This window comes from Cyanistes caeruleus, chromosome 2 (genome assembly GCF_971803275.1).
Source record: "Cyanistes caeruleus chromosome 2, bCyaCae1.hap1.1, whole genome shotgun sequence".
In the NCBI taxonomy this organism is placed as follows: domain Eukaryota; kingdom Metazoa; phylum Chordata; class Aves; order Passeriformes; family Paridae; genus Cyanistes; species Cyanistes caeruleus.
The window spans coordinates 12,349,651-12,421,739 of NC_141702.1; the positions used below are offsets into that span (position 1 = coordinate 12,349,651).

At 40.0% G+C, this 72,089-nt stretch overlaps 1 protein-coding gene and 1 long non-coding RNA gene across 5 annotated transcripts; one reads left to right on the forward strand and one right to left on the reverse strand.

Moving 5' to 3' along the window:
- Window positions 1-1,715: 1,715 nt before the first annotated feature.
- Window positions 1,716-5,307, forward strand: LOC147654611 (uncharacterized). The gene is made up of 2 exons (XR_015282734.1): window positions 1,716-2,059; window positions 2,426-5,307. It is a non-coding gene; the product is annotated as an uncharacterized LOC147654611 (long non-coding RNA).
- Window positions 5,308-54,925: 49,618 nt separating this feature from the next.
- Window positions 54,926-60,288, reverse strand: MYCN (MYCN proto-oncogene, bHLH transcription factor). Of its 4 annotated transcripts, none has more exons than XM_086875836.1 (3): window positions 59,904-60,288; window positions 57,552-58,357; window positions 54,926-56,435 (listed from the first exon to the last, which is right to left on the reverse strand). In XM_086875836.1, exons 2-3 carry the CDS (start codon window positions 58,249-58,251, stop codon window positions 55,837-55,839), a joined length of 1,299 nt encoding a protein of 432 aa, XP_086731962.1. In that variant the 5' UTR covers window positions 58,252-58,357; window positions 59,904-60,288; the 3' UTR covers window positions 54,926-55,836. The 4 variants fall into 4 exon arrangements, with proteins under 4 accessions (XP_086731962.1, XP_086731959.1, XP_086731960.1 ...); XM_086875833.1 differs by having other exon boundaries at window positions 54,926-56,438; window positions 59,904-60,285; XM_086875834.1 differs by lacking the exon at window positions 59,904-60,288 and adding an exon at window positions 59,249-59,894 and having other exon boundaries at window positions 54,926-56,438.
- Window positions 60,289-72,089: the final 11,801 nt, after the last annotated feature.

Here is a 72,089-nt window from a genome sequence, read left to right on the forward strand (position 1 = left end):
GACCTGAATTCCATTCCTTGTTTAAAAGTGTGTCTCAGTTCTCAAATGGTATTTCACAGAATTGCCATTTCCATAGTGTTTCCACATGCTGTTCTCCAAATAACACATTTGTCCGTAAAACAGGGTGAAAGAAAAGAATATGGAACTAAGTGTCACAATTGAAAATGTTTAGTCTAAGAATACGTATCCAAATACTGACAGCTTCACTTTTACTGGATTTAAATTACCCCACTGATATTTTCTTATATGTCAGCTTCTATCACTTACAGATCATGCTGTATTTTTAGTGCTTTGTGCTATGAGTTAGTTCTCTTTCTTCCATTGAGTTGTCAGTAGTTATAACATTGTAAATGTGAAATGCTGTACTAGAAAACAGGCCTTGGAGTGGTGACATACACTCAACTTCTCTGAATAAATTAAGCATGCATGCTTTCAGTAATAGATCCACCCATTAATCAGTGTGTTTAAAAAGATGTGACAATCACTGTATAGAACCGATAGTCCCACAATTTACCGGCGGATATTACTCATTGCTGAATACTTTCTCTGCACATTTCTCATCTTATTTTTCAGTTCCTGTATAGGAAATTAATCTTAAGAGGAAGAACAAGTGATCTTAAGGAACTTTATTTAGAAAAAGGTTCTTTCTGAGGTTTCTTCTGCAGCCAATTAAAATCCCAAGCAGAGGGAGCTGAAGGCATCATTCAAATACACATTTGATTAAGAAATATTAAACATGAAACATAGATTTGCAAACAAAGCCATGTATCCTTTAGTCATTCCCTTCCATTCTCTGGGCCTGAATCCATAAGGAAAAAATTAAAATGAATAGAGGGAATAAATGGGAGGACCACAAAGAGCTAGAGAAATTATGCTTTAGAAAAGATGCTGTCCGCCCCTGTTAAGGTTATCGACAACCCTGTATTGTGATCCTTCTGGCAGTGACCTAGTCTTTTCCTACTGGAAGTGACCTGATTTTCTTCTACTGGAATTCTGCAATGCATTTCTTAAGAAAAAAGTTACCCTGCCCGAGTTTTTTCCAGCCCTTGAATTGATCCACAATGGTTCTATGCAACTTCATGCAACAGGCCCAGGTATAACTTAGAGACAAACAGTAAAGTCACATTAAACCTTATAGCTAAAAGCATACTTGTTTTGACTCAGAATGAATGGCAGATTATTTCCAGCTGTAATTAAACCCATACTTTATGCCATTATGCAATCAATTATAACTAAGATTTAAACAAATTATATATCTCTGAACATATAACCACTCAGTTCTTTTAAAAAGAGTGATAAGTGGATGTTTTTGTAATTTGGGACAAAAACTTTCCAATCAATCTGTGATAACATGAAAGCATAAGAAAATCCTCTGTTGATCCTTCAGCCCTTTAGATTTTAACCTCTCTGTTGACTTGGCCTGTGCCAAAAATAGTGTTGCCAGGGGAATTAAGGGAAGATTGTCCTTCTGTATTTGGTACTGGTCAGGCTGCATTTTAAATCCTGTGTCCAGTTCTGGGCCCCTCACCTCAGGAAGGACATTGAGGTGCTGGAGAGTGTCCAGAGAAGGGCAGGGAGCTGGGGAAGGGGCTGGAGCACAAGTCTGATAAGGAGCAGCTGAGGGAGCTGAGGGTGTTTAGCCTGGAGAAAAAGAGGCTCAGGAGGGACCTTATCACAATTATTCTCTACAATTACCTAAAAGGAGAGTGTAGGCAGGTGGGGGTCAGTCCCTTCACCAGGCAACCAGCAACCAGACATGAAGAAATGGCCTCAAGCTGTACCAGGAAAGGTTCAGGCAGAACATCAGGAAGAATTTCTTCACTGAAAGAGTTGTCAAGCACTAGAACAGACTAAGCAGGGAAGTGGTGGAGTCACTGGAGGTGTCCAAAAAATGACTGGAAGTGGCACTTAGTGCTTTGGTTTAGTTGATGTGGTGGTATTCAGTCAAAGGTTGAACTTGATTGTCTTGGAAGTCTTTTCCAGCCTTAATGATTCTACAACTGAAGACCTCCATGACCTTCAAAGACCCAGAAAGCTCCTGTTTCCCAGTGAGTATAAGGTAAAAGTTCCAGAACTATTATTCTTTTTCTCATGTTTATCTTCATGCTGCCACTAAGTAAAATGAAAAGCTGACAAAAATTCAAGTACTACCAAGAAATAACACATATTTCTCTAGCTATTCTTCATGATAAAAATCATGTCACTACCACCAGAGTAAAACCAGTTTTAAATCAAATGAAGAGAAAGTAGGTACTCATGGTAAGGAGGTTCTGAAGTTCATTTCCTGATGAAATTTATGGTTAAGAGTACATATCTACCTTTCATACACTTGGAACACTCTTGAGAAGCTCCTGATCTCTTTACTTGCAACTAGTTATCACATTAAATATATGAAAAATATTTTTGTTCCTGCTACCGAGGACAGAATATCATCCCAAAAAATCACCACACCGTTCTTACACACCTGGATAACAGCAGCACAACAACAGCAGCATGAAGCTATCTACAAGTTCCAGATCACCTGAACTTCTTTGATGCTCTCTGCTCTGTCCCACAAGCTGTCACAGACTCCTTAGACCCTTCATCTATTTATTCCACCAAATAAATCTCAAGGTATTGCTTCTTATTGAGAGCATTGAGCTCACACCAGCTTAATTTTTGTACAAAGGCTCTGGTCTACATGTTTTATTAGGAAATATAATATGGTATATGAAATTTGTTTTGGTATTCACAAAGTTTTGTGGGAAGTAATTTTTGATGCTATTCTATTTGGGTTTTGCAGTAATAGACCTTGGCCTGAGAGGCAATTATGTTCAGTTATACCTAAGAGGACTGATGGGAAATAAGTCACAAATTTTGTTCCTTTTTGTGTGTTGCTATGGTTTGAATGTCCATTCAATGAACTATGAACGTTCTTGTATTTGAAAATATATTACTAATTAGATAGAAAATACATGGAAATCTGTCTTTCTACAAACATTTTTAAAACACATTCATACAGAGGATTTGAACAGTTTTAAATGTCACAATTTTTCACAATCTTACTTTCAGGCAGGTGGTCAAAGAAATTTCATTGCATTTAACAAAGCAGGTTTTACACAAAACATGGTAAGAAGTTGCTTAGTGGGTATGCAGAGGCAAATTAAAAACAAAACAAAACCCAGAAAAACCATAAGGCCACAATAACTTTATAAACTTGCCATAATTATCTTAATAACTTTCTTCAGAAAAGGTGTAGTTCCATCTTTTGACTCATTCAACCTTGGAATGTCCTACCAAAAGAAATATATATAGAAAACAATTAACATTGAGCACAGTGGTACTTTCTGTATTTTATTGGGATACTTGTCTTTTGGTATTAATGAAGAAGTCCAAACTCATCTTTCTTTGCCCACTAATTAGCCACAATTTTAATTGGTAATGAGTAAAGCTAAAGTATCTGAAGAAAATATACAGATTTACACTGAGTTTTAAAATCTGAGCTTCTCTTGCTGCCTTGGGAATTTTGAAAAGAGTCTGAGTCTGAAGCTGCAGCTGAGAGGTGCTGCATTTATGTTTAGTATAACTGTTTCAACATTAGGATAAATGTGATATGTCTTGTGACTTAAGAGCTACTGTTGGAATATTTCTTTTATGGACAATGCAATCACAAAATATGTTCACATCACATTTGCAGGATGTTTCTTAAGATCAGTAATATGCTTTATTAGATCAGAAGATTTAGACTCAATACTCCTTGCAATCACAATAACGTTCATATATAAAGAATTAGAAAATAAAATGGCATTATTTAAAAAGCATAGCAAGTCATCAATTATTTCAGATTTAGGGAGCTGCTTATGGGCTTACTTGAGATGTAAGCAAATAAGTGCCAATTAATTAGAGTCTGTGACAGTGTTCAGTACCATCTCTTTGATCTTTCACTAGTAGCTGACAACAAAGCACATATACTCACAATGCTTTAGTTTCTGTGAAGTGATCAGCAAAACATGTTCAGCTCATTTAAATAACAGAAGCTGGTAAAATACAGCTATCTTTTATAGCATTAAGCAAAGATTTGAGTTCAGATGACAGCCTCTCGAATTTATAGAATACATAAATTGGAGCCATTTGCATCAGATGGGTAACTCGAGTTAAACTTAAAAATGGATAAAGCCACAAGCCAAAGGCTAAAATAGATTCCACAATAGCTCCCCTGATCAACCATTGGTACTCTGGCTATTTAAACACAGATATACCATTGCTCTGTGAACAGTGTCACACAAACATCTGGCTAGAAAGACTCACTGTGGATAATTCACTAACAGAAGATGCATTTGTTTCAACTATATAAAAATTCAGAGGAAGCATAGACCAACAAAAATAAGTCATGTATACAGGCCAGAATCTAGAATTCTGAACATGCAGCTATAACATCTTTTCTGAGCTGGAGTGTTAGGATTTTTTTCTCTGCATGTGCACGTACATTTTTAGGACTTATTACAAGGAATAGATATTTGTCTGTGAAAATGGGAGGTTTATAATATTATCAACACTATAGTCAGTGACATGCTTAGGTTAAAGCTTATAAATTTTAATACAACTTTAGAATGGCAAAATTTAAAAAAAACAACTTTACAACAGTGTCATATTTTAACCTACAAAGATAAAGGAATTTTTCTTGTCTAGTTTCTTCTTTATTGCTCCAAGTATTTTGGATTAGTAGGATTTTGTGGTTCTCTTCTAGAAGCCAAATTGTTGAGAGGAAGAAGAAATTTAACTATATTGCTATTCTAGTTCAGTGGAGTGCTTGGAGTTAAATCCTACCCCTAATTAACAACCCAAGTTGAAGCCATGCCAAGTACTCTGTGGAGTCAAGACTCAAAGAGAGCTGTGGACAGACACTGATTTTATCAGGTGCTGAGGACCAGATGCTGGGGGGGACCTCGGCAGCCCTGAGCTGCAGCAGCAGTGGTCTCTGCTTCTGCTGGTCCCCAGGCTATTTCCTGAGTTTGTGCCAGTGATGGTTCAGCTGACAGGACAGCAGAGCTTAGCAAGTCCCAGTGCTTGTGCCTGAGCACTGGCAGAGTTTCATCTGCTCATATAGACATCTGATGTGCATCTGTGGGCCCTACAAGAAAAGGAAATTAAACTGGCAGGTATTTTTTTGGCACCCAAAAGTTTAAAGAGTCTTAGACCTATAGAATGCCTAATTATTTCTGTGTCTGCTACTTCCAGGAAACAAGCATGTTCTCCAGAGTGAAAAATCTTCAAGAAGCTCTGAGATTTGGCTGTCTAGAGATACATAAAGATGCTTTGCTTTCTGTTTAATTGTATGTGTTGTCTTTATTTATTTCCATTTCTTTTTTCCATGATTCAGAGTGCCCCTCGAATGTCCCAGAGATAAGCACACTCCTCTCCTTAGGCAGTAACCTGTAATTTATGGGGCATGAGCTCTCTCCACAACCCCAGTTTTATTTGTGAACAGGCTGATATTCTGCATTAAAGCCATGATTGATCATATCATCCCTCACTCTGACTGTGAGAGTGCCAAGGACAGGAGACAGCTGCTCCTGGGGACACCAGCTCACCGTCCTCTGATGTAACATGAGAGATGGCACCATGAGCTCTGTGCTGTGCTCCTCTCAGTGGCCGTGCCCAGCCCTGAGCTCCAGCCCAAACTGTATGTGCACACATCACACAGTGTGGGCAGCACAAGCGCTGTGTCTGCCAGGACTGCTGGTCCTTGGATGGGTTCAGAAACAAGCGCTACATCTATGGAATCAGGGTTCTGAAACTCCCTCCACCTCCCTTCAGGAAATGTGTTCCCCCACATTCTTCCCCTTTGATTTCAACAGAGCTCAAGTTTTGTAAAGGGAGGGTTCATTTCAAGCAAAATATCCTTCCTGTGAACCCTCCAGTGGCCAGGGAAGTGGAGCCCAAAAGTCAAATTTTCCATGCAGAGTATGAGTGGCCATGTAATGTAAAATCAAAAGTTCATCTTGCTCAGCATCCCATTCCCATCAGTGGCCAACAGTGACACAGCAGAAAGACATAGTAGTGAAAAATATATGTAACTTCCTACAGCAAAAGCTTCTAACCATCAGTGGTTTAATGGTTCTTTGAGAGCCAACACCTCTGAAATGGTAAGGCTGCAGCTTGCAGAAGGTCACAAAATCATGTATTAGGCATAGGTAGAGCTCAGGGCATTATCACTTACATGCAGACAAAGGAGGGAAGGGCCAAACACAGCCCTTGGCTTCATTAAGCTTTTCTGGGCAAAATTACACATTTTAACATTTTTTCAAGAATTTCTTATTTTGGTCTAGCTTATCCCTGTTCCAAATTGATTTAGGTTGAAATATTATAAGCTTAGCCATAACAAAAGGAATTTAAATGGACTCTTCTCACATTGGATTACCCAAACTAGTTGCAAATTATAATTTAACTTAAACTGCTGTAGCATTTTAGATGTAGATGTGTAACTGAGAGAACATGGCCTGAGGCACATGTTAAAATATCCAGCTAATCGCAGTAGTAAGATGACTAGCCCAGCTCTGAACCACAACATGAATTAGTCTATCAGCTCTCATACTTAATCAAATCAAAACATCACACTATTTTTTTCAGCCACAGACTGTATCATACAGCCTCAAACCACCCACTAGCAATAGACCAAGGAAATAACAACCCTTCTTAGCTTGTTCTCAAAACACTGAGACCATCTGCTTGAAGAAATATGTGGAAGTTGAACACAAGCTACCAGTGCAGGCAAATTTTCCTTTTCCTTAAAATAATTGATTTATTAGAGAAAACAAGGGACACAGATTCTGTCAGAGGGAAGACTGGAGCATTTTGCAGCAGTCTTGTACCCCACTTCAGTCTTCCTGGCAAAAAGTCTTTTGTTTACTGTTAACACATGTAACAATTCACAGCAACACACCAACTTAGGTGGAGCTGCACAGGCTAATTCCCACTTCAGAGACCTGCCACATCAATTAAGGGATGGCTTATGCTTTCATTCTGAAACTTGAAATGCCATGCTGAAAAACTAAGCATTCTCATCATCACATTAACCTTCAATACAGCCTTTATGGACCTTTTGCTATGCCTTAAGGTCATTTACAGTAGTAATAATAAGAATGCTAGACACTCAGCCAAGCCAATGTGCAGCTAAAACTACATGCAGAATCCACTGCTCTGCACAGCCAAAAGCAACACAGCTTTCCCTGACTGGAAAAGGGCAAACTATTGAAAAGATTGGTTTGATACTCAGGAATCAATGTAAAATTGTACTACTGTGCTTCTAGTGAAGTAACTAAAAAAAAATTCTTTTAACTTTTCATTTATGATAAAATCATGCTCACTCTCTCTGCCAGTTGCCAAATTTAAGCATGTAGGTGTTAAGTGATTTAAATTTTGTTTTTAATCTCAAGGATTTTAGTTCAAAGCAAGTATTGCAAAATATGACTTTTAAAATTCATTTGAAGTTTAAAGACATTAATTTTCAATTATTTTATGCATATTTTTTGTTTTGTTTCTGCCAACACTGAAATGAGTATCTTGACAGGCAATAATTCCAAGATTTTAAGGAAATTGTGTTTTTAAGCACAAGAATTTGTAAGAAATTTAAGTTTAGAAGTTATGTTGACTCCATAAAGACATCACACGTTCAGTCTTTCATTCATATAAAATAAAAATAGTTCAAAAATTCCAGAGACTGAAAATTTATAACAAGCTTCTAGAGAAAGATCTGCTAAATGAAATTTGTTCCTAGAACTTTCAGTGTAAAATGTATCAAGCCTACTTGACAAAGTTGCAAATTTCATTTTTTCAGGTTTGTGAATACAAAACAATTTGGATAGATTTTTTAAAGTTGCTTTTTTTTCCCCCTGAGATATTCACAATTCTTCAAGTAAGATTAAATAAGATTGCCTTTTATACTTTGCCTATGGTTATATAGCATCACATAGTATTTGGATAGTTTTTATGCCTTTTATGACTATAGGTCACCTTTGAATTAAGAAAATATTTCTTAAGAAATAACTGACCCTGTAGAAAATAATTTGACCCTCATAAAACAAGCCTGTGCTGCAATAGAAACAAATGTAAACCCACTTGGTTCAAAACCAAGATACAAACTTATCTTTCCACTGAAAACTGGACACAAGCAAGGATCATCACCTTTTATCAGCTGGGAAATATGGGCACTTCTGCTGCACAAGGTGTGGGAATGAGTCTCTTATCTCTAGGCATCAAGATACATGTCCTGGGTACACCAGGACTAACAGCCAACAGAATAGGTGCAGCAGTCACCCAGCTAGAACTTCTGGAAACTTTGACAGAACTGGCAAGACAAACATTTCCTGTACAGAAAAAAGATAAAATTCTGATAAATTCACCCCAAATTCACCCAGTGAGGCCATGTATCTGAGCAGGGTTTAAAAAGACAGCTATTCCTCCATAACACACCTTCTGGCAGAGCTTGTCTCAGTGTTGCTGCCTCCATCTAGTCTCTTCCCAAAAACTCCAGTGAGAAAAATAAGACATATTGGAGTCTTGTGAATAGCTTGCTCAAGATTGTCCAAGATACTTTTTTAACATAGGGAGCACTGGAGTTGCCTTGCAAAAGGAATCCTTGTGGAAAATGTGGAAATAGGTGTATTTGACATTTGTTTTTGCATGCTGAGTTTCTTGAAATGCTGGGGGTCCAACAGCTGAGGCTGATGGTAAGCTAAGCAGCTGCAAACAGGTTTGTTGTACTCATGACAAATCAACAGCTTATCACATTAGCAGTTGTGAGTCATACTCTTATTGTTCCATTTGCATTTGCTGTTACTGGTACAGCATGGGCATTACTTTCATATCACATTAGTATATTAATACCTCACTGGTTGAATGTATTCACACTGATCCAGCTATCTGTGCTATATTGTACTGTGAGGCATCCCCTAGTACTTTAAATGATTCCACTCTGACCTAAAAAATACCTTTTTCACAAGGCAGAAAAGGAAAAAGGAAGAAAAAACACAGTACATAAAAGAATGATTAAGTGACCTAGAGCCCTTCCACCTGGAAAAAGAGAGAACTAAACAGGGAACATGATGGAGACCTGAAAGTCAACAGTAGATGCAGGTCAAAGTTTTTTTGTTTTGTTCCTTCCAAAATAAGGAGTCCCAACAACCAAAATTAAATACTTTGTAAAGTGTTTCATAAATAAGTTTTTATCTCCTTTGAATAGGGTGTAATGGATGTTAAATAAGTCACATCATATTTTAGAGTAAAATGGAATGGAAAAAAAAGCTTTCAGGGATGATCACCATGCACTCACACACACACACACACACACACACACACACACACTCTCAAAGACAAGCGTCACATTTTTGCCCTCAGAAGCTCCTGACTATCAAAGCAATGGAAGAAGTAAGACCATTCTGAGGAAATATTCTATGTGCTTATTCTGTATGTTAAATTTTTCCAGACCAACCATTTTTGGTCTCTGTAGAAGAAAAGAAGGCTTTAAGCTGATCTAGAATGACCAATGTTTGTGAAAGTGCACTGCAACAAGATATAACAGCTGTAAGTCCCAATATCTGGCCTCTTAAATATATTTTGTGTAATCTGACAAAATTTTCATTCACAATAGTGAAATAGTCAAAATAGTGTCTATTTTCATACTGAACTCTCTGGGAGTGAAATGGCTTGTTGCTATTTGTAAACCTGAAATTCAGTCACCATTATCCCAGTTGCAAATTTTGCAATAAAAATCTTTCTAGCTGCCTAACATATTGATGAACTATAGTCTCCAAAGCTCTCAGACACACTCAAGAGTTCAGAGTTTGGACAGAAAAACACAAATCTTACAAAACAGACATGCTGGGTTCTGTTTCATCCCATCCATTGTGCCTGACACCAAAATGGAAAAGCTATGAGTGCACTTAGTGATTTGGATCACCTGGAATTTCTGTGACAAAGGAAGTAGATGTCCTATATTCACTCCTGACAGTATTTACAAGATATGACTGGCAGAAGATGATTCATTTCAGCCAGTGAACCTGATTCTGCAAGAAATTTGCCATATCAGATGTTGAACATTGTGGTCCTGTTCAGGGCAAGTTCTGAAGGCTATGTATTAATTATTAGAGATATTCACACATAGACGTTGAAAGTGGCAACCTGAATGTAGAGAAGCACATGGTAAGCAGTCCTTAGTCAGTCCCTTTCACCACAAGGGTAATTACTTCTCCACCTCTTTGGCTACAAAAGCTCTTATGCAAGTCTTGATCTTTTTGTATGCTCTTAGTGTTCAGAAGATCCTAATCTCTTGCCTCCCAGCAGCTTCCTTGAATTATCTGTAATGAGTGAATCAGTTTTATATTTCTAAGTCAGGAAAGACAGCTCTTCCTCAAAGGTCATGGTTACCGTGACTGCTTCCATATCCTCTGGGTTATGACTAGATGAAGAATGTTTTATACCTTTTAGCTCTACCAAGCATCACTGCTATCAGACATTGCACTGACAGCAACCAGTAAGAAAAGGAGAGATATGCTAAAGACTTTGTAAAACTGCAGAATGACAGAGTTAAACATATCAGAAATAGAGAAACTGTGCAATATGTGACCATACAGCTCAAGGATTAGAACTGAAGTTTACTTCAGAGTACACACATAACACATGATACCTGCATCCTGTTCACAAACCCATCTGACTAAATATACTCAGTCATTGCAGCATATTGTAGGCCCTATAGAAATGGCCATTCTCACTTACCACAGTCAATAGACAGTGTTTTGCCTGAAAGCACCAAAGAAATAAGAAGTTATGATGCTAATTATGCCAAGGGATACTCAGCCATTAAACTATTTCTGTTAGGCCCAGCCTATACTATTCAGTGCAATTATGTAAAACAGTGAAATGGTAATTAGTGACAAAGCTTGGTACATGTGAACCTTACAATATGACTCACAAATCTGGAAATAAGATTTCATTAGTCTGTAATTGACCATTAAAGCATGAAATTTTTCTACACTTTCACCTTACTGAGATTACTCTTGCCATTTCACTAGCAAAAATCAGTTCCTGAAGCTATGACACTTTAACACTGTGTCAGAAAAACTGCAACCAGACCAAGGTTAAGGTTAAAATGCTATATAGTGGTATCAGATGCCTCCATTTCAAAATATGTTTCTTATGAAGTTGTATGGAATCACTGTGGATGAGGATGTTTACTTCAAACAAAAAGTAAAGCCAGCAAGCAATTGAAAACCAAACAGCTTGAGAAAAGAAACAGATGAGTGAAAGGGAGGGAGGGAGGGAGGGAGGGAGGGAGGGAGGGAGGGAGGGAGGGAGGGAGGGAGGGAGGGAGGGAGGGAGGAGGAAGGAAGGAAGGAAGGAAGGAAGGAAGGAAGGAAGGAAGGAAGGAAGGAAGGAAGGAAGGAAGGAAGGAAGGAAGGAAGGAAGGAAGGAAGGAAGGAAGGAAGGAAGGAAGGAAGGAAGGAAGGAAGGAAGGAAGGAAGGAAGGAAGGAAGGAAGGAAGGAAGGAAGGAAGGAAGGAAGGAAGGAAGGAAGGAAGGAAGGAAGGAAGGAAGGAAGGAAGGAAGGAAGGAAGGAAGGAAGGAAGGAGTTTTGTTTCACACATGTATAGATGGGGAAAAAAATTGAAATACCTGAACTGCTTTAATACAAGGATTTAGTAGCATATATATGTTATAGCCATAAAAAAAAAATAATTTGACAAATATTTATAGAAGTTTTGGTCATAACCACATGCCTACCTGTCTGTCTGTATGCATTTATTTGGGGAAGCAAGTAGTTGATACCAGAATAGTTTAGAGCAGTTTTCTTTACAGCAATCTTAGTCTGACAGTTAAGCTGGATTTTTTGACACATCTTCACACTGAGTAATGCCTTGTTCTCTAAATCATAGTAGAATCAATGATTTGTATTGCTTATGTTCTTGCTTAAAGTGGTATTTTTATTGAAAGACAAAAATTTATTAAAGAAATGACAACTGACTTGAATGTACAGGGGACACAAAAGTATTACTAAGAATCAAGAGAGATTTATTAGGAAAAGTTGCCATAAATATTTTTATAGTTAATATAGGTTTTTTCCCACTGTGATTAATTTGGTTTTCAGAATAGACAAGACAATCTTTCAGTGATGCTCTTTCAAAGAATAAATATACAAATCTATGCTTGCTGCAGGAGACAGAAGTGTACATATATGTAGAAATAAAAAAAAATAGAAGATGTTTTGTTGTGCTTTTGAAATAAAACTGTGCAATGCATAAGATGATTCATGAGTGCAATTGAAAGAAAAAAATGACAGCCAATGGGAGGAAGATTTTTAATGATACCTTATCTTAAAAATCTTCATTAATGCTCTGAAACAAAATGAAAACAGCATGTTGATAAACTCATGATTCATTCACATTAGGAGGTACATGTTAACACAGAGGCATGATGAACAAAACCTGCAGAGATTAAAAACACTAATAACTTTGATAAATTCATGTTATCACTTCTCAGGGAAAAGAATCAGAAATATAAAATATTTACTGGGAAGAGAATCTGGAAAATAATGCTGTCAACAAGCTAGTAAACAACAATTATATGGAAAATTTCATTACAAAAGTTGTGAATATGCTGCAGTTTGGCACAGTGTGCAGACATGTCTGATTACAGAACACAGCACTTCCATGTGGCTCCTGTCCAACCTTAGATATTGATCATTATTATACCCTCATCCCACATATCTAGTGAAAACCTGAGTTCTGTTGGGTGTTTCACCAACAAAAGGAAATTGGGGAGACTGAAGTGTCTCTTTAATGCAGTCCTGTTTCTCAGCACTGGTGTGGAGAACCCTCTTTCCTTGAGCAACAAGGAATCAAATTAACAAACCATTCACCAAACTTCAAAGACCATTTTGAGGCAGCACCTGTTTGAGGACTACTAAAATTTTCTGTAAGCCATTGAGTGTGCTCACCAGCTGTGCTTATGCTAGCTAATTCAGCCAGTCCAGGGGCAGATCTGCAGTGGTCCATATGACAGCCAAAATCATGGAATGGTTAAAGTTGGAAGGGACAACGGAAGGCCATCTAGCCCAGTCTCCCTGCTGAAGCAGAGTCCCCTGAGCACGTTCCTCGGGTTGTATTCAGTGTTTTTCGTCTCCAGGGAGGGAGATGACCACTCCTGTGGTCAGTCATCCTCACAGAAAAGAAGTTCATGCATCGTCTCTATAGTTCAGACTGTGGCAATGAAAAGCTGTCCCAGCCAACACCAAGGCTATTTCAGGAGTTAGCATGGCCCAAGAGAGAACTTTGATACAGTCAATATATTTCAGGCAGGTATGAGCGTTTAGCTGTGTGGGTAGGAACTGTGCCATGCCCAGATTAACCTCAGGACCAGTTCACGGACTTTTTATTATTTAGTATAAGCCTAGACATGTGCTCAAAGGTCCTCTGCTTCAGACATTCAGACATTCAGACAAATGCTGGCATTTCCTCCTGCTTCCTCCTGCTTCCTAAAAAATATTTTTTAGTTATACACTTTCTATCTCTGTCACTAACTACCTTGTCTTCCACTCAGCTCTGCCATGCAGGTTTTGCTGAGGACATAATAGCTATGCCAGATTTTTGTTATCAATCATCTATTTGCTTGTTCTTTCACAGCACTTAGACATTATACCCACACATTTCTAGGGTGCCTAGCCCTTTGACACAAATCCACCACTTTCAACAACACTGAAATTCCAAATAACCATCTCTCAAAATCTCTTTCAAACACAAAATTTAATTTCACATGTATACAGAAAATGTCTTTTAATCAGGTATCTCCAGACACCAAGTCAAACCAAATCCTGTCCTAAACTCCTTACATTATTTCAGTCAATGCCCCATTTTTTTCTAACTATTGGGAAGGGTGGGAGTGAGAGACTGCTTCCTACAAGTCCCTAGAGAGCTGCTCTTTTCTGCAGAATTCATGATATACGAGTCCAGGACATTTCCCTCTGCAATGTCTTGCAGAATCTCTTTGTCTGGGAAACTGTTAAACTTTAGAACCACGGTATATGGATTATCTTTTTGAATAAATTTCAGTATATTCATAATGCAGATCTTAAAAAGAGTTGGTGAGAGTCTGTTATTACAGAAGATACCTTTAAAATTTCTCAAGTTCTGAGCACTTATCTTGTGTAAGACAGTCCTAGCAACTAAACCTTTTGTTTTAAAATTTTCTAACATCAAATCACAAAGACATTTTCATTTTAGAGGAGACTGTGCCAATCTTCTCTAATACAATATGACTTTTTTCCAGTTTACATTGAAATAATCCAATGAATCATATTTTTCTGCTCTCTTTTAGCAGCATCACAGATGAGGGTGATGCAAGCTTATAGCTTTTCCCAAGTATAACTAATACTGAGCATACATCAGGATAGTACATTTTATACCCTTTCTAACTTACATTCTATGCCCATCCAAAGAAATGCACTCATTTTTCTTTGAGGCAATAAGTGGCTGTCAATGTCATGGGTACTCTTTCCAGAGGTGTATCTCCAAAATCCAATCAAAGTTTCCTACTATCCTGTCAGCCAGGGACTATGCTGGCCTTCCCAGTGTGGGCAAAACACTTTAAAACCTCACAAGCATTCACAAACTGTTTTGTGAATTATCAATGAGGACAACGCCCCATGGCAGGGAGGTTGTAACCAGATCATCTTTAAGGTCCCTTTCGGTGCAAACCATTTCATGAATCTATGATCTCACCTCCTCTCTATAAATTTCGTAGATGCATCCTTTTAAATTCAAATGGCACTTTAAATTCTCTCAATCATTGGTATATGAATTTATCATTGTGTTTGAAAATGTCTAACACTACTAAGATATCAATAACAAAAACAAAACACATTCACCTGGGGAAAGAAGTTCTGTTTATCCACAATTTTCCAGGTTTTATAGCAGATGTTGATCCTGTACTTGCATCTGTGAATTTACAATGGAAATGTATTAGTGAAATAAGCAAATAGTACAAAATGAGCTTTCAAATAAGAAGTTTTGGTCTGTTTCTGTAGCTAACAGTAGATGAATGTCATTGAGAAGATCTTAGAAATTAATGCCCATTGAGAAGATCTTAGAAATTAATATCAAGTTGACGCTTCCAAATGGAAGGAAAGGTCACAGTGAAATTACAATTTTAGTGAACAGCAACTATATTATTTTCTTACTGAAATGACTTAAATACTTGTTCTTCCATGTTCTCCGGCATTTCACGCATTATTCAGTTCTCCTGTACTTCAGGCTGTTATTCCTTGCTGAGGGTACTTAGCATACAAAGCAGAACATGTAGCAGTTTTATTTAAGCCCATCTGGTTTACTACTAGCAGACACAGCTAAGGGTTAAGACCTGAACTCATTATTATTAATTCAAGCTTCAAGGTAAACAGTTCTATAGGGCTATTGGCCAACAAATATTAAAAATTTAAGAATTGATCTCTTTTAAAAATGTATTTTGAACAGAACACTGAGCACCCTCAGGTCATAAATCCTCTGGTCCCCTCTATGTGATCTCCCAGCATAAATTAATAACTTCTCATAAAAGCACCTATGAATTAAAGAAATTTTTAGTATAAATCATAGGTTTATCTACCAGTTCTTGACATCTTAGTCACAGCAGCTATGTAGGTTATACTGACAGTTTTGGTAATATTTTCTGGGACTAATTAAAGCCATGAATTATTTAACTAGCATAAACAGGTCACATTAGCTTTTTCTTATTATTACAATTTGTATCTGTTATAAAACTTTCCCTTTCTAAAGTGTAAAAACTGAGCAAAGCCCTTTCCTGTGGAAGTTAGTGTATGTTAGTAAAACTTTTGATCACAAATCAGGAAACAAAGTACCATGCAAAACCCCAAAACAGATGGATAGCTCTTAATATCACTAATTTCTGAAGACTTCTGGAAAAAAAAAAAAAAAAAAAAAAAAAAAAAAAAAAAAAAAAAAGGCAAGCAAATCCTGAACACCTGCATTATAATTTGCAAAAGGTGGTTCATAATTTCAGGCTGTCCTTTCTCCAGTGGCATTAGTTATTATCTGGAAATATAGATTTAATTTTAAATTGAGCCAGCATTAATTTATGAATTTTTATGAGCTACCAATGAGCTTCAGAGGAATTATAATTTCTGCTCCTTTATGTCACTGGATTACTTTTTGAATAATGCACTTTAGGTATCTGGACAAGATGTCTCAGTTCCTCCTGCACATAAAATTTAGCAGTTGAATCTTCTTCTGGCCAAAATATGGATTTATTTTTTTTTAACATCATCCTGTCCTATTAAAACAAAAATAGGACTGGGACTAGAAGCATAAATCTGTCACTTTATTGGGATAAAATTACTTTTTCCTGGGCTCAATTTCTGAGCTAAAAGCCAAACATGTTTGACAAATGCACTGCTTAGTTCTTATAATGCCACATTTTAAAGGTATGTTTCCACAAAGGAAGAATTTTTCCAATAAGAAAACAGCTAGAAGAAGAAAAGGTGTTTGGCTTAAGGAGAGGACTTTCCATTAGCTTTCTGATGTCCTTTATCACTCTTTTCCTACTTTTAACATGCAAAAGGTACAAGCAACAAGTCCTTGTTCTCTTGTTTTAATCCACTACCACCAGAAAAGTCTGCTCTAAGCAATCACTCTTCTTCCAGTTAGACTGTGGGGGCTGCAAACAGAAGAGGGGAGAGGCCCATAGCTAACCAATTCTACCTCAAATTCTCCAGTTTCTGGAGGCTGCTGGGGATACTGTCTCAGGTCCATCTCATCCTTCTTCCCCCTGAAAACACTTCTTAAAAGGCAGAACTCCTATGAGAAAATGGGGCTGTAATTTCTGAAAGCACTGAAGGATTTGGTTCAGTTCTGCTCCCACAGAAATGAAAGCAAAAACCCTCATTGGCATCAAGGGGAAACAACAACCTCCCTGCAGGGGCTAACACACAGCAGGTTTGAAAAACCCAGCTCCCCACAAGTTATACACATTACTGTAAAATTAAGGATTTGAGGCAATTCGTTCAACACATTCATTCTCTTCCATTCACACATATGTCTTGCAAATGGCAATACAGTCACTTATGCTCGTAGCTAAAACAGTGCCTATTTTGTCAGCTCAGCAGCTGAAGAGTGGGGCAATAACAGGTAAGATCAAAGGGTTTAAATAGCCTTTGGGTCAGAATGACAAAATGCTTATAGCCTCAGATAGGATATAGTCATTAGGCTGGGGAAATGAACGATTTTGCTGAATGGGCACAATGGTAACTGATTTGGTGTGAAACAATGGGCCTTCACCTCAATGCAAGATCAGGAAGATTTGCTAGGTACACAGGAACAGTGCAGCTTCGTTTTGAAGTTAATATGGGATGAATAAAACAATGGGAGAAATGATCCAAGCAGGGCAACATTAGAGCAAGAACATTGATGGGGTCAGGGTAGTTTGACCTTTAGGGTTAACCAGATCAAAGGGTTTGCTGATTAGCGAAGTTGCTTTTTTTCTTTTTTTAATTACCGTAAAATTGGCATCTCCATGGTTATTCTTTTAGTTACCTTTGCAGGTAGACCTTGTCTATATGAAGCAGAAAAAATAATTCATGACAAGCTCTTTGTAATTTGAGAAGAGAAGGTACATTCAGTAACAGAAAATATTGTTTTCTTAAAGATGGTACAAATTCCTCTTATAACATAAATAGCTGATCAAGTGCCCACTGCAGTTAGTGGAAAAGCTGCTTAAAGGCTTCAGAGAATTTTGTCTCAGACTTAAAAAAAATTACATAGCTTATATCATCAATAAACTAGATTTCCTTTACTACGTTCACTCTGTATTTTGACTGTTTAAGAAAGTCAAGTCATTGTTTTGATTGCAAATATGGTGCTATAACAATGGGAATGAGAAGGACTAAGAAGGTGCATTTTTACAAATGAATGAAGTGTTCTTCTATATCAGTTGCTCATACTTCTGTGGTCCTTTTTTGCTTCCAAAGTATTAGAGGCAGGCCCACATTATGGTCTACTCCTCTTGTGAGGTAATGAGAAGGTAGATTTAAAACCTTCACTTTCTTGACTTAGGAACCTCAGTCTGTATTTAGGTAAGTGGATTTAAAAGTGTGGCAATAAACAACATGCCTCTGTCCACCAAAACCTTCCATGCCACTCTGTCTCTTCACAGCTGTTTTAATTGTATTACATGAAGGAATTGCCCCAATATAAATTTCAGTTCTCCTCACTCACAAAGCAAAGGACAATTAGTACAATGAAGGCATTTAAAATAATAAGAATAAATATTATATATTGAGATATATATATAAATAAATAATACTCAGTTACCTCTGAGTATTGCATTGCCTCCTTTGTTACTTGGAAGTTTTTTCAAACTTTTTCATAAAAAAGTTAAAACTGTTTCAAAATAGGACAACAGGCCAGGAAAAGAGGGAGCAGATTTAGATGTAAAAACCCAGATAGCACTTAGGAAAAGACTGGAAGTTCTGCAGTCTTTCCTCCACCACTTTCTTGTTTTTTTGGTAACTTGTTTTCCTGAAATCTCACATAATTTGTTAATATTTCTGTGAATGATATAGAACCTCATTCTCTTTACATGTCCAAATAACCCAGACTCCTTCAGAAAAACCTATCAGTTAAACATCTAGGTCCAAGGGATTTGGGATCCTTGTCTTTCTAATTAAAAATCAGCCTTTTGACATGGAAATATCAAAAATCTAAACAAATTTAACATGCTTTTATTGCCTGGTTGATAAATCCAGTTTTACATTTTTAAGACAGCTGAAAAGAACATCTGCCAACGTCAGACAAGAACTGTATCTTCATATTTCCCAGATGTTAATTCACACATTTTGTGCATAGTTTGTAGACAACTGCCTCTACACTCACCTATTGCATGAGAGAAAGGTGTTTTCCAAGTCCTATTGGTAACTTAAAAGTAGCAGAGCATACATTTTTCATAACAAAAAAGGGGCACGATTAATCAGAGAGTAATAATGCATTCAAATTATCCTTGCAACTGCGCTGTTAGAACCCCAAATACCAGTCTTCCCCCCAGAAGGGTTTTTTATTTTTATTTGGAGGCAGACTGGACACTTAGCTCAAAAGACTGATCCATTCTCCCAACTCATTGTTTCAGACCTACACATGCTCTCACACAAGTAGTGCCCAGTTTTTGGCCATGTCTGGGGTACTTTTTAAAGATTCCTTATTAGAAATAACTTCCAAATAAATACCTTTACAGTTGGAGGGGCCAACTTATTATAAGAATCTATTTAGAATTGGCATTTTTCAAGTATTTTCTCTTTGAGAGAATGGTTATGGATCAAAATGGAAGTCTGAAGGCAAGTTATGGAATAGAGAAAGGAAAATGTAATAAATCTGGACTCAGATATTAAATGCTTTTTAGATATGTCCTACAATTTGCTCAAGAAAATTATTTATCGGTAACACAGTTTCCTTAGATTGTAAGAAAAGTGAGAGAAATAGAGTTTTCTTCTGTCATTGATAAATATTCCTACTAGCTGCATTTTAAGAAACAGGCAGCTATACTTCAAATATCTATCCATGAATTCTAGAATATCTTGTGAACTCAACACAAGCCATCTCAAAGAAAATTTAGTTTTGCAATTGGTAGGATTTTAACAAATTCAGCATTAATAGATGACAACAAAACCTGCTCTGCACCAGGAAGTGTATATGCACACTAAGAATCAGTGTAGCCTTTCTGCATTAAACCAAATGAGAAAACAGGCATTTTCCCAAAGAAGATAGGAAGCACAGAACTGTATAGAAGTATCTCATAAATGAGAATGCATCTGTCCTGAAGTAAGAAAGTTATGTTATTTCAGCTTTAGAAGAAGAGAACTGAGCACAGTTCTCTTTCTAAATTCTAATTCTGTATCTGTCAGTGGCCACCTTACTGATTTGAGTGAGGTCAAGGTTTCACTTAAAGGCATTCAAGAGAAGCTTTAATTTAATTTCCTTTCAGTTTCAGTAATTTAATTCCTGAGCTCTAAGTCTCAAAGTTTAGCTAATGATTCGGGACTTTACCAATGGCATAAAACTTCTTGGAGAGCTGAATCTTAAAATTTTTATGGTTTTTAATTGCTTGCAATAAACTTTTCCTTTAAAATAATTTCCACATTAGCTCTCTGACACTTGCTAAAGTAATTGCAGGGGACCAAACCAACTCAGGTCTACCACTATGGGGGAGCAACCAGGAGGACATTCCTCCTGGACAACCATCCTAACCCCTGTCCTCTTGCTCAGAAGGACAGTGGTTAGGACATTCTTGGACATTCTATGATTGCTTTCAAAGATTCTGGAAAGCAACCTTTATGGAAAATATCTGGAACTCCCTCAAACTGGCATAATTTCAGACCTCATAGACCAAGAAGGCATTCAAAGCAAAACTCGGCTCCTGAAGGGATAATTTATATGGAAATTTTGCAGTGTTTGGTATTTAGGAATCTGGATTCTATCCATTGCTAACTTATTATTTTTTTCCTAATTTGCCCAGAAGGCTTATGAAATACATTATAAATCCTACATTTAAGAAAAGAGATACTATTGTGCTCCACCATAGTCATGCTTAAGTCACTCAAGTATATGACTCCCAAAAAGATCTCTGCTCTTGTACCCATCCTTGTTATAGCCAGGATTTATATAGTAGCCCTACACAAAAGGAAAAATATGTTCAAAGAAAAGATCATGTTAAATGTATATATAACTAAGGCTCCAGCTTGGCACCCACTGTGCTGGATCCGAAATCAGCTGCTAGAACATACCTGGTGAGCAGCTGCAGACTGCTGCCGAGCTATTGGAGACCTCCCACTTGGTTTCTCTCTGTCTGCTGGATCTACCTCTACACCCTACTTGTACATGCACTGTCATGAAAGGGGAATTCCTGTGCTGAGGGGAGAGGTGGAGGTTTGCTTTGGAAAAGGACAGTATGACTTGCTGTGCAGCCACAATGCCTTAAGAAAGCACAAGGGCACAAGTGCAGGTCAAAGGAAAATCCCTCACTTGGAGCAAATAATAAAATTAAAGTACTGGTGGGTTTAGTGCATGCAAATATTTGAGGTTTATTTTGCCTTTTAAGGCTGCAATTTTACATAAATAACAGATGATTTATTTATGTCAGAGGATGGACATGCTAACACAGTAAACGAGCATAGACTCTGAGATTCCTTGGCACGACCTACAAAATCTGAGATGAAGTGTTTGGGACAGAAACATCTCTCTCCCTGCAGTTCACGAATGATTACGGTTTCCACTGCTGCTAGCTTCTGCAAGCCTACAGGAAGCACTGCTGGTGGCAGAACCAGTTCTAAGGGCAGAACTGCAAATCTCAGGCTACTGAAGGCACAGCAGAGCCAATGAGCACCCCAAGCTCTCTGCGCTGCCCCGGAGAAGCTTCTGCAGAGCAAAGGCTGAAGGAAACACTCTGCAACCACAAGATGAGCACAAGGGGAGGCAGGGAAGAAGCACCACCCCTGCAATAATCAAAACTCTGGAAAAGCCTCTCCGCTGCTGCCCTTTTCATCGTGCCCCAGACCTCAGCCCCACATTCTGCAGGAGACAAACAGCCCTGAAAATCAGGCCCCTTTAAAGAGCTCATGCTAAGCAGTCAAAATCAATTAGCACTCTCAAAGTAGGATGAATGATAATGGATACAGAATTGCCTTGGTACTCAGGGGACTAGGATTCAATTCTTACCTCTCTTAGACTTCCTCTGTGACCTTGGGCAAGCCTATCTGTTGCTCTTTTCCTCTAAAGCATGTTTTTATATTTTTACCTCACAGAGGTTTTACAAGGTTTTTGAATCCATTGACTGCAAAGTACTTAAATTCTGTACCATGAATTTGTAGAGTTTTGAAAACGTAAGATTAGGTGATTTTTACTTCCAGACACACTGATCTAATTGCAGTATTTTTTGAAGTGACATTACTAGTTTCTGAAATTACCTATGTTAAAAAAAACAAGCATATGAAGAAATTCAGCATGTGCAATAATTTATGTGGTTTTTTTTCAAGAATCTCTAGTAAGGAACAAGAAGAAAAGTTAATAGTTTATTTTTTTTTCCACTGAGACGGGTAGACAGCACAGACAGCTAATACTCTTTCAGAATCAGGAACTGATTTACAGGTGTGATGAAATCATCAGGCTGCAAAAAGCAAGGAAGAAAATGATCCACACATCCCAGGGTAGTGAACTGTTGCAAAGGCAAAATTGATAATTAGTTTTACTTGAAAATCCATAAAAGATGAGCACCTTTGAAAATCACCTTCTATTCACATACAATGTCTGTAAAAGTACCTACTATGCTGGCAAATAAATATTAACACCTGCCATAAGTATTCTACACAAGGTAGCATTTTTCTGGATTTTGTGGTCAGTATGTCCTGGTTATTTTAGAGAAAGAAAAAAAAAAGTGTTCCATAAGTTTGTGACAAACTAATTCTTATAGCAACGATATTTTCAAATTTAAAATATCTAAATATATCAGAAGGCACCTCCATGTGTATGTATGCCCACATATGTACAGCTTCAGATTCACACATACACAAAGGAAATGCACTAAATTCAGGGTTTGTCTCTTCATGCTCTTAGTCGAAGGGAAATTTCTTGCTGCTTAACCTTTGGGTTTGTTTTATTCTAAGACAGTTACACTTTGCTTTATACTTTAAAAATTAGGGTGCTTTTTCTTCCCCCTATCCTTGTTTCATGCAGATGATGAACCCTTTGAAATGTGCTTGCTCTTGTTGCCCACTAGAAGGAGAGGGGTGAATGCCACATATCTAATTGTGTGTCTCCACAGAAACTTTCCTCTAATTCCTGGTTGCTAACCCACATTCTTTAAGTCCTCTGGCCTCTTTCCCAACACTCCTCCTCTGTCTCACAAAGAAAAGAATTTGCTTTTTTTCCCCCCATCCAAGGTCTTTTCTCATTTCAAAGCAAGCTACTTGAATGACTATTCAGTGTGTGCAGAATGAGGTCTCTCCACAACACTATGCTATAGTAAAAGCCGTGTGTGCTTATAAAGGCTGCTTGAAGGCAGCCCTACCCCACAGTGGCCCAGGCAGCATACACAGCACCCTGACCTAGCCATCTGTATGCAAATCTCCACAGACTAAGTAAACTTTCATAAAAATGTTCTGGCCCCTCTTTCTGTGTGTTTAGCAATTATTAGTGCACATTGGTCCTTTGTGTTATATTATTATGCTTTGTGTGCAGAGGAGACTCCCTGGCACCTGCGCTTGTAGGTGGCAGATGGCAGTTCTTGGCAGCAATACGGAAGTTTTCCTGAATGCAGCTAAGCCACAAACTGGCATCTTTTATTTCTTTATGCATGTACTGAGGAGAAAGGATTAGTGGTAGATTACCAGTAGTCTATCAAGGTATTTAACAAAAAAAAAAAAAAAAAACCACAAAAAAAACCAGAGCAGGGTTGGGGGGGAAATCTGGTCCATGTTTTCAAAAAGAAAAGGTGGGGGGGGGAAAGATGAGACTGTTCAGCAATATCTTACCTTAATATTACCAAAAAAAAACCAAACTATGTATTAATTCAGCCTCTTACACACAGGTTACAATTTTACCTTTCCCACATGGGTGATAAATAATGCCTTGCTGCTAAATTCCTGTTTCTGGAACACTTCTTATGTTTTGCTCCTGTGTATTTCTGTGGTGGTTTAACATGACTGCTATGTTATTGATAAAGCACGTGTGATTGTAAAGGATCACAAGGTGTCCAACAATCAGATAACACACAAAGAAATCAAAATGCAGCTGGTGCTGGGATGTGTAGAGCCACTAAATCAACCACTGCAGCTCTGGATGCCAAAAAGAAATGTTGGCTCATAACACCTATTTATCCTACTTAGGATATGGGGAGATGGAGGTAAGCTGTCAGGATCATCAAGTCCAGCTTCTAGCCCTGCACAGGACACCCCAAGAGTCATACCATGCATCTGAAGGCATTGTCCAAACAATACTTGAACTCTGTGACCACTTCCTTGGGGGCCTGTTCCAGTGTTTTCCTGAGATCCAACCTAAACTTCCCCTGATTCAGCTTCAGGCCATTTCCTTGAGCCTTGTCCCCGGTCACCACCGAGCAGAGATCAGTGTCTGCCTCTTCTGATCCCCATCACAAGGAAGCTGTAACTGCAGTGAGGTCTCTCAGTCTCCTCCAGCCTGAACAGACCAAGTGACCTCAGCCACTCCTCACACGGCATCTCCTCAAGGCCCTTCAGCATCCTCATGGCCTCCCTTGGACACTCTCTAACAGTTTAATGTCTTTTTTACATTGTGACACCCAAACTGCCCCAGCACTGGAGATGAGGCTGCCCCAGCTCAGAGCAGGGCAGGACAATCCCCTCCCTGGCCTGGCTGGTGATGCTGGGGCTGATGCCCCCAGGGCTGGGTTGATCCTCCTGGCTGCCAGGGCACTGCTGGCTCCTGTTCAACTTGCCATCAGCCCCAAGGACCCCCAGGTCCCTTTCTGAGGGGCTGCTCTCCAGCCTCTCATTCCCCAGTCTGTGCACACAGCCAGGGTTACACCTTCTACTTAAAGGCAGGAACAGTTTCTGCCTGAAATCAGATATTAAAAAAATCAAGAAATCAATGAAATGGATATAAAACTTCTAGATGCTAAAAGACGATATACGTTATTGAAGAGTATGAGCTAGGAATGGTGGGCCCAGTAAAACAGAGGGAGAATTATTCCTATGGAAAGAAATAGTTGAAGGACAAGGATCTGGGAAGTTGTTCTTGGTCACTTTCTAGCTCTGTCAGCTTCTGAGGTAGAAGGCCAGCTGTGATTTCTAAGAATGGGTGTTTCTATAACTTATATCATCTTTTTCAGTAACCACATTTCCAGGACTACAAACAGCATCTTAAAAGAGTCTTTTTCTGTGTGTTTCATTTTTATAGCATGTTTCTGTGGTTCATGATTTCTGCCTTTTAGACCATTTTCAATAAATGCTATCATTCTCTTAGACAACATCCAGTGCTAGGCTTCTCAGAAGATCACACAGAAGTATAATACTCAAGGGACAAATAGTCTGCTATGGATAGAGTTAGTTCTCACCCCATTAGGTAGGCAAAAGAGAGTGTTTGAACCACAGACCTCAGAGCACAGGGAAAATATTGTTTCACTCTAAGGTAAGCCAGGGAGGAGGTACCACAGCAGGGCAACCTTAGGTGGCCTTTTTAGAGAAAAGATATAGGAAAATATACGGAAAGGGAGCAATGCGCATAAAGCAAACAGGATGGGGAGAAAAAATAAGGGGCAGAGAAATTAAGAAGGAAAATAAAAATAAAACTATCAAAATATTAAGTGACAAAAATAGTAAAAACAATCAAAGAAAACAAATACACATTCAGAAAATCCCACACCACAAAAACCAAACCAACTAAAAAGAAAAAATCACCATATCCCAAGATGCATCAGAATATGCAGAGAAAGAAAAAGACTTGAAGGAAAACACAGGAAGAGTCAAACATAGTTCCACTCAAAAAAGAAAATAATAATGGCATTCTCCCCCAGAAAGAGTAAGAACAATTGATGGGATAGAGGTAGAGTCTGCCCTTGCAAAAGCCACTTGAGGCAGACACAGTAACTCTGAACTGGGCTGACCCTTGGAAAGGACAGGGAAGCCCAGTAGCTATGAGGATTAGCCATGATAGAGCACAGTCCTGGATGGTACACACAATGGCTGTGCAGATGCCTTCAAACCCCCACCTAAGAACACACTTAACCTTTTTCCATATGCATATTACTTGTGACTAATGTGGTTAATGTATGTTTCTTGTTACCTTTCTGAAGACAGAGGTAGTCTAGCAAATGCAGGGATGGAGCCACTCCAAAAGCACAGTACCCATCCTTCTGCTACATCCATACCTCCCCAAAGTACAGGTTAAACCTGCTAATTTGTCTTTCAAAATTTCTATCTGACTATGGAAGATGACATGGTCTTGAAAACACTAGGGCAATATTCCAGCTATGTTAATTATAGGAAAGGCTGAGAAGTGGGGAAAAAAAAAAAAAGTAGGTATTTTTCAATTACACTAAAAGAAGAGAGATACCAAGATTCAGCCTTCCTGCTACAGAGAGATATATTGTACAGAACTTGAAAAATTACTTTGATTTCCCATGTACAGGCAATAAAACATTTTCCAGAAGCTAAATTAAAGCATGTATTTTAAAATGCAATATTCATTTTAAGGACATGAAGTGCTAGTGTAAACCTATAAAAGGAAACTATCCATCCTGCCAAAAGAAAGTGCTGGCTTTACTGCACCTCAGTTCATCCTTAAAGACAGAGAATCCCCTCCAGGGCAGACAGGACAGTAACTGCTGACACTGACTTTCCTTAATTCACAGAATGACTTATAATTATTCTTTTGGAATAAAAGTTATTTTGGTTATATTTTAGAACTAGTAAATAGAAGATTAAGTAAGTATACCTACATGTAGATATATATACATATACATACAGGCACACATGGATGTTTATAAAAGACCTTCTGGTGTCACATTTAAAATAAATTTAGTTGAAGAACTTTAAAAATGACAGCCCTAGGGCACTAGCACAAATTGAGGAGCTTGTGACCCCTGCTAGACGGAGCTATTATGAATGTAACATACTCTAAAGCAGATGCCTGCACTCAGAAGTGCCTCAGGTGCATCGTTCTTCCTCAAACATACGGCAAAGACATTGAGCTTACACCATCTGAACTTTTTGAGTTTAGCGTTAATTCTTCCTCCCAATAACAGCTGCCTTATGCAGCTGTCAGAAATTACAGCAGGACTGAAAGGAAGAAGAGTTTTATTTCTGTTTCCATTTATTTTCTTTTCAGTGGTAAGAGGCTGAAGTGATTTTACAGAGCACAGAACTGTATTCACTAAGGACCACTGCTCACCATTGTTATCTGAGAGTGATTCTCTAGAAGTTCATAAAAAAGCAGACAGACATTCTCCTTTGGAAGGCTCAAAAGGCATCTGCTTCTCTCCAGTGGATAACAGAGCACCTCGGCACTTACTTGAGTTTACTAAGCATTTAAAATGTAAGTTCAAGTAAGGTGCAAACTCAAAGCAATCTCAAAGGCATTCAGTGAGTGCTAAAATGTCACATTGACTTCAAATTTTTGTTTATCCAACGATACAGAAACTGAAATCCTGCGAGTTCTCTTGGGAAACTGTTCAATATGTTGGTTGACATCACTTTGGTATCTTTCACAAGATGCCTCCAGTTCTGCTGCATGACTGCATTCTCCTTTTCTTTGACTAGCTGATGAACCCATGGGGTTTGTAACTTGTAATTACAGAAGGTGTCATTTTGCAAGGTACCAAAACTACATGGTACTCATTAAAATTACCATTTATAAGCGTACACAACGTTTGATGTCCCACACAGACCCATCCAAAGGTTCTTCTTTCTCCCTGCTCATCTCTCTCATCTGCTTTGTGTATTGGGTTGTAGAGGCACCTGAGCTAAACACTCTTGCCTGTACAAAGGCAAAGGCTGGAAGAGTCACCTGTGGAGACTTGTCAGCGTTGCAGTCTTGCCCCCTATACTGAAATGCATGAGGCCATACTGAAAAGCATATTCATTTCTCTTATTTAATCATTGAAAGTTGCTGGTATTAGAGAAATTAGTTTTTAAATGCTGGATTGAGGTTTAAATCAGTAAAAAAATAATTTTGTGTAAAATATACTGTTGGACCCAGATTATTAGATCACATTAAATAGACCATTACAAAGGAAAGTACCCTTTTTTTTGTTAATTGAACATATGAAAATTTATATAAACTGTCCTAAATAAACTCCTCGTCTTTTTGCCATGATTGTATTTTCACTGTTCCTGGGAAGGAAAAAAAAAAAGTTGTTATGGCCCCAGGAAAAATAAAAAAACTCAAAACCCTCAGTTGTGATTCTTGTAATAGTTATACTCTGAAATCAAGGAAATATTTTTTCAGACCATGCAAACTCAGATTACAGCATATGCTGATGCAGGAAATGACTGGGAACATCCCTACTGATAAGTTAAACCTTGGCAAGGCTCATTCCTTGGCCCAGAGGCCAATTGGTGTGGTCTGATCAGAATTATGCCATTAAACTTTTTTAATGTCCGGAACAAGATAGCCATATCCAAACTACATTTTGAGCGAGGTCCCTGGTCTGCTCAGACTCATGAACTTTGGAAATTGACTGTTGATTGGCCTTGATCAAAGCTGTGACAGGGAGTGTCTGTCAGAATAAATTACTTAGCTTCTCTAATGGCTCTGGCATCTGTAAATTCACTAGAATAGATATAACCAACAATAATGGAATGATTGATGTTTACATGCATTCATTTTGTTCTTTTTCATGATGTAAGGAAATCAAAGAACAATATTTTATGCATTAGAAATCAGTGGTAACCAGAAGAATCTGAATGCAACTATTTTAGCTAACTCAGTATAGCCATATCTATCTATCTATCTATCTATCTATCTATCTATCTATCTATCTACCTACCTACCTACCTACCTACCTACCTACCTATCTACAGGAGAAGCCATTTAATTTCAGACTTGGAAGACAATCTTAACCTACTAGAGACTGGAAAAAGACATAATACTGCAGCAGAGTGTCTTTAGAGCTCTATCTGATATTGGCCATTGTTAAATACAAGAACCTGGACTTGATGAACTTTATATTTTATTCCATGCAATCATAGTGGTGTTTAGAAAGTTTTCCCAGGTTCTAGGAAATGCACTTTTTCAGTCATCCAAGAATACAAACACAAACACTTAATGTGAGAATGTTCCTTTTTATGGTTTTGTTTTCATTTCAGTCCACCATCTCAGACACTCTTTGTAAGAAGCAAATGAAGTCTTGTCCCTTGGGTTTGACTGTGGAATTCTACTCCTAAATTATCTATAGTCTGTAAGAGTTCAAAACCTGATAATTAATGAAATTTTAGCTTACCCTGTGCCCTAACTCTGCAAGATGTGCATGTGTACAATGCTCTTCAAAAGAGTTAGCTTACTTCAGACTAGAAAATTACTTGAAGTGCTCCAGACAGGATGCCTAAGGTAACTCTTCTTTTAAATTAAGCAAGGTATCCTCGTGAATTAGGATAGTAGCAGCTTCACTCAAATACCACTGAAACCACTGGAATTTTTCCACTGACATTGTGAGGTGTGGTTCAGGCTCTATGTAATTCCATGCTGATATTGTCTGATAAGAAAACATGGCTGTGCATCAAAATTTTCCTACATTTTGAGAAAGGGATGGGAGTGGGATGAAGAACTTGAAGGGGAAAAAAAAAACAAAGGGAATACTTTCAGTAAGTAACCTATGAAACTGATCATCATAAGATGAAAGCCAGTATCTCACCAGAAGGCTGCAACACATCCAGATCTTGATTGAGTAATTTTTGATCCAAGTTATTAAGATCCTTCATTACTCCAAAGAAAAAGTCATGAAAGTCAGTATGGTCAAGTCTTGCTGAACTCAAGCAATTCAGAATGCACTCAGCACCTTGCAGAATTGAAGGAAAACACATTTTGAGGGAAAACATCATCTCACAAATATGCTTATAATATCACTTAAGGAGGAAAGAAGTTTTAATGTCATCAAGTCCAACCATTAATCTATCACTGCCAAGACCACCAATAAACCATGTCCACAAGTGCCGTATCTACACATCTCTTAAGCCCAGGGATGGTGACAACCACTTCTCTGGGCAGCCTCTCCCAGTGCAAAATTATTTCCATGAATAAATTTTTCATAATATCCAATCTAAATCTCCCCTGACATATGCTGAGACTATTTCTTCTTGTCCTATTACTTGCTACCTGGGAGAACAGCCTGAACCCCACCAGGCTACAGCCTCCTTTCAGGTGGTTGTAAAGAAAGATAAGGCCTCCCCTGAGCCTCCTCTTCTCCAGGCTGAAGATCCCCAGCTCCCTCAGCTGTTCCTCATCAGACTTGTGCTCTTCACCAGCTCCACTGCCCTTCTCTGGACACGCTCCAGACCTTCAGTGTCCTTCAGCTACTGAGGAGCTCAAAACTCAACCCAGGATTTCAGATGAAGTGTCATGACAGGCAAATACAGGGGAATAATCCCTTTACTAGGCCCACTGGCCAAAAAAAAGTTTATTATTTTCAGACATTCGTTTGAAATGGGAGGCATTGGTCTCATCTTACTGCAGCCACTAGAAGTTAGGCATTAATCAACTTGGAACTCCTTTCTGTCAAAGGAGAGATGGCATGCCTTGGTATGAGGTAAATTCCCATCGTGGGCTGCCAGGATACCCTAGAAGATTTTCTTGGAATACACATACAACAGAGGTTAATTGAGATATAGCAAAGTCTGGGAATATTGGTACTTTTCTGCATGTTACATAAATTACTGCCCACTTTACTATGCAGATATTTGTGCCAGCTTTACAGGGTTGATAGAACTTGTCCATTTACCATTCCACTTTAATTTGTGATTTTCACATGGGGCTTGACCCACTTTTATAAAAGCAATGACAGCTGAGTCAAGTATTGTGTCAAAACCAGAGCTAAAGAAAATTCAAAGAAATCCTGTCCTGACAATCCTTCTCTTCACCAGGGGAATTCTACAGAATAATAATAAAAAAATAATATATTTTTAAAAGGAGACCAACCACAACCAAAACCATCAAATTTCTGCAGAACTAGTGAAATTATAATGTTCCAGGACTGAACATCCAAAGATGAAAATTTTAGCAACTAAAAACAGTGAATGGAGAGGAAATTTCTGAGGAAAACAACACAAAAGAGAATGAAATGAGCAATGTAGTACATCTTTAGAGAAAAAAGCTGAATTATTTACCTTATCCCCTTTGCAGTGAACATGGACAAACCTTGTGCCTCAGTATGCTCTGAAATAGGTGTAGTGTACAACATTTACAAACTCACATTAAAGGCGAAACCATGTTCCTAACAAACTGAAAACCTGCAATACAAGTTAAAATGAAAATAACTTCCATTTTTACATTAATCATTATGATACATAATGCATCATGATACTGCATTATATGATAAACTTGAGACTTATAATATGTGACAGATTTTTAAATGTTGCTTGACATTCGTGGAATTAACTCTACTGGCCTTGCAATAGATTGAGGGCAACAGGAGGATGCAAAAGGCAGGGCTCATATTCATTGGAGGCTCGTGGCTTTTAAAGTGTTTTAAACAATCATGTTCTAAGGTTGATTTTGCAGGCTGTCTTAGTCACTATCTCCAGTCAAGGCTCTTGTGTAAATGGGGTTTGTTCTACCCCGACAGTGTGCCTATTGTAACTTGGGGCCACCTGTTAGTCAGCATGAAGTGTTGCCTAAAAAAATACACAATAAGCAGATTGTTTGTTACAGTTGTGCACAGACAACTGTATTAGTGTTCTTCTCACCATATGTCTATATAAACAGAGCTGCAGTGAGCTATTCACCAGCGACTCAAACACTGAAGAAGAAGCTTCTCTTAAAAGACCCAGGGCTTACAGGCATTGGCTCACCTGTTAGGCTTACAAGAGGGTTTCAAATGCTTGGCTTCAAGGGAGAATTAATCCTCCAAAAGTTTCTGTAGGAAGGTTTATTCTAAAAGCACAAAAAATGAAAGTCCCCACACAAACAAAAAAACATGCACCCCAAATCAAAATAATACTCCACATTTTATTACTGGTTTTAGTAGTGCAATGCAAAGGGAAAGGGAGAAAAATTGGATTCACAGAAGCAGTTTGGCTGTCTTCCAAATTAAAAATAATACTAGATCATGTTACAATAAATACTTTAATTGCTGTTGTTGCTCTTATCATGTACACCTTGATCCACGTGTCAAGACTAAATCTGAGGTCTCTCACAGGATGAATTTGTGAGCTCAGTCACATCCAGGGTTCTGGCAGTCTTGGGGAAGACTACCTTGGACAGATTTTTCTATTCCTTCCATCTTTTCACATGGAGAAGTTTTGAGGGAGGGCAGGAAATTAATATGTCTTTTTGTTTTGTGAAGAAAAAATGTTACAGTAAAATAAGCAGTAGACACTACTGATTGCCATGGTGTAAAAACAGGTGGGATAGGATAGGATAGGATAGGATAGGATAGGATAGAATAGAATAGAATAGAATAGAATAGAATAGAATAGAATAGAATAGAATAGAATAGAATAGAATAGAATAGAATAGAATAGAATAGAATAGAATAGAATAGAATAGAAATTACACAAGCCTTTTAACAAGGTCCATGCAAGGATACTTAATTTTATAAGCCCAGATCTCAGTAGTGGTTTTGCAATAAAAGGCACATGAAGGCCTAACAAGCTCTGTTCCACAACTGCCTGACAAGACTGGAGTATATTAATGTCTATATGCCCTGTTGCTCTGGTACCAGAGAAGATGCATGGAGCTAAAGCCTCTTTGGCTGCCATCCTGCTGCATCAGCTTGTCTCCCAGAGCTGCTGCAGGTGTGAGAGAAAAGCCCATTGCAGCTAAGTTCTTCTAGAGCAAGGACACAAAACAGAATGTGAAACAGGGGTCACATCTTGTCCTGGTCTGCTCCTGCAGCAACCTCACTCTGTTATTATGCTTTCCAAGGGTAAATTACTACATGAATATCCAGCATCTACAAAGAAGGAATTTTGGAGGGACTTGCAGCATTTTTCCCACACCACTAAAGCTGATACCCAACATGCAAAATACCTATCAGAGAGAAGAAAAAGAAAAAAGAAAAAAAAAACCAAAACAAAAAACAAAACCCCCCCAACCCCAAAAAACCCCAGGGATTTTAATTCTACAGTTTATTCTCTAGCATAGAATGAAAGAACTGCAGAAATTTATTCTCTAATGACTTTTGAAAAAGTTCACTTTATAGCTGAACTCCTTTAAGCAGCATAGATCAACTGTTCTAGCTCCAAATGCATATTGAAATTATTTAATGAGTTAATTGTTTACACTGATATTGTTAAAAAGTAGCTATGCAGGTCAGTCTAGGCTCCATTCAAAACAAAAACATTATGAACTGTTTTTTTGGGGGGTTTTTTTGTCTTGTTTGTTTGCTTGTTTTATTTTCAGAAAAGAGTGATTGCTCTAAGGAACAGCTTTAAAGAGAAGATTTTAAAAGGTTCTACGTCAAGGTTAGTTAACCCACATGTTTTCACAAATTACCATGAAAGCTTTTTCCCTGAGCTGGTTTCTTTCTATTAACATAAAGAATACAATGTATCCAGTTTCACAGATTATATTGGTCTCTGTTTGGAATAATATTTTATTTAATTTTTCTTTTAAAAATCATGCTATTTTTTTCTCAGCACCATTCTGCTTAACAATTCTAAGTTTCTTTTACTTCACTGTGGAAGCATTTTTATATCCAAATGCAAGTTAGTACCTGAAGCTATAGAAGTTTCCTTATTTACCAAGTTAAAGATCCAATTAGTTTATGGTTAAATCAGTCCAGTTTGGAAGCAGTTTTCCTAACTCCACATGTGGATGGGTGCTGAAATTCATTCAGAATGGTAACACCCTGACAGCCTTAGGTGAGATGTTACTGTGCATTCAACAGCCTTTATTGTGGGGGGCTCCAGCCCTAAGGATATAGCAGGATAATAATGGAGGAAGTCTGATTATATTTCATGAACAATTTTTCCTATCTTCTACCGTTAAGAGTAGCCATGAAGACACCATGGCACAATTTCCACTTTAGTACTAGCAGCCACAGAGAGTTGTTGCTCTAAGCTTTAACAGAGAATACTGTTTTTGAAATGCAGGTTCCTGGCTAGGAAAATGGCAAAAGCAGCGGAGTGAAAGCTGGTAACAGACTAGGGAAGGATTCTTGTTTTCTTTACTCTTCCAGGATCCACTCCAACCATGGCAACTGATGGCCACCAGGCAACTTGCATTTTGTATTCTTGTTAGTAATAGAGCCCATACTGCTCCTTTTCATTTTTTATCTAGAGTTATCTAAAATTAAAATCACCATGTCTACAAAAACATGCCCTATAATCCCACAATCTGCATCTTGTCTGCACAGCCCCCACAAGAAAGTCAAAAGTGCCGAGAAGTTTTATGAACACCTTCTTACAGATATCTAAAACACTGTGACCATGTTTGTACCAAACCACAGACAGTCCCAGAAACAGCAAGAAGTGGAGGCAGGATAAAGGGAAGTCGACCAGCCTGCCAGGAGCGTTAGCTGGATTGCTCCACAACTGAACTGAAGGAGTGTATGCAAACAAGCAATGCAGAGGGATGGCAAATTCGGCATCAAACCCCACTCCAGTATTGACACTTGCACAAAGTCACTCACACAGTTGTAGAACTCACAGGGAATCCAAATTTCCAGTGGAGAGACCAGTCCCAGCACAAAATCCTAAGCAGAACATGGGTGAAATGGAGTCTGTAGAGTATCCGACTTGTGAATGGAATGTTGTGTGTACATGTTCCTGTCAGAGCAGACAAAAGATAATCCCCTTCCCTCCCAAATGCAGTCTTGGGTTATATGAAATCTTTCATTTTGTTATCAAAATAGCTCTTAAACACTTGTGTTCACTTTATTTTCTTATTTTAAAAATCTAATCACATTTACCATAGAAAATTTGAAAATTAAAATTTGAGGCATTTATTAGTAATGATAAAATGAATGCTAGTTTTCTTAAATATTTTGGTCTAGATGAGAAGGAAATAATTAAGAAGAGGAAACAGAGTTTTCATATTTTAATCTAACGAGATTAATGTTTCTTCAAAACCCCATTTCTTGATGATTTTAAGAGGTGCTACATGCAGATTTCCTCTTTCATCACAAATCACTGCTAATACAATGAAACTGTAGATTTCGGCTGCTGAAGAAATTGAATTTTCCAATAGCAGTTTCTCAAGTTCATCCTACAGTTAAAGGTTTCCTTGAAAATGAAGTAAGGTGTACAGTGGAATTATAAAAACTGTTTTTATTCAATGCTAAATACAACTGCAGACATATCTAATTCTTTGTGAAAATCTTTCAAGAAAATGGCCAACAGAAAAGTTGCAAGGCTATGCATGGTACCTCAGTACATGGCCAAGCTCCTCTTTGCTTCACAAGGAACTTTAGGCTACTTTCCCCTCCAGCTCTTCAAGAAGCTTTGCCATGGGGGAGATGAGGACGAGGATTATAAGGGGACAGTGGCAAAGCAAAATCAGAAGGGGTCTGGCAAAGGCAGCTAGAACAGCTCCTGTTGCACTGTGCTAGCTGAGATGTCAAGTGCATGCATCAGAAACAGAGAAAGCAATAGGCAATATGCTAGATATAGAGGCACTGTGTGTTAGCAGCAGCCAGCCTGGCTCCACATTTGGCTAATGGATACATACACAGGTTTCAGGCCTGCTGGTGACATTCACACAAGATGAGGAGTAGGAAAATAGGAATTGTTTTTACTGAAACAAAGATTTTTATTGAAAATGTCAATGTTCAATTAAAAAAAAAACCCAAAATTATAGAAAAGCTAGAATACCATATATAGATAACTTTTCCCTTTTTTAATTTTGTTTAAAATTTTTAATTTGAGCATTCATAGGTTTTGACTAAAAAGACAGAAAAAAAAAAGACAGAAAAAAAAAGCAAGCAATGAACTTCTATTTTTTTTTTAATTTGACAGATGTTTTCTGAGTTTTGTCACCTGATGGAAATTTTATCAGCTTCTTCATTTGCTTGTACATTAGAAGTTCAACACCAATCCTTTTAAGGTGTTAAATGACACAGGTCCTCTGTTATTTAGGTTGTAAATGCATCACAGTCTCTCTCAATGGAGGCCTGACAATATTCCTCACATGCACATTACACTGAGAGTTTCCAGGCTGTTCCTTTAACATATACATCCATCACTATTTGTTCAGCTTCTTCTGGGATCAAAATTTATTAAACAAAAGAACAAAAAAGCAAGCAAAACAAGAAAATTTCAGACTAAGGCCTCATTTCCTTAGAAGTGTCTATTTTCTTCTGTGCCATTTTTTAGAAAAATTGCAGAGATTTCTTAAAATACTGAACAGATAACATCCCCCTTGTATCCACCAATAGTCCTGCTGTTAAAATAATTGAAACTTTAGAAGACCGTGAACTTTTTTGGGAATGAAACTGGTTGTTTTCTTTTGCTTTATTTTTGCTTCAGTTTTGGTCTTCTCAGTGTCTAAATGTACACTGGAGCTCTAGAAATGCTAGAGATCCACCTCAAAAGCTTTCTGCTGTTTAGGTCTATCCTTATCCAGCACTGCCCTGTGCTGCTCAGCTCACTGTCTCACCAGGATCCTGCTGGGATATTTATCTACAGTGAGAGTTTGTTGTAGTTAAGCAAATTTTAATTAACTATTTGTATTAGAAATAGTGTGACCAGAAGGATTAGGAAAGGGACCACCCCCTTGTATTCACCACTGGTGAGGCTGAGCCTCAAACTCCGTGTTCAATTTTAGGCCCTTCATGAAAAGAAAGACATTGAGGAGCTGGAGCAAGTCCAGAGAAGGGCAATGGAGCTGGTGAAGGGTCTGGAGCATAATTCTTATGAGGAACAGCTGAGGGAGTTGAGGGTCTTTAGCCTGAAGAAAAGCAGGCTCAGGGAATACCCTATCACTCTCTGCAACCACCTGAAAGAAAGTGAGGGTCAATTTCTTCTTCCAGGTAATGAGCAATAGTACAAGAGGAAACAGTCTCAAGATGTGCCAGGGGAGGTTTAGGGGAAATTTCTTTAAGGAAATAAAGGCTTGTCAAGCATCGGAACAGGCAGCCCAGAGAAGTGGTTGAGTCACCATCCCCAAAGGTATTTAAAATATGGTGTCTATGTGGAACCTGGGGACATGGTCTGGTGATGGACTTGGCAGTGCCGGGTTAATGGTTGGTCTCACTGATCTTAAATGTTCTTTCTGACCTAAATAATCCAATGATTCTACGACTACTCTATGATTTAGGAGAAATCATACAAAATCAACCTTCTGCTAAATCTGATGTAATTTATATCTTAGGTATTTAGGACCACATCTGCAAAATGTACGCACATTGCTTTATTCTACTGCATTGCAAAATAAAGACTGAATCTGGATTTTTAGTGGGATAATAAAGCCTTCATACAGTGAAGGTTATACATAATATAAGTTAATTCAGTGACATTAAAATCTTCTTGCACTTGGAGCTTGTTGGGGTATTTTTGTACAGTGAGTTTGTTGCACTCAAGCAAATTTTAATTGACTAATTGTATTAGAAATAGTGTGTATCATCTTGTCTAATGGGCTTGTCTGGCCTTTGAATAGTACTGGGCATACCACCACATTAAGGTGATAAACAAGTGACCCTACATTCATTTGAATTCATGTCCACAACTAAACCAATACACATTTCCCTGCAATAAGAGAGAGAGGAATGGGGATACAGAAAAGCGAGTGGAAATTAATCCAGGATTTCAGTTTTCTAACTATTTTCTATTATTATTCTTGTCACAGTTCAGAAATGTTGAATAGCATTTTACTTGAAATCTTAAAACTTTTTTAAAATGTTAGTGCAACCTTTTGATTCCTTCTTAGAATATTTTTTGGTATAACTGATTAGTTACAAAAAAATTACTTCTCTATCCGTTTAGGAATAGAGAAATGGGATTAATAATATAAATATGAATTTTTCATGAGCCATATTACTGAAGACTGAAATTCAGTGGAATATGTATTTAATTCCTTATATTTTTTTGACCCATTTACAACATACTATTTCTGAAAAGTAGGCTTTCTAGGGACTAGCTCCACGATGTGGTACTGCTAATTAGGTATTAATATATCCATTTGAAACTAGAAGGCTTTATATCCCTGAAGCTGGCCATTCAAATTGCAGAGGAATATATATATATATATATATGTGTGTGTGTGATATATATATCATATATATATATATCACAATAAAAAATATATTAATCCTAAAGTGGTCGTGTATATTTAAAAATTTCAAGGCATTTTCACTAATATTCCTGTATTTAGAGTGTTTTAATTGAAGTGATTACATGCTATCAGGAAACTTCTCTGACATGTTGCTCCTTGCTCTTGCTGGATGGATGCTGGTGTGCATTTTGCTCCATGGCATCGTACCGAATGCCATATTTTCCATATTTTCTATCTCTGTGACATGATTTAGGCAAAGTTGCACTCTATAAATCTATTGCCAGCTGTTATTTTCTGTCTTTCAAGCTTCCAAGAGGAGAGCCCATATTCAGATTTCACAGGCAGGTAACAAAGGGCTTCTCCTGGGTACTCTGCTGCTCTTTGAAAACCTGAAGCACAGGGGTTGTGGAGGCAGAGCGTTTAAATAGCAACATCCATTACCCCGGACGGAGGAAGAAAGGTCAGCCCCAGCAGCAGATCTCCTGCCGTAAATCTGCGAGAGAAAACCTGCTCGAAAGAGTGCGCCCTAAACACTGCCGGGGCAGCGGGACCCGGCCGGGGGAGCCCTGGGTGCAGGGAGCGATGAAGGGGAGAGTGACTCGGCGTGTCCACAGCACGCGTGTGAGGCTGCCTTCCCGCGGGGAGCGGCCCTGGATGCACCGGGCGGGCTCTGTGAGGGCTCCGGGCGGGCTCCGTGAGGGCTCCGTGAGGGCTCCGGGCCGGCTCCGGGCAGGCTCCGTGAGGGCTCCCGGCCGGCTCCGGGCGGGCTCCGTGAGGGCTCCGGGCCGGCTCCGGGCGGGCTCCGTGAGGGCTCCCGGCCGGCTCCGGGCGGGCTCCGTGAGGGCTCCCGGCCGGCTCCGGGCGGGCTCTGTGAGGGCTCCCGGCCGGCTCCGTGAGGGCTCCCGGCCGGCTCCGGGCGGGCTCCGTGAGGGCTCCCGGCCGGCTCCGGGCGGGCCGGGGCCGGGCCGTGCGCCTGCTGTTGGCAAACACGGGCCGCAGCCACGGCCGTGCCACGGGCGCTGCCCGGGGCCGCGGCCAAGGCCGCCGGCAGCTGCTGCCGTCGCCGCGGCAACGGCGGCACAATGGGCTGGAAAGGCAGCCGGCGGCCGGCCTGCAGTGAGGGGCTCTGCCGTGCTCCCTGCCCGCCCTCTCGCCTCTCCCCACTAAAAGTGTACACCCTAAAGTACACAAAAAGGCACAGAAAAGCGTGCTATATCCCACAGCACCCGTCCAGGCACCGTCACTCTCTCTCGCCATCCGGCTGTTCGGGCTCCATTTTGGTCCTACCTCACCAGGCAGAGGGGCAGGTTTGACAGTAAAGGCTTGCGTTTAAAAAATGGGAGCTGGATGTAAATGGGAATTTGTTGAGTCTTTCATGACACAGTTTTAGATCTCCATCACCACAGAACCACAGAATCATTATGGTTGGAGAAGTCCTCTGGGAGCATCAAATCCAACTGTTGACCCAGCATCAATGTGTTCACCACTAAACTATGTGCCCAAGTGCCACACATTTTTTGAACACTTCCAGAGATGGTGCTTTCAACACTTTCCTGGATCTGTGTGACAGAGATTAGACTTCAGTTTGTACCTCACCACTCTGGGACATGGAGGGGGTTCCATCCCTCTCTGAGGGCAGTCATCTCAGTTTTACACAAAAATGCCCACTCTACACCTTGATTCTGATCTCAAATGTAACCATTCTCCCCAGAGGCTACAAAAAAAAAAAAATAAAAAAGGTGTGGATACAACATACCTTGGAACCCTCTTGGCAGGTAACTGAGCTGTCTTGAGGTTGCTCACCTGGGGAAAGCAAAGGCAGCCTCATATGTTCAGCTGAAAGAATTTCTCCCACTTGTACGACCTCTACAGCTGCGCACAAACAAGGAAATCTTTATAAGAGGAGTGGACACAGTCATAAACTTGAAAAAATACAGCAGCAATCTCTTTACGCAAATAAAAAAACCCATCCTCTCCTATTAAGTCCAACATTAATTTACTGAAGCATTTTCCCACCAAGCTGAAATATTTTCCTACATCATTTTACCCTGGTGACAAACTCTGCTTGCCATTCAGACAGCAAGTCCAGGGTTTGGGGAAACTTTATAGGGAAAAGCAGTGCTTCCTTGGAATACAGTCATGTCTTCTGCCCCCTATCAGCTACAGAAAACACAGATTCTTACAACACAGCCCTTTCTCCATGCAAAATTATGCCTTTGGGACCAATGTCTTTTCTTGTACAAGCTCTCTGTTGAATATCTCACAACTTTTAGGAGCAACTGGTTCTTATTACACAACCAAGAAACATTCATGTTTCCTCAAAATCTCTTGGGAATCGGTTCCCCAGCAGAAATCTGTGTCCTTGTATAACTATATTGACTTACCAAGTGTCTCTAAATTAATTGTGTGTCATAAATTACAAATGTCCTTATCTGATGATAAAGGAACATATGGAATTGTCTACCCCTTTTCTGCAGGGGTGTGTGTATGTATGTATCTATGCAAAATGACATGAGCATACCCTAAGGCAGGAGGGGAAGTAATTATGAACAATATCTCCAAATGCCAGGTATGTCATCTCTATTGGTAATATGTCATATGTGGTCCTATGGAGATCCAAATGAAAGCTAGAGCCTTTGAGTTTGATGTAATAGATGTGCAATGAATATTTATTATGATCATGATTTATAAAATGTAGTGAAGCTCTTTGGAATGTTCTGAGCTGAAGAAAGTTCACTGTGTGCAGGAAGAGGTTCTGAATAAGACATAGCATACACATACCATGTCACTACATGGAATCTTTCAATTGAGCAAGTAATTCATTGCCTATATGTGCATTTAACATCCCAGACCTAATTCCAAGGAAAAAGAAAGGAAGCAGGTAAGCTGTTACAACCTTCTCTGCCTGCATTCCTGCTGCATAGAAGAACCAAAAAGAATGAGGAAGACAGTTGCAGAGCAGTGTAGGGATGAGAGACAGAGATGAAAGGCAAAACTGGAGGCTGGATTTCATACCTGGCTCTGTATGTCAGTTGGAACTAGTAAATGTCCAAATGCCAGGACTGCAGGAAATGTCCTTTGACCTTGGAAAAACTCTTCTTGGCACCATATATGAGTATGGGCTGCAATTAATTAAGTTACTTGTTATAAAAACAAAAGCTCTGTTAGAAGACTTCTAAATTTGGGTGGGTCTGGTTGCTGTAAAAGTATCTTAAAAATTGAAATTGAAAGACCCTTTGTCCATTAGGGCATGAAAAATTATTGGTAATATTTATTACAGTCATTTCAGTGGGCAGTCTCTGGATGTAAGCCCAAAACTAGCCTGCCATGGTGCTTCACGTGTGGCTATGCACAGCTGTTTGCACTGATGCAGCTATGTCCCCTTACCTTCCAGCACAAGGTGGCCACATCCAGCCTCCTTACTGGGAGTGTTCTCCATCCCATGCTAACCCCTAGCTGCCCCAGACCACTGTCCCCAACAAAGCCCTGCTGGAATACATGCTGGCCATGTAACTGTGGGGACAATCACAGGCCACTGTCACCGTCAGTGCCCTGGGTCTCTTTCTCTTGCTAATTCATACATCATCTAGAGATCCAAAGCCTAAGTCAATAGGCCTTTGGCGGGAACTGGGACAGGCTCAGTTGGTCTTTCCCTGTTAAGTTTTTCTGACTGCATTCTTAATTTCTGCAGGTCTAATTATTTGTAGTACAATAACAGCAATACCAAGAAAAAAGAAGTAGGATTAAGAATTTCAAAGTAAACCAAAAAATCTTGCATTTCTGAAAATGTGTAAACCAGACCATTCTGTCAAGGCCCAATCATGCTCTCTGCACCTAGACAAAAAGACTATTGTATCCAGGGCTGAGTCCATGGGACTACTTTTGGGCTTCACATCTCTGCTGAGCAGTTCAAGAGACTACTGGAAAACTCACAAGTGTAGTGAAGAAAATTCAGGGTGGGTCATAGTCTGAGGAAGGTTTTTAAAGCTATTTTGATTCTTTGAAAAAAAATTGGGTAGGAAATCAACATGGAAGGAGGGGAAGAATTGGGAAGAAAAAGCTTCTTCTTTGAAGCCATGATATATTATTCTTCAGTAGCTCTGCACAAGTTATTTGGTCCTTCTAACTTACCTGTCGTTCTCAGTGCAGCAGGGAGCAGAACATATGGAGCGTTTGGCAGTCCAAAATACCCAGGAAGCTTATCCTTGGAAAAATACTTATGACTTCCATGCAGACAGTGGAACATCCCAGATTTACTAGAGCCTAATGTGAAAGGCCCTAAAAATGTTGCTGTGCTTGGGTGGAGTCATGTACACATAAAAAATCTTGGTAAACTCTGCACTGCATTGTCCATTTGGGTGGAGAAAAAAAGTAAAACTGTCTTCCCCAAAGAAATAGCTCGCTACAATTTAGGTCCTTATTCACAGTCCAGTAAAATAGAAAATATTCCTGCTGTTTCACTGGTCGTTTCACAGGTACTTGGTATTATTTTTGTTATTGTCCAATTGTTATTCTTTCTTCTACAGTCTTTCTACTCTCTTACCTTGGTTCATTTATCAATACTTTACAGGTACTGTTCCTAGTAATATAGCACAAAACCCCCCAAATATACTGACTAGGTTCAAGTTAGAATAGGAAATGGAATTTTCTCATCATGTTTGAAAAAAATCAACACATTTCCCTTGTAGTGTCCAATAACAAGCATTATTCTTGTTTTACAGTTTATGCTAGAAATAGGCATTAACTCACTAGCCCTGATGAAGCATTTGTACCTCTGTGAGCTGAGTCTTGCTTTGCATGTCCTGGATTGTACATTATGCACTGAAGGAAGTGCATATCCAGATTTTTTCAGGATTCCACTTCTGCTCTTAAGACTGCAATATCATTAGTTAGCTTGACTCAAGCCATTTGGAATTATATTGCTAGCTTTTGTTTTCTTACTTTTTCCTTTCTTTTTATATTTTACTTTCTTCCTCTACAAAACTATGCCCTGTATAACAAGAGGATAAAATTGTAATGTTTACCTAATAACTGCTGCATTACACTTGTATGAACAGTGCAGATACTAAACATTAGGCAAATTACTGACACAACAATGCAGCAGTTCTTTCTGTGGCACAGGATTTCTCTGGGAATGTTATTTTATTGTATTTCATTTACTGCTTGTTTGTTTAAGGAGGAAGAACAGACATAGCTGTATTTCAGTTTGATTCAGCAAGCATTCTGGACTTGGTCCAGCAAATCATTTAAGCGTGTGCTTAAATGAAATGAAATTTAAGTTCATAGTACTGCCTAGGTATTTAACATACAGCATGGGCTTAAGTGGTTTATACAAAAGAGGACAAGAATGGTGGAAAACCTTAAAAATAAGGCCCATGCATTTTTACACACCTTTTTTTATAAACCCTAATACTGTTACAAGGGACATTTTCCACTGCCTATGCTATGAAAACACTGTGTAGTACTCCCTGACTCACCCCCAAAGCCAACTGACTTTACTTGATCTGACAATCTGACAGTTATATCCTGTGTAACTGCTAGTCTGGCCCTTTTTAAAAATATCCTATTAAGTGGAAGCTTTGCCTGGGCAAGGGATGCAGAAATGAGTCACAGGGAGTATATGGAATTTTCTCAGGACTTAGGGCTGTGCCTGTTGTAGCCAAAGGCTAAATCTCTGGTGGAACTTAGTAGTGTTCCTCTGAGTGCATTCACTTTCCATACCAATCTCTATTTTAGTGGGAAACATAAAACCAACATGAAAGTCATGCTGAAACACACCACAAAGGAAGGTGTGTTCTCAACCTGAATTACCTAAGCCAGGTAGGATAATTTAAGCTGTGGTTGCACAGCAATTTAAACCAATCTGACTCCTGACTGCCAGGGAGGGTGGAACTACACCAGCCAACAGTTAGATGGGCACTGCCTGTGCCACAGCCCTGTCTTCAGTCAGCAGACAAGACAGACAAGGGGACTGGAGATAGCCAATATGAAACACTGGCAGTGCTTTAACCTGTCCATGTATTGATAAGACTGACTCTTTAATGTGTTTTTGCAATTAAGACAGACCTGGAAGACCTTTTCAGAGACATGGAAACTAAGTAGAGGTGACTGCTGTCTGCAATAAAGGGAAACACAGTTCCTGTCTCAGAAGTTTTACATTCATATGATATATTTCCACTGTAAAGGCTCTTAAATCTTAGCCAAAGGAAAAGAAAAATCAAAAGCTGGATTTACTATTTATGAGAAGCTCCCAGCATAAAAAGCAAGCAAGCAAACAAACAAACTGCTTTGTTTTGCAGGTTAGATGCCTAGGAATTTATTTGTTTGCATGGTTGTTTCTGCCAAGAGCAGAAACGTCTTGAATTAGTCTGCAGTGAATCAATTTCTTTCCACAGAAGCATTAAAACCCTCTAGGTTTCATTTATTAATGGAATAATACATATGTTTTGCTTGGTCATATTTGTTTGAATTACAATCTCATGGAATTCAGAACAAAGCTAGTGTGATTGCATGGACCTGCTCAAAATTCTCAAAATTCCATTTTATATCATTTCTGCTTCAAGAACTAGTTAAGCATACCAGTTATCTAAAATGTAAAAGTTTTTCTGCTGTTCCATTTTTCTTGCCATCTCAAGTCACTGCTTGCCAAAAATAATTTTAAAATGGCTATTGCTTTGCATTTTTAGCACATCTCAAAAAAGTGAGGAAACAATTATGCTTTGATCAATGAACAGAGCATGAGCCTAAGCATACATATTTTTTCAGTTCTCCTCATGCCTTCATGCTAGAGAAAATGTCTTTCTCAAACTTATAATTTGTTTAGTGTAGACTTAAAGAACATCCCCATGCATTTTACAGAATATAGAAGGAGCTGAGTGCCTCTGGCCAAATTTCTGTAGCTTTCACTCACAAATAAAGCGGTGGAAAGCAAGAAAGCAGAGATATGCACAGGTACAGATGAAGGCTTTTTTTTTTTTTTTAAATAATGTTATATTGCCACATTTATCTGTAGCTTTAGTGGTACTTTCATTGATAAAGGTGGGCACAGATTTGCTTATCTTGTATTCTTGTGTTTTAATCTTCATTTTTGAATTCTGACACCAATACCAGGTTTCTCTGCACATGAGAGGTGTAGTGTCTGGGGACAGAGGCAGGAAAAAAGGGTTACTAGATGTGGATTGTGTAGAAGGTTGTATGAAATTGTTCAAGAAGTCTATTCCTATCCAGAATTCCATACAGAGGAAAACAGGCTTTATAAGCCCCAAGGCACTCCTCTGTGCTTCCTTGTGAAGAATGTCTATCCCTGAGGCTTACAGGAATGCCTGCAACCAGGAGAAAAGATTTATCCCAGCACTGAAAGACTGTAGTGTTAGGAAATGGAAAACACATTAGAAATGTGTGCTAACCCCAACTGGAAAATCTAAGCAACTCATTTTATTTCCAGCCAACAAAACCTTCAAGAGAACTTGTGCTGGTTTATGTTCAGGTATCTACATTTAGATCACCACCTTATCTCTCAGGATAAGGCTTGAGGTTTAATTCAGTATAAGGGTGAAGTGAGGCAATGTTCTAGGTGTTTGCATGTTAGATTTTGCCTTGTTTTGTAAGAGCTATAGAATTTCCTGTCTGGAGATTGTTGGTTCACTTTCATCTTCTCATCTCTTATTACATTTATTATATCCTAGAAGACTAGAAAATCATTGAATTCTATGCTAACTTGAAACTTAAGAATAGAGGACAAGGATTAGAATATTTGTTTAGTTTTGATCTAAGGTAGATCAAAACCAAACAAAATATTTTGTGCCTGAGAAATGAATGCACTGTCTCTCAAAATTCCTTCTTCACTCGAATCTTCTCCCCTGGACTAGAGCTCAAATGTCTTAGTGCTGAGCTAGAAGAAATTGGCTGAGTTTATACCTTTCTTTCACTTCCTTACAGTTTCCTGTGGGTCAGTGAGCTGTACAGCAACCTCTCTGGTCTGTGTGGCCCAGGAAATTGCAAATATTTTCAGCTGTGTCAGGTTCTGCATATGCAAGTTAGGAGGTTCAAAGGGAAGCTTAATTGACACTAATCCTCCTCTTGACTTTTGCTCACCTCCTCCTCTTTTCCCACTAAGTCTTCCCACCTTCCCACCTCAAAGTCACAGAAGCCTTACAATTTTTCTTATAAAAATATATATATATATTTAACCCTTTGGCAATCTTTTAATGCCCTTTTATTAAATCCCCTAAGTCTTTTTATTAAGTCCAGGGTAATTAAAATTATTATAAACGTCTCTTGAGAGATTATACCCTTTAATCACAGTGCATATTTGCTGAAATGTAGGTGACACTTTTGCTATATCAAATAAAAAAATACTTTGGGCAAAGATGTTTAATAATTTTTAAAACTAAGTTCTTGACGAAGGAGGTTTAAGGCTTTAAAAATCATACCTAAATGCAGTCACAATAAAACATTGAAGGACTTCTAATACTTTTTACATATATACAATGGCACAGTTGTAATCAAGTTTCTCAATTTATTTCAACTCCAGCTCCTCAGTTGACATAATCTGTCCTAATTCCATTGACTCCCAAGGTGCTACCCTGCTTTAGAGCACTCCGTTTTCTGGGCAACCAGAACACGTGCACAAATAAAATCCCTTGGGCCATTATTCCCCAGCCAGCGAAAGAAAAAGAAAGGACTTTTCTTGTGAAGTGAGCTTGGATCTCCTGGCTGGGAGTGGAAGTGATAATGCACATGCTGTAGACCAAAGGCATTCTTACATAGCTGTACAGTGGCACAGATCAGTATAGAAAGTATTTATTTATTCTGACACTTGCTACTAAAATGATTCCTGAAATTTCAAAATTAAGGAGTCCTGATAAGAAATAAATTAGCCATCCAATATTTGTTTTCTTTTGCTACAATTTTTTATTAACAGTGAAAAAAGCCATTTACATGGTGTTTTTAAATATTAATTTTTAAAATTTCCAGTAAGATAGATGGCCAAATACCTTACTCTTGACTACTTCTAATAGGTACTTATACTCATTCATGCTTTCATAACTGAAGCTTCCAGCTTATTGCATATTGTCAATACCAGCAGCAGAAAAGAAATGCATGATTTTCTATATCAAAGGAGTTCACGGTAACTTAACTATTCCTAGGTTAATAGCGAATGGGAAAGAATATAAAATACAGCACAATTTAACTTGGCATACCTACAGTTTTCATTTAAAAGTCTTGGAAGGTCTGGACTTCTCACTTTATAAACTCCTACTGAAGTCAACAGACTTATAGTCATCCAGCAAGTTTTCACAGAATGGGAATCTGTATTTTAGAGTTAAATTAAAAAATACATTGAGACATAATTGGGACTAGTAGGAGAGGTGAGACTGTAAAGCATGAAAAAAGGTGTGATGCATTTAAGAGTTTGAATGAAAGAAGCAATAGGCATAGGGTGATATGGAATAGTTATTGAAGACCACAGAAGCTGTGAAAATAAATTATTTTTTTAAAGGAGGAAAGAAATATAAAAACTATTGGAGTGAGATTGTAGAAACAAGACTTGGGAAGTGCTGAAATAGTTAAAACTGTCAGAGATCAAATTAAAAATGTAGATTTTTCTAAATGTTGATCTACTTTCTGTTTTTCTCCTGTCATGTTTGTTTGGGCTTTTTTAAATTAAAAAAAAAAAAAGTGATATGTGCTATCATTTAATGTAATTTAAAATGTTGTCAGTATATTGCCATCTGAAGTGTATCAACATGCCCTGTAAATGAGCTTTGTGTAGGTGTGAGAAGGAGAAAATAAGGTCCTGCCCACCATGCAATATGGTAACATGAGAGATGGGAATTTTATCAGTAATGCAGGCAATTTTCTGGCAATGATGAATATTTCTATATATTGGTGATAAACAGGGCCTGTGAGGGGATGAAAGAAATCCAAAGATGCTAAAGATATGGAGATATTATAATAGACAACCAAAGCAAAAAAGATATTCAGTGTTGCAGAAAAGATGAACTAGACAGAACTGGGTTTAAGATTACTTGACTAGTTCAAGAAAAACGTTTAAAATGTGTAAGTGAAATGAAGGAAAGACAGGAGTACTTGGACTGAACTTGTAGTTTAAGGCCCTGAAATTAGGTGTTAATGCATAGGTGTTTATATGTTCACTCTATACCTGGAGTGCCTTTTATAGCCATTGGAGCGCTCATCAGTACAGAAAACTGAACCTCAAGAACTAATCCAATTCACCCTAAAACAGACACCCACACTGAATCCTTTTCCAGATTTCACTGACTATAACAGTGATAATAGATAAAATATAAGAGCTTGATAACAACCTAGATATCAAGCTTTCAGTTAGATATCTAGACATCCAGATTTAAGTATCTTAAACCAAGCCCCACGTTAGACATTTGCAGTGTTGGTTCCTGTATCTGGTCCTCCAAGGCTGCTCCATAATCCACACCAAAAACGAGCACTTCCAGTGTGAGATTGTGTCATTTTAAATAGCCATTTTACAATAAAATACACTAAAAAGACCTGTTTCCTTTATCGACTAAAAGGAGTTTATATTTGGTCAGTTTAATCCCCCTTGCCTTCTATAGGGCTACCTAGCTAAAGAAAGCAAAAGAAAAGGCAAGTAGTGAAACAGATCTGCATTAGAAAGTTTAAAGGCTGAAGATAATAAAAATTGTTGAAATTACTGAAATCATTACATAGCTTCATTAGCAGAACATCTGTGAAGGAAGTGTTCATAAAGATATGGCTTCACAACACAACACTTCACAAGCAGTATTATCTTATACACCTGAGAAATAATACATTGGGACTGTGGCTTACCCAGGCTTCTTTGGTTTGAAGCAGAACTTTTAGAGAAATGTTTGTAATCATAATTATTGAGGATGTGACCCACGAGTCTTGCCTTGGAACCATGACCAAAGCTAACAGTTGTAGGAGAAAATGAGAAACAAGAAGCCCTCAGAACCACGGTTTACAGTACATTGTTGATGACCAGGTTTCTAGATACAACTAAGTATGTTTGTTTTCCTGTTAGATTTTCTTTACTTAGAATAAGCTAACTCTCAGTTAAGACTATATGCAATTCTAAGGGGATCAACTAAATGTGCTCCAAACTTCTTGTAGAGGAGAAATATCAAGCATGAGTCTCTATCTCTTTAAAAATAAAAAATCACTTCCAGGAAGAAGTTGTTACATGTCACCACTCTCATTTCAGCACATGATTTAGCAATCTAAATATTATCTTCTAGCTCTCTAGGACCAAATTCTGAGGGTGACTGAGCACTGAAACAGTGTGATTTCCTTTCTGTGACATTGTTCCTTTCTGAATATGTGCTTGAAAAGAAATAAAGTGACAAATTGCTTCAAAAAGAATAGAGTGCCAAATCTAAAGACAAATTTATAAGACACAAATAATTTCTATATTATAAACCAAATTCATAACAATATTTCAGGGATATTTTAACACTGATCATAGGAATTTAAAAGTCATTTTCTAATTTGTTTTAAAAATGTTTTCTGAGGGTTCTTAGGTACTAGCCAACACTGAACTGTGTGTATATTAGATAGTTCCTTCATCTCCTACACCATTAATTGCAATATTAATTAGATATTGGAATTAAATTGATTACAATATTAATTACTTGTTTTTTGTTAAGTCTATATCATACTGAAGAAGCAAGATTATGCCTAAATGTAATTGCCATGTATTGCAGAAGAAAAAATCTATTTGTATACAGATACTAAAAATATCCATCCAAATAGTATTCTAATTATACTGATTTGTTCTGTGAGGAAGTGAAATCATTGAATGCTAAAACACTATGTATTTATTTTTGATGGTGTTAGGAAGCAAAATAGAGGTAAGTGCCATTGAAATATTTTATTTAATTGCAAGTGAAACAACTCTGCCAATTAAATTAACTATATATCCCACATTCATGCACTGTTTCATGCTAAGTAAAATATATATATCATCCTGCAGTTTTCTCCAAATCATTGCTTTAAATTTCATGTGGTAAGTAAGATCAGCTAGAGATGGAGTAACTTGGTTACCCAGCAGCAATAAAGCAGCCCTTAACACAGTTCCCATAATCAGGCCTTGCATGCTGCAGTCACTTTCCTCAAGGTACAGAGCGGTGCTTGGGCCCGTTCCAGGCAAAACCCAATGCAGATGCTCTGGATTGTGCCCTGGGAAGGGCCTGCATCTCTCTGCTGACTACATAAGGAGAATTAGGAAGCTAAGCAGATAGTTTCTTAAAACTCTGTAATGCTTGTAAAGCTTGTAGATTAGAAGGTGAAACTAGACAGATGTAGACAGCATGACTCATCCTACCCCTAATATAAAGCTAAGCTATACGTAGCAGTTAGACAACAGGACTCTTGTTATAGTTTTATGATTGATACAGCCCCTCACAGAGACAATCTAACCTCAGCTCCAAACAGAGAACACAGAGGACAGTTCCTCTCCCTAAATGCGTGCAGTATAGAAGACAGAAAGCAGACAGAAAGCAGTAAACACTTAAAGCAGACAAATGACATTGTGAAGTTGGGAGCACAGAATAAGAAAAATTAAATAATCTTATTTTACCATAAAAAGAAAATGTCTCCACTTATCTAAATAATGTCAGACGGAAACACTATATGATGGCAAATGATATAGCTCACAAATAGAGCAGCCATAATAGCATATATGGAGCCTAACAATGTTATGCATACAAAATGTAACAATTCAGAGATCAGTAACGAATAGGTCATAATTCAGTTATAAGTTTGATAAATTTTATGTCTAATAAGTCTACACACCCATCCACTTTACCATGGAGTTAAAAAATACTTGCCATTATTTATGATTGCACTGTAGATACTTTTTTTTTTTTATAATTTCTGCATTATTTAGGTGTGTCATATTGTGATCATAAACACAGGAAACAAAATGTCTTTGTTTGCTTTTTCTTCAAAGTGCCAAGTGGACAGCCTTGTAGCTTATTCAGTTAAAATATACACTAGGCTTTATTTAGCAGAGCTCATGGATCAACACTTACAGAATCCCTTGTGTGCAACACAGCATGTATGTTAATCTATACATCCAGCTCACATACAAGGAACCTGCATGGTTCAGAGATCAAGAATTCATTTTATCTTCTCCAAGTTGACTGTTGCACAAAATTATCAATAATCTCACTGAGAGAAGGATCTGGCCAGGAAGGGCACAAAGTTGGATAAGAATCACAGATTTGCAGACAGCAGGAATTATCATGTGATACAACCCAGCAGCAAAACATCTGGTTTATGGTGGCCAACTTCATGGTGGGGTCAGTACAAGCAGATAGGCAGCAAAAAACTACTGAAGGGCAGCAAATTGGACAGGTTGTCCAGCAGAAGTGAAAGCTTATCTTGGCACAGACCAAGAGCTCTGAATTCAGACTTGTCCGTGCTGCAGGAGCAGCCAGAAGTGCTCAGGCAAAACTCACCATGTTGGTTCTGCAATCAGCTTCTGTTGCACATTTTGCACCATTGCTTTCCTCTGAGATTTCTGGAAGTGTTGTGTATCTCCTGCTTCTGTTGAAATCTCTGCTTAATTTAAAAATGTTGCTGTGACACCTCAAACCCCTTTAAGTTTGATGGCTTTGTGTTCCTGAAAAAAGAGACAGGGAAGGGAAAAGGGAAACAGGAAATGGACACAAGGAGAAGAAAGTAATCCAAGTACAGATCATGTAGCGTTTGGCAAATGTACATTAAAAATGCATTAATTATCTTAAAATTAGTATTTTAAATAAAATGGCATCTTCTGATTCAAACCAGCCAGAAGCCAGGAAATTCGAATTTAAGAATGTCACCTATTTGAAGTAATTTTATTCCGGCTTGGTTTATCAGTATACTTCCCAGGAGCAAACTGGAAATTATATATTTCATGATCTCTCAAGGAGTCCTGCCAAAACCTGGTGATAAGTTGCTATAACAGCAGCTTGGGTTTGAGAAATGCACTTTCCTTAGCACTCACTGCACCAGGTGATCGAGTGGTAATGACACCATTAACACATTTCACCTTTTTAAGGTCTCCCACTGGTGTTTCACTTATACTAATTTATGGAGGAATCATTTCATTTTGGTGTTACAAGTCCCTTGTGTTCTCAGTGGTATGTTTAAGAAAATAAACAGAAGGTGAGAAGAAGAGCATCCTCTGGGATATGCGATTTTGGAGAAAACCACCATCAGCAAATTCTGTCATGTATGAGAAAGAAATTGGGAATATTTATAGCAGATCCACTAAGACTGAGATCAACTTAATTCAGTTTTCTCTTTAGGAACCACCAGTATCTGCTTTGTAAAAAGCAGCTATTAAGTACTTGCCACATATGATTCTCCAGACAGATATGTTTGCATTTGTTATGCAAATATAGGTATGCATTTACAAAACAAATAAAAACACAAACAAACACAAACCAAGCAATAGTGTCTCAATTCATTATTGGACTAAGTCCTTATGGACTCCCCACTCTAGATACACTTGCAAAAGGATCTTTTGTTATGGCTTCGGCTATGATTCTATGTCCTTCTCTATGTAGCCTTCTGGCTACTTTACTGATTCTTCAGAAAATATCACACAATTAACTGCTTACTTCTTTTCCAAAGCTGTCTTTCCTACAACTCTCAATTCTTCTTATCATGTAACTACAAAAGTAATCTTCTATTTAACAACTGTAACTTTATTAATGTCCTACAATTGAGATTTTTTTTACCAGAAATATTTGACCTTGACAACTTACTCCCTACAGTGACAGTATGAAAACAAGCCTATCAACTCCCTATTTAAAAAAAAACAAAAACAAAAACAAAAACAGGACAATGCCAAGTACTGCTAGTACAGTACTGAGAAGCAAGGAAACAGTACAGTATATAGGAGCATTATGGTGCCAGATTCTGTCTCCATGTACATCAATTGGACGTTTATCACTGAATTCTAAATAATCAGATCAAAACTCCCACATTATATAGTGAGAAATAGAGGATTTCAGATAGGATATGTGTTGAATAGCCAAACAAATCTGAGTATTTGACACCTTTACTATACTCTAAATGGTTGGTTATCACAAGACAAGACAGAACTGGGCTGTCTCAAGAAGAGAAAGAAGTAATTGCTGTCTTCAACTCCCTAATGGGAGGTTACAGACAAGGTGCAACCAGACTCTTCCGGGAGGTTAAACACAAAAAGATAAGAGGCAATGGACAAAGATTGCAGCAAGGAAAATTCCTGGTAGTACAAAAGTTTGTATCAGTTGTGGCAATCAAAAAACACATGTTGTCCAAAGAGGCTGTGGAATCTCAATCCTTTAAAATATTCAAGCATTGGTTGCATGACCCTGAGCAACCTGATCTGACACAAAGTTCACTCTGAGTGGAGGATTTGGACCAAAGTTCTCCATGAGGGGGAAGGGGAAGGGGAAGGGGAAGGGGAAGGGGAAGGGGAAGGGGAAGGGGAAGGGGAAGGGGAAGGGGAAGGGGAAGGGGAAGGGGAAGGGATTTTCCTTCTTCAAGAATACTCATTTGACGCATATCTTTTTTGAAAACAGTACAACAGGAGTTCAACAGAAATTGCTAAAAAAAAATGGGGGGGTTAAAAATTGTTTTAGCTAGTAAAATTAAATATACCTTGCACTTGTTCACACCAATTTTGACTGTCTACTGTTTTATCACTGTAGTTGGAAAGTGGAAGAACCATGTCAAAGGAATCAAAACAAAGATTCTATATATAGAACAACTGTAGTTGAGTATGAATTTAGATTTTAACTCTATTCAGACCAGTTCTTAAATCTTGTGTAGGCCTAGCTGAGTCCACAGTGTTTCAGCAATTTACACCTGTTGAAGATCTGGGTTTACTGCACTGATGTATGTACAGTTCTTGGTGGTCATGGTACAGAAGCTGCCTGGGGCCCAAAAGCACAGGTTATGAGTGCATCAACCACCTGTAGGATAGACACATGGCACATTCATTACGTGGGGGCTATTTTGGAACAGGTACAGAAATCCTTTTTTTGCCATGAGGTAACAGGAAGAGCAGCCGCCACACTGCTCTTCCTGTTACCTCATGGCAAATAAAGGATTTCTGTACCTCCATCACCAGACAAGCTACTTCCTTTATGGCTAAAGCAGGGGCAGATGTGACAGGAGAGCTTCTTGCAAGTGGATCCTTTAAGTACTTACTGGCCATTTGGTCATTAATTCCTATCCGTTTTTTTCAGATTCAGCGTGAGGAAAGACAATGTCAGAAATACCTGTAGAGACTAGAAGATAAAACAACTCCCTGATGTGACAGTCTTTAACACAATGACCAAATAGATTTCATTAGTTGTTTGTCCTGTTCCTGACACACCAAACACCAGCTCTTGAGACAACCAAGTTCCATGTTCATCTGATGCATGCTTCATGGTTGTGCATCTTCCTGATAGTCTCAATTTTACTAACTAATGTAGTAACAAACAGGACCTGCACCTACAAACACAAACATTAATTCGCCAGTGCAATGATGGACAGCTTTAAGGCTTTCCTAATGCAAAGAACAGCAGCCAAGTTAAGATCTTTGTTTACTACAAGTATTTAATCTTCCATGCTTTGGCAAGTCTACCTCCATCATTTACTTCACCTGTGTGCCACAGAGGCCAGACCCTTAGCTTCTGAAGCTTGTTAGCCATGTTTCTGATCCCTCACAAGTACAGTGGTACCTGTCTTTGCAAGGCACAGGAGTCATTCCATTAAGTGTGGGACATCTGGTCTCCTGGGGGGATCCTGATAACTCAAATATGAAATAACAGGAACATAGTTCTTATTAAATTATTTTTTAACTAGAAATGGAAATGTCCTGGCCCAGCTGACCTTTGTAAAGTGTCACCTATAGTCTAAGAGCTGAGTGCCAAGGGTATGGGACCATGCTTTTTGTATTTTGTCAATATTGCAAAGTTAAAGATTTTATTTAAAAGAAAAATAGTAAATGGCACATAATGTAATTGCTATTTATTTTCATAAACATGAGGTATTTCAAAGTGCTATAAGACGCAGCACTAAATGTACATCATTGGAAGAAATTAAACACAGAACTTTGCAGTTACCCAGTTCTATGCACCAAACATTAACAAATACATTAACTGGAAGAAACAGGCTAGGAAAAGGCATATATAGTAAATTTCTTTACAAAAGTTTCTTAGTTCAAAAAAGTGATAAAGTAATATCTACTCAAAACTTTCACAACTCATTTTCATACGAAAATATAAGTATCAAATTTAGTTATGTATCAGCATCATACTAAAGTATACAGGCAATGTAAGAATTAGTACAGTACATAACAGAGATTAACAATATATTTGTATACAAAAACATGCTCCTCAAACATTGAGGTATTACAGTACTTAGGTATGAACTTCCAGTCTAATACTGGCAGCAAAAGCCACCTCTCATAACCCAAGACATGTACAAAAGGCAAGTGTGTAGATGGTATTTACAGAAATTCCCACAGGGGTACAAAATGCCAACCCCTAAAGTAACATCTGTTAGAACATAAGCACCATAAAACTTAGGAATGAACATTTTAAAACTCAACTAGATGTCATCAGCAGCTCCAAATGCTCACAACACTTTAAAAAAAAAAAAATCCCCACCATCTACAGTTCTTAAGAAAAAACAAAGGCAGTCCATTGTTGTTTGGTAGTCTTGCAATAAACTCCTTGCAAGAACATCCATTTGCTCCGTACCCGGATAATAGAGTCTGTCGATTACTTCAGGAACTGGATTGAAATTAAAACCAACATTCTTAACGTCAAAAAACACAATTTTTTTATAAAGAATCAAAAATGTGCAAAGTGGCAATGACTGTCCAGACCAGCCAAAAAAACAAAACAAAACAAAACATAAGTTTAGCAAGTCCGCTTGTAATCTATTTTCTTTAGTAATTGTTCTTGTCTGGCTTGCAATTTTTCCTTTTCTAGCAGTAACTTCTGCTCCTCTGCCTGAAGAGAATGAACATACTCAGTGGCTTTTTTCAAGATCACAACTTTTGCAGCTTTCTCATTTTTAACCAGTTCTGGAACATGGTCCCTTAATGTGAGGAAACTTGACCGTAGATCATTACGTCGTTGACGCTCCAGGATATTATGGTTGCGTCGACGTTCACTGTCCTCTGAATCAGAGTTTCGAGGACTTGAACTCTTAGGCTTTGGTTGGATTGTGGGTTTTACTGGACGGGGCACCTCAATTTTTAACTTTTTCTGTGGTGGAGCCTCTTCAGTCTCCACGAATGGAGAAGGAGCGGCATAATTATGCTGCTGGTGAATTGGGGCACAACGCTTCAGTATCAGTCCATTCTGCGGTGTCCTGACTGATGAAAAAGTGGTATTTTTAGGGCGCACTGTAATAGTAAGGGTGGTAACAGACTTGTTGGTAGAGGAGCGTCTTTTTTCCACTGTAACAACATCTATTTCTTCTTCTTCATCCTCTTCCTCCTCATCTTCATCATCTTCTGATAGTAAAGGACAGAAAATAAAACAGACATTATTCTTCCTGAAAGTACCCTGACCAAGTATCAGTATTTATTGACAACATATATTCAGTAAAAGCAGTAATGAAATCATTAATGTCAAAACCAGCGTGCGCCCACCATCTGCAGTCAGACAGAGATCTGTAAAAGTATGTAATACACATGAAATCACCAAAGAACAAGTATTTCTGAAAGCTTAATAAGTTTGATGAGATGGGTTTTTTTAAACACATCTAATTTTCAGCCATAAAGAGGCCACCACCCACACAATCACAGAGGCAGAAAAGAATTTTTAGACCGAATGTATGTAGCTTGAATGGAACTGTCGAGCTGCGGTACAAAAAGCACAGAGGCACAACACAGCCCCTGCTTGGTAGAAAAGCAGCCGGAAAACGAAACAATCGCTGGGTTTGTTCTGAGGCAGAAGGTGAAGCTGCTCCAGCCGGGGACCCTTTAAGCCGGCGCTTGGTGCACTGCCAAGAAGACAGCTGTTGGAAGTGCTTCCTCACCCAAAGCTGTCAAACCAGACATTAAAGGGACAGCAGGCTCTGAAACCCGGGACGGATCACCAAGTTTGTGGCGGTGGTCATAGGGACCAGCTCATCTCGGCACGCCAAACCGCGGCTCAGCCCAAGCGGACTTCTCTGTGTGCAAGCCCAGAGGTTATCTGGGGCATTTGGGGCTCTGTTAGTACAAGCGCTGCTCTAAGGATTCACTCGTCTAGCTCCAGCCTGTCCGCATGGCGCTCAAGGGGACGCGCACACGGTCATCAACCATAAACCCCGGGCCCGGGGTGACGGCGGCAGCCACCCTGCCCTGCCGCCCCCCCGATCCCCCCGGGGGCAGGAGACTATCAGCAGGCCCGGAGCGTCCCCAGTACCGCTCAGCCACAGCGGGCCGGAGCTGCCGCCCGGCGAAGGCTCCGGGCCCGCCGCAGCCGGCATCGGCCGAGGGGCGGGCGGGGGCTGCCCCGGGCCGTGCCCGCCGCCCCGCGCCTGCTGCCGCCTGCCGGCCGCCCCGCGCCCCGCCCGGCCCGGCTCCGGGGCAGCCGCCACCCCTGTCCCCACCCCCGCAGCCCGGCGCCGGAGCGCTTACCCGAGTCGCTGAGCGTGTCGTCCCCGGAGGAGCTGCTGCTGCTGCTCGCCCGGCTGTCCCCGGCGGGGCGCGGCGGGCGGCCGCCCCGCGGAGCCCCTCCGCCCGCCGGCGGCGCCTCTCGCTTGTTGACGGGGAAGGGGAAGACCACGGCCGGGTCCACGCACTCGGGCACGGCGCCGCCCAGCTCCGCGCGGGCGCTGGCGGGGCTGGCCGCGGCCCCCGGGGGCGGCGGCGGCGCGGCGGGAGCCTTGCTCTGCAGCTTCTCGCTCACCGCCCGCTCCAGCTTCTCGCGCGCGGAGAAGCCGCTCCACATGCAGTCCTGGATGATGATGGAGTTGAGATTGTTTGTCACGCCGGGGCCCGTCTCGAAGAAGTCCCCTCCGTCCACGCCGCCCCACAGGTCGGCCTCGGGGGGCAGCAGGAGCAGCTCCGATGCCCAGTCCACGGGGTCGGTGGGGCGGCAGCCCCACAGAGCCGCCCCTCCCCACGGCACCGGGCCCCCCCCCGGAGGGTGCTCCTGGAGCCCGGCCCGGCTGGGAGACAGAGGAGGGGTGGGCAGCAGCTCAAACTTTTTCCAGATGTCCTCGCCGGGGGGAGCGGAGTCCGGCCCGCACAAATAAAAGTCATCTTCGTCCGGGTAGAAACAAGGCTGCAAAGAGTCAAACTCGAGGTCTGGGTTTTTACTGACCATTCCTGGCATTACGGGTCTCTTTTTGCTGATCCCTGGGTCGAGCAATAGTTTCAAACACAGGTTTTATGGGTATTTCCACCAAGGGGAAGAAGAGGGGTTCTCCCACGACCTGAAACTAAACAAAAAAAAAAAAAAGAAAAAAAAAAAAGAAAAAAAAAAGAAAAAAACCAAAAACACAACGAAACTACAATTAAAATACGAATAAACAGACACGAACATGACTCCCTCCTTCCTCTTAACAGAATGAAGAAAAAAAATCATAATCCCATCAATAGCAAGCAAGAAGGAGCCTTGAGAAAGTTGAGAAAAAAAAAAAAAAGATGCATCTCACACACCTTTCTCCTCCCGACTCAAGATACTGAAATGAAAGCGCTCAGGTAGCGCTCCCCCGCGCAGAGCCTGTCCCGCCGCTCCGTGGGGACACAAACCCAGGCGGCACAGTCCAGCGGGGATGCACAGCCTGTGCACATCCCCTGCCTGCCCTCCCCACACCGCTTCAAACGCTCAGAACGGCACAGTAACTGCAGACAGATGCATGGCTTTGATACCGTAATCTCTCCAGAAAGGCTTCTTAATATGCTAGCAAAAGTAGAGGAAGTTTACTCCTTTTGTCATCTGCGGAGCAGTGCAAAGGGGAGAGGAGAAGGATGCAAAAAAAAAAAAGAAAAAAAAAAAAAAGGGGGCGGAGGGGTTCTTTGCAACTTCGCAAATCGCCAGTTCATTCACTCAAAGCGAGCCAGCGAAATCCGCACACAACACAAGGGGGGAGGGGGGAGGAGGGGAAATCCAGCAGCAACAGAAATTATCAACCTTATGTAATAACCTCACGCACAAAAATGCATTAAAACCACCCCGGCGCCACCAACAAAGCCTCCTGATTTGCCAAGAAGGCACGGGAAGTTTTATCTCCCCCTTTTTCCTGCAACAGCGAGGTTGCAAAGACAGCAACTCCGCACACTCTGCCACTTCATGCACTCAAACCTCCTGCAAACACACCAGCTCTCACCTCCGGAGAGTGCGCGCTGCTGCCCTTACCGCGGCCGGACCCCCCACTCACTCCCCACGGCCAGTCAAACACAGCCCCATTCCTCTGCCGAGAGCTCCGTTGCATCAGACATTAAAAAAAAAAAAAAAGGGAAAAAAAAAAAAAAAAGGTTTAAAGTCCAAAAAATCCAGTCAGCGTCTCCCTTCAGCTCGGTTAAGGTAACGCGAAAGGAAATCGTTCTGCTGGGTTCACAACAGCTGACGCTGAGACGGAGACCAAAAAGGGGGGAAAAAAAAATCCATGAAAAGCCTTATGATGAAACGCCGAGAAACGCGCCCGGCTCGGCTCAGCTGCGCTCCCGCCCCGCCCCCTGAGCGCCTCCAGGACTGTGCATTTTTCTACTCGGGAAATACATTAAACTGTTTAAAATGCAAAGCAGTAAAGAGGCACCTACAAAACACCGGCGATCTAAACGCGACAGCTCCAAACCAAAACACAAATATCCTCCAGGATTTTCTTCTGCTCAGTGAGAACCCCATTCAGGCTCCGGTCTGCCCCTGCGTTCCCCTTCCCGCCCCATCCTTCCCAGTTCGGCAACTCAAACGCGATGGGGAATTGGATTTATTTGACTGGGGTTTTGTCCTGCAGCCCAGAGCCTGCAGCTTCCTCTTCTTACCTCCGTGGTGATGGTGGTGGGTGTGCGAGGGGGAGGAGTGGCGGGGGGAAGGGGAGAGGAGAAAAAAAAAGCAGCTGATGGTGTCTGTAGCACTTTCCGCGCCCGCCCGCCGGCCCCCGCGGCCGCCCCGGCCTCCGCATCCACCCTCTGCTCGCAGACAGATGACTGTCACTGCCTGGCTTTGAAGCGGCTGGATATTATTAACCCCCCAGAAAGGCATTAAAAAAAAAAAAAAATCCACAAAAAAAAAAAAAGCTTGAGTTAAAAAAAAAAAAAAATCAGAAAAAAACCCAAAAAAACCCCTGACACGCTCGGGAGGGAGCACCGGGACACAGCGGGAGAAAGGCGGGAGCGCCGGCCCCGCCCCCGCTCCACGCGCACAGGGCGGGGCCGCGCGTTTGGCGCCAAAAGCCCCGTTCGCTCTTTATCCTCCGGGAGGGCGCTTGGATGTCGCGGGGCCGCCCCTGCCCCGCGCCGGCCTCGCCGCGGCCGCCGGCCCCTGCGCCGCCTCTCCCCGGCCCCGAGGAACGTCGCCTCCGGAGCGGTTCCTCCCCACCTCCCGCCGCTGCGACCTCGCGCGCAACCCCCCGGGGCAGTTGAAAATAAACAAACAAGGGCTAAGAGAAGTGGCCGGGCGAGGGAGCCGCTCCGACGCGGGGCTCTGTACACGACCGGCAGCGCCCGCCTCCCCGCAGGCCAGCGGGGCTCTCACGCGGCCGCGCTGCCGGCGGGGCCCCGTGCGGGCGGCCCCGCGCTCCCCGCTCCGCGCCCGCCGCGCCCCCGTTCCGCTGCCGACGGCGACACCTTGCGGCCGCGCGGCGCAGCGCTCCCGGCGCCCCCGCGCATTCCCCGGCGGCGGCACCCACCGCTCTCTCGCCTCCTTCCCCCGGCGCGGGGCCGCGGGACGGGACGCGCCGGGACGGGACGGGACGGGAGCGCGGCGCTCTCCTCGGCGGTGCGCGGCAGCGGGCGCGGGTACGATCCCGATCCCGATCCCGATCCCGCCGCCGCTCGGGGCGGTGCCTCCTTGCTCATAGGCTGCAGGTTGAGGCGGGGACTGGGGCGTCGCTCGCAGCAGGCCGGTGGCGGCGGGCGGCCGCTTTGTGTGCGGTGGCGGCGGGGCCGCCTCCCTGTCCCGCCTCGGTGGGGGCGAGCCCGGGCTGTTCAAACATTTCGGGCACGGTGGTGGGAGAGGGAGCTGGGCATCGATGGAAGCGACTGAGGAGGGGGAGGCTGCTCGCGAGAGAGCGAAATAAACCCTGCGTGAGGCAGGGATGTGGCGCCTGTCGCTCGGCCTGGTCCCCTCCGGCAGTTTTGGGAAGGAAGGTCCTGTTTCTCCCGAGCGGTGATCGCCCTTCGCATCCATGTCACGCTTCACTGGCCAAAACCCGGAGGCTCCGGCAGCCCCCGGGTGCCGTGAGGCGGCCTGGAGAGCCGGCGGGGTGCGAGGCCGGGCCGGCTCACCCAGGGTGGCACCTGCTCTGCCAAGGCCGTGAGCCGCGGGCACGCTCTGCTCGCCCCTGCCTGCCTTCCCCTCACCAAGGAGGTGGCTGTTCTCAGGAGCCTTCGATTGGTCTGGCCGAGAGCAGAAAAGGCCTGGAAGGTGAACCCGCAGCTGCCAAGCGCAGGGGTTCGGGCGGGTGCTGAAGGTGACTTTGGATGCCCCGCTCTGGGTCACAGCTCGCTGGGGACGGGCAGGGCGGGCGCCATAAAACAGCAGCGCTGGCCCTTCTGCTGTCGAGGTCGCTGTCAGCCCCTGTTTCGAAGGCATCGAGCCTGGCGAAATAGTTGAGGCCAGGTTTGCCTGAGCTGTGGTAGTTTAGCGCCCCATTCCTCTAAGGCACTTCGGATTCAAGACAGGGGAATTCATTGATTAGCAAACGTGCTCTCAGTACTTTGAAGATGTAAAGTCTTATGAAAGCACAAAGATTTATTAATTTTGATTTTTTTGGATGATTTGGCTGGCCAAAAAGTGTGGGTGGTTGGGATTTTTTTCCCTCTCACATTTTAGTAACCATAAACAGGTTGCATCTTATGAGGAGACATGAATACTTAGTATGTGGGTCACAGAATGTGTGAACAGCTTATTAATTCTCATCAATGGATGACCTTTGTGGATTTAAACAATGATATCTGATTTTCTCCTTGAATTATTTTTGCCTTCTATCTTGCCTTTAACGTTTTTATATATGCAAATATTGTTATGTCTATCCAGAAATGGATATGGGCTGCTACCTTACTTAGTGTTAATTCATTGCAATTTTCACCTAGATTTCCTCAACAGCCTTCTTAAATTTTACTTTTTTTTTTATTTTTTTTATTTTTCCATATCTATGTCCGTGGGATTAAAACCATCAGCTTCTAGGAAAGCTCTGTTGTGGTGTGTGATATTTTTTGTAGCACCCTGAATGAGAACATTAATAAGACCAATCTTTTAAAGTAACTTTTATTGCCAAGAAACATCAAACCAACAAAAAGCAAAACCCCCCACAAACAGGAAATGGAAAACACTACACTGAGAAACATTACTGTGTATGAGGAGTAATTCTTTTAGGTAAAAAAGACTTGTTAAAACCCCAAATCTATTGCTTTTTTCTTCTACAGTTGAGAAAGACATGGAAAGCTTTGGAAGGACTGCACAAATCCTTGTGGTGTTTTGACTGACACTTACCTTGGGCTCTTTTGTCAACATTTACATTTCTTTCTCTGATCTATTCTGTCCCTGAAATGACATATATCAAGAAGCCTCAAGGCAAATGAAAATCTGAAATTACTAGTAGTTACTGTAAATTTATTATTATGTTGTCTCACTGGAAAAACTTGGGAGTTAAGATGTGCTGAGAGTAGATAGTAGAAGTGGCAATAAACAATAAAAACCAGTTGTGTAGAAGGTATGTTAAGGCATTGTATGAACTTGTTATATGGGAAAGTAGAAAAATAAGTGTAAAAAAGTATATAAAAGTCTAAAGGATGCTTTTACTTATAGAATGGCAAGAATCTAAGTGGATCTTCAGTGTGGCCAGGCAAGGAGCCTGGGAAAGCCCTGTGCTGAGAGCTTGGATGTACATACCTGGGCATAATACACAGGAAAGGGCTATTGTACATCTTCCCATTTGTTGTCATTGATTCATTAAGAAATGCTGTGTGGGGCAAATTTCTCTTTCTCACATGCCTCATTCACCTTCACAGCCTTCAACTACTGAGAAGATGAAACTATGCTATTACTTGATATGTGTTCAGTTGTCTTTCTCAGAGGCACCCAAACTTCAGTGCATTTCTGTTTTCTTTTCAGAAGTAACGTATGTATTCTCTTGTCTCCATACACTGCAAAAGATTTTATCAAGGATCTTGTCAATCAGGTCATGGGGAAAGTGGCCAATACCCCAGTGTTCTGAGTGCACTTGACAAAAGTGTGACAGAACTGGGACAAACCAGCAGAAGCTACATGTGAAACTTTCTGTAGGATGTAGGTATGAACACTCATAGACATTTTTATTTATTTTTTTTTCCTAAAATGACCTAATACACTTCCTGTTAGATAGCGGTAGTGAAAATTTCATGTGGATTAGGTATTTGGAGGTAAGTATTAAAGTTGAGATAACAGTTACAAAAGCTGCCAGATTTAGAGCAGCAGATTTGTTCCTGCATACGTTCAATAAACTTGCTAGGGAGTTGTGCTGTTCCCTGCTGTGTAGCTGCTGTGGGTGTGTAATCTAAACTATTTCTCTTGTCAATTTTCCGACATCCAGGTGAGACAGGCTTAGGGACTTGCCCAGTGTCACTTAAGGAAACTGAAGCAGATTTCCCCAGTAAGCTGACTGTAGCAGTCTGAGGTAGCAATTGCTTTCCCACAAGTTCTTGCAGAGTGCATCAGCATTATCCATTAAGATGAGAATGTAGTGTAGAGTCACAAAGGCCTTTGGATGTCACTAAGACCTGCAGAAAATACAGATGTTCTTGTGACTTAAAAACTCTCTATCACCAGCCACAATATCTAATGCTTGTATAATGTTTCACATGACCAAGACATTGAAAAACATGAGTTATTTCACTTACAGTCACCACAGAGGTCTCTAGCCGATCTCAACTGTGCATCCAGAAGCACTTTATGGAGTACCTAGTAATCAGAGGACTAATTCTATTTAGTTAGAACTAATTTTGAAGCCATATGATTCATAAGAAATAGTGCGATAATAGAATAGACTGCTAAAAACAGAGGAGATACTGGATTTATCTAGTGGTAAAAGTGGCTTAATGCTCTACCTTTAAGTGATCCTAGATATATCAGAAACCATCTTTCATAAGGTGGTGAAATTAAATAGAGCTTTTTTCCTTCTGAGCTTTTTGTGTATATATGGGTTCTTCAAAAGCGAATGGTCAGACCAGTGTTTGTGTACTAGTCTTCTGCCTCAGCTTCCTTTCTAGCTGTTCAGGGAGCATTGGAAAATTTTCATTAAAACCAGAAGGGGTAGAAATGTATTTTTTAGATTTGACAGAAGCATATAGCAATTTCTCAGGAAAACATCCTGCTTTCAACAGATTTTCAAACTCTATATATGGCTAGATAAACATCTAAGCATTGGTTATCTTACTGTTGTGTTCTAAAGCAAAACAAAAAAATTGCTTCAAAAAGTTGCAGGTAAGACCACTAAGTGGCATGTTTCACAACAAGGCTGTTTATCTAAAATAACAGAATCAATTAGTTTGAAAGAGACCTCTGGGATCGTCAAGTCCAGCCTGTGACTGAACACCACCACATCATCCAGACCATGGCACTGAGTGCCACGTCCAGTCTTTCCTTAAACACTTCTAGGGATGGTGGCTCTACCACCTCCTGGGCAGTCCATTCCAATATTTAATCACCCTTTCCATGAAGAATTTCTTCCTAATGTCCCCTTGCTACGTCTTCTCACTGCCAGTTGCCTAGGAGAAGAGGCTGATGTCTGCCTGGCTGCAACCTCCCTTCAGGCAGTTGTAGAGAGCCATAAGGTCTTCTCCTTTTCTCCAGGCTAAATAACAGCTCCCTCAGCCACCCCTCCCAGGGCTTGTACCCCAGACCCTTACCAGCTCCACTGCCCTTCCATGGATCTGCTCCAGCCCCTCAGTGTCCTTTCTGAATTGAGGAGCCCAGAACTGAATACGGCACTCGAGGTGTGGCCTCACCAGTGCCCAGCACAGGGGAATAATCACTGCCCTGGTCCTGCTGGACACACTATTCTGGTACAAGCCAGGTGCCACTGGCCTTCCTGACCACCTGGGCACACTCTGCCTCACCTTCAGCTGCTGTTGACCAACAACCCCAGGTCCTTTTGCTCTTGGCCACTTTCCAGCCACTCTTGCCCAGCCTGTAGCACTGCAGGGGTTGTTGTGATCTAAGTCTGTGACTTTGCACTTGGCCTGTTTGAACCTCGTGCCATGTGTCTTGGCCCATCAGTCCAGCCTGTTCAGGTCTCTCTGCAGAACTTTTGTACCCTCCAGCAGATCAACACTCCCACCCAACTTGGTATCCACAATTTTTTTAATGGCAGACTAGGTATTCTCTAACCCCACTCTTCTTAATCATGGGAAAATCTTCCAACATTCCCTTTACCTGGTCTCATGGATATGACAGCAATGATAAACTTTGTTTTTTGGTGAAATAAATTAACTTCTGAAAAAAGTAAACAAAAGTAGTGTATTACAGTTGTTGCTTTTCCTTTTTTTCTTTTCTTCTTTTTTTCTTTTTTTTTTTTTTATGTTATGGTGAATGTAATATGTGTTCAGCACACTGAAACACTGATCTGTAGTACCATGGTGCAAATAAACAGTTGATGGCCATCTACCAATAATTCTGAGGGTATCAGTCATGTAAATTTTTACTTTAGCCTTCAGCCACAGCAAATATGTCAGATCTGGTGCAGGATCAGATGCCTTTATAAATAATTTCACCACAGATCTTCAGGGTTTTTTTTGAAAGTCAAGGGTTTGAGCCTCTTCAGTCAATATCTACTTCACTGCCTGTTAAAGCCAGGGAAGAACTCTTTGAAAAATTAATTTGTAAAGCCTAGGAGACTGATATTTTGCAGTTTATTGGCATGGAGAGAACTACACTGAAGGGCAGTTTCCTGCTGCTCTTGACCTGCTGCAGGTAATAGGCAGGTGGGCAGAGGACTGGTGAGGTCTCACAGCTTCATCAAGTAAGATTTTTCTCCTCACAGTGGTCCATGGAAAAGCCACAATGCCACTTCATCAGGAAGACTTGTTGTCAATTAATTTAATTCTCTGAAAAGCTTAGTTTAGCTAACATCTTTTTAATGCCACAGCAGGAAAAGTTGTTCTGTGAACACTGAAAAGGTCTTGGGACTTGTTCACATGGCTTGTAAAATGGTTACTTATATAGTTTGTTCCTCATTCTTACCCCATTTCTTTTCTACCTGTATCCCTCTGCTTTGACATCATATATTCAATCATTCAGTTGCTTGAAACATTTTATGTTTATATGTGCTTAAATATTGTATCTTTTTTGGAGCAGTTAGGCAATTGTGCATTTTTATGCAAGCTCACTTTCCAGAATGTTATTGAAACTTTAACTCAAAATGTTTCTCTGGTTCTAAAGCTTTTTAAACTATTCATGATAATGAAATATTTTGCCAGATAATTCACTGAGACAAATGTGCAGTTGGGAAGGTAAAATTATAACCAGTCATATAAACCTGTCCTCATTAGCTCCTTTCAAACATCTCCAAATGTTGCCAATAGAGAAAGACATCCTTGAAGAGTGGCTTGAAATGTGAATTCTTTAGTTTTCAATTGGAATCTGCTTTATGTTTGAGAGGAAGGCTTTAATTTCCTACATCTGAGAATAATTTTCAAATGCAAGCTAACAGGGACTATTAGTGACTGGCCAGAATGGTGTTGGTGACTAGAACATAAAAAGGCAAAAAAGAAAAATATGGACTTAAGAGTGAATGAGGGGATGCATCAAACTATACTCTCAGCTGGTGTCAATTGAGTTGGCTTCCTTCCACTGGGACTGTGCCACATGAGACCAGTAACAGATCTGTCCTTTGTGATTCCAGCTTTAGTCCTGGGCCACAACTTAAAAGTAGTTTTCTGGATTGTTTAGTTGGTTCTTATTTTATATGCAACGTACAGAGCCTTTACTGATAACCTGTGGGACAGTCTTCAAAGCTTTGCTGTAAAAACTGTTAACAGCAAAGGAAACACTCAACACTTATTGCAGTAATGAAAATATCTTCAGACACATTAAAGGCCTTTATGGAGTTTTGATGGTTTTATTATTATTACCATCCCTGCTTTAGTAAATCATCAGGTCAAAGTTTTGTTTATTTATGTCAGAAATTATTGATGTATCTCTGGCTGTAAGCAGACATGTATGAAGGGCTGTGCCATGATCTTTGGATGTCTTACCATTTCCTCCTTTTCTGCATGTCTTTCATATCTCCCATGAGAGAGCTGGCTGTGTCCTTTATTTCACTTTTGCTAATTTCCATTGGCTTCTGTGAAACTTTCCTGCTGTTTCCTTGACAAATCATGGATACCCCAGCCTTGATAAAGGTGATTGCCTTCTGGTAAAACAAATGATTGTTAAAGATGAGAAACCAGACTCAACAGAGTCAGGTTCACATTTGTTTCAGCAACTTTTGTGATCTATTTATATGTTTGCTATATTTATATTTTTTCCAGGCAAATGTAAGGGGTTTTATATGAACCACAGCTTGTAAGTCAGAAAATTGCTTTGAAGTGAGCCATGATCACTGAAAGAAGAGGCTGAAAGAAGTATCTTGTTCTGATCATTGTACATAACTGTTGTAAAATGATTTGACAGGTTACAGAATGTATGTGACAAACTAAGGTGAATTTGAAAAAAATCTGCAAGGCAGAAGACAGGACGGCATGTTAGTCTTGTAGCTACCCCAAAGAGGGTTTGACTGAGAGAAGAAAAGGTTACATGGAGTTTTGGAGAATGATATTATAAAGCATCATTTAAATAATCCTTTAAAACTGCTCACTCGTTTTGCCTTTGCTTTTAACGAAATTAGTTATTTTATTACATGCTTTCAATTTAGGTAATTTGATATGTCAATGCAGAAGAAGCAATTAAAGTCAGAATGTCCTAGCACCCTTTAAGTAAAAGAGTTTAAAAACATTACTGTTTGACTTACAGCTGAGAAAACAAAAAAACCCATGTATTTAGTGCTGTTTCCGCTGTTATACCTTTTGGATGCTAATTTCTCTTTTGATCATTGTATAGGAGAGTTCTTCCTTGTTTTACTGTTAACTGAAACATCCAAAACTGTAATCCTGCTTTGGTATTGCAAAGCTATGTTCATGTGATCAGACATCACATATTAAATGTTTCTTCATCTGTAATCTAATATTTATGAGCTATTATGGTATTGAAGCTTTCTGGTAATGAAGGCATTTGTTTTCCAGTGACATAATTTCCCTGCTAAAAACAATTTCTATTTAACAGAACTGAAGTGTTCTTGATATCCGCAAATGTAATTCTATGTAATATCAAAGCTTAGAATAGATGGGCCACATTAGCAGTGGAATACAGAAATGTACATTATTTTAAAAAAGATTAAATTTATATTGAAGGATGAAAATAATTGTGAAAACTTGTGATGTTTTGTTTCTATTCTGAAATTACCCAAGTCTTCTAACAACAGTTTTCAGTGCATCACTTCTAGAGTGCTAAATACATTACATTTTGGCAAGATCATTGTCTCAAACATACTAGCATTATGCTGGCATTCCTGCTCCTTTGACTTGTATTCCGGGTGCAGGCAGCTAGATCGGCATTAATCAGTGCAGAAAATCACATTTGTGTGCCAGGGTTTCAGACTGCTGGTAAAGACTTGTTCTTGGCAGGCCAGCAGGACAGATACAAGGTTGGAAGGCAGCATACTTGCAGTGTGTCATGGTGTTGAGAACTCTGTTTTTGACACCTCTGGAAAAAATACTACTGAAATGTTTCATTTCTAAGCAATTAAAAAAAGACCACACTTGGGTAGTTTAATATCCTTCCAAGAAGTAGCAGCAAAGTGAATATAGGTAAACATCAGTGGGAGGAGAGTGCTGAATCTATGCAGAAGCACGTCTGTGTTTGCGTTGAAGCACACATATGTGTGTGCATGCATACACAAGTGTGGTATTATACTCCAATTTACCCTATAGTAAATTTTGAAACTGTTTGTCTTTTTCAGAAATCAAAAAAAGAAAGTCAAATCCTTGTCTATAATATTTTTCTATTTTAAAGGATGATGTCAGTATTATATTACTTATCTGCATCTACAGAGGATTTAGGATATGTCTACATGGGGCAACAGATCCCAAAGACCATCCCCAGTTCACCTAGATTGAACTAGGGTGATAAATTTACAAAGCACATCTCATTGTTGATAGCTCAAAGGTATATAAGCCGTATCTGCTTGACCCACTGCTCAGTACAGTAAGTTTTTCCCCTTCACAAGTCTAATAACCTGGGCTCAGCATAATTTTGAAACTTCTGTAGTGTATCATTCTGACACTTAACCAATGCCATCCAGGCAACTGCGTCATGTTCAAGCATGCTGTGTGGCTACACCATGTGTAAACAGGGAGAGTTATTTCTAAGACAAAACTTATTTGTCTTAAGCTGTTAAAAGAAGTATTTAATATCATTTACTGTCTATTTTATTTTTCTTATTTATACTCACCTTTCAGATTTATGACTTTGTTGAATAGCGTGCAGTAAAGTTGGACTCATGGCAGATGATCATAATGCGAAGATAGGATGAAATGCAGGATGAAAGAGTGTGTCCTGGGGTTTTGATTCTACTTTTAGTTTTAACCTTTGGAGCTGTAGCAGATCATGCTCAAGCTCATGTAAACTTGCATGCTGGTAACTAAGCCAGTGAAAAATTACTAGATTTTTGTTTTTTAGTATGTTTCTACTAATATGATGGGGGAACAATACTCTGCAGTGAAGGTGGAATTGCTCTGTGATGTAGAAAGTAAAGATAAATTTTGGAATGAGACAGGAATTCGTTTCACCTAAGGGATGGCTGCAGTGCAAAGATCTATGGTAGTCATTATAGGCTGCTTTTCTAGTCAGTGGAGAGAACTTGACACAATCCATTTGACTTTCTTTAGATGTCTGCTTGAGGGTTTGATGAATAATGCCTTATGAATAATGCTCATTATATAATTTAATTTTACATCCTACTATAGAGGTATCTCCAGCTGGTCTGTATTGGTGTTGTTTTGTTTGTGACTAAAGCACCACATTCATTAGCTTTCCTTAAGACTAATTTGTACAAGTAACCTAATATTTGTAGTGATGATACTACCTTTTTCCCTTTCCTTCCTACATATATATTGCATTAACCTTCAAAAGTGGTTAATGAAGCATATAAAGAGCAGTTGAAGCTGCTTCTCATAGAATATCATCATGTTTGACAGTAGGTGCTGAGCATTGGTCAGCGACTGCTGTAAAAATTGAAAGTAACCTTTGGTATGTACAGTGAAACACTGAGGTGGTGATCAGTATTTTGACAAAGAGCTGAGTCTGGCTTGGCCAGCTACCGGGATGGTTGCATTTTGGCATACACATTTTGCCATATTATTTTTATTGCATTACTTTTGGTTTTGAACTGAGGTCAGGATAGAGATGTGTCACTGCTAAACAAGGCTATAAAAATGTCTACTCAGTTTCTGCAGCTCCTTCTTAGGTGCAATGACATTTCTACTCGGTCTGTGAATTGTGTCATTGCAGATATTTGCTTGATGGTTGTAATATGAATACAAGGCTTTTCAATATATCTACAAAATACATGTTTCATCCTCTTTGGAACTGGGATATTATTATATGCAGAGAGTAACTACATATTTAGACTGTGTTATTTGTGCAAGCTTGTTCTCATGAAATTAACATAAAGAGAGTTCTCATATGCACATAAGTGCTGGCATTTTTTCCTGGAGCTGGCTTAGGAATCTGAGTTAAAAGCAAAGGTGAATAATGAAACGTGATGTATGTGTACATTCCATGTCCCATTATGCTGATAGCCCTGTATCTGTCATTTTGGAGATGACATGAAAAGATAATGAGTAAGCCTTTGTGCATATCCTGTGGCTCAGAGAAGCCTCTTCTGAGGCTTGCATGTCGTTAGCAGTTAGTATTGGAAAACCCCCTAATGCTTGTCTTGCCTTGTGAGATGTGGGACTTGAAAGAACTTTCGCTTCTTTTACTGGTTTGAAAACATATTTAACCTCGGAGAAAGGAAGCCAGGGAAAGCGTGGAATAACTCGATTTACTATCTCTTGAAATACCTCCTTTACTAGTTCTGTGCCAGAATCTGAAGTGGTGTAGTGACAGCAGCCAAAAGGGAGTGAGGATTTGGATAGAGATAAAGGGAAAGATTAAAAAAAGAAGTCTAAACCTATATTTAATCCAATGGTCTCGTTATCTGAAGCTGGCCACTTCCAGGAGCTCTGCAAACCTTTCCTTTAGTGAATGAATTGAGTCCTGTGCTATAATGACAAATACTTCTGGGAAGTACTTGTGGTATGTTAATGTTACAGCGAAAAAGTACAACTGAATTAGATAGAAAAGGTATGACTTTTTGCATCTGTGGTGCATGTGGTTTATGGAGACAAAGATGACCCAAGAGAGTGTCTGAGTTGTTGAAAAGCAGGTTTTGGAATGACATCCCAGGAGCAGCTGCTGTTGAGACTGGGGGGCAGGGGAATGGTGCAAAGTTCTTATCAGTGAAATGTCCTATTAAAGTTCTTGGACTAAATTTCTTTAATCCAAGAAAAAAATGGGATTTATTAATGTTTCTGATGGATTTATTATAAAACCTTGCTACTTGAACATGATTTTTAGCTGGTTGAGTTTGGTAAACTTCTGCTTGTTAGAACTAAGAAACTTTTTCACAATCATCACAATATTATTTACTTGAAGTATCTCCTGAACTGTAAGCTGTCTGGGACAGAGAGCTGCAAAGCTCTAAGAAAAATGGTTTCAGGTCTCTTTGGAAGTAATGTTTGTCTCTATGTGAAAGTGTTCAGCAGCATACATCCTAATTTGAGGATGCCTAGTAGTTAGGCATTGCAGAACTGAATCTAGCAGTACCTAGGTCACCCCTGTGATTACGTGTCGCCTTTGGAGATTTTGGCACTGGGTGAGCTGTATGCTCC

Excerpts from the sequence above, each read along its gene's own strand:
- MYCN (XM_086875833.1), bottom strand. The coding sequence starts at position 58,251 with ATGCCAGGAATGGTCAGTAAAAACCCAGACCTCGAGTTTGACTCTTTG. Across the intron at positions 56,439-57,551 it reads CGACACGCTCAGCGACTCGG|AAGATGATGAAGATGAGGAG; the intron begins GTAAGCGCTCCG and ends CTTTACTATCAG.